The sequence below is a fragment of the Neoarius graeffei genome, chromosome 10, assembly GCF_027579695.1.
Source record: "Neoarius graeffei isolate fNeoGra1 chromosome 10, fNeoGra1.pri, whole genome shotgun sequence".
Classification (NCBI taxonomy): domain Eukaryota; kingdom Metazoa; phylum Chordata; class Actinopteri; order Siluriformes; family Ariidae; genus Neoarius; species Neoarius graeffei.
The window spans coordinates 69,438,109-69,510,197 of record NC_083578.1 but is presented as its reverse complement, the minus strand read 5'-3'; the positions used below and the strand labels follow the sequence as shown (position 1 = coordinate 69,510,197).

General features: G+C 42.0%; 2 protein-coding genes across 3 annotated transcripts; both read left to right on the top strand.

Moving 5' to 3' along the window:
* The first annotated feature begins 36,100 nt into the window (after nucleotides 1–36,100).
* On the top strand, nucleotides 36,101–45,972 carry tmem115 (transmembrane protein 115). Of its 2 annotated transcripts, XR_009655538.1 has the most exons (4): nucleotides 36,101–36,439; nucleotides 37,154–38,133; nucleotides 43,399–43,732; nucleotides 45,871–45,972. XR_009655538.1 is itself a non-coding variant. In XM_060932188.1 (3 exons), exons 2-3 carry the CDS (start codon nucleotides 37,277–37,279, stop codon nucleotides 43,622–43,624), a joined length of 1,083 nt encoding a protein of 360 aa, XP_060788171.1. In that variant the 5' UTR covers nucleotides 36,101–36,439; nucleotides 37,154–37,276; the 3' UTR covers nucleotides 43,625–45,972. The 2 variants fall into 2 exon arrangements, 1 of the variants encoding a protein (XP_060788171.1); XM_060932188.1 differs by having other exon boundaries at nucleotides 43,399–45,972.
* An 8,120-nt stretch (nucleotides 45,973–54,092) lies between these two features.
* Nucleotides 54,093–62,306, top strand: rhoab (ras homolog gene family, member Ab). Its single transcript, XM_060932187.1, has 5 exons — nucleotides 54,093–54,199; nucleotides 58,607–58,764; nucleotides 60,329–60,449; nucleotides 61,111–61,241; nucleotides 61,537–62,306. The coding sequence occupies exons 2-5, from the start codon at nucleotides 58,609–58,611 to the stop codon at nucleotides 61,708–61,710; spliced, it is 582 nt and encodes a 193-aa protein (XP_060788170.1). The 5' UTR covers nucleotides 54,093–54,199; nucleotides 58,607–58,608; the 3' UTR covers nucleotides 61,711–62,306.
* The last annotated feature ends 9,783 nt before the right edge of the window (nucleotides 62,307–72,089 follow it).

Below are 72,089 nucleotides of genomic sequence, written 5' to 3'. Positions count from 1 at the left end.
ATTTCATAAACATGGTAAGCCTCATCTGAATTGTTTGTTTCTTTTTCTCCTCATAAATTTCATAAACCAGTCTTCAAACAGTGCCTGCGTCCTCCATGCTTTATGGTTAGACCGAAAGTAGACTTGCAAAGTGTGCTTGTTTACATTCCTGAACGCCCGCGGGCTTTGCGAGTGATAAAGTAAGAAAGGCTTCACTCGCCAGTAGTAACCAGACGGTCGTAAAGTCGATCGGTCGTAAGTTGCATAGGTTGTAAGTTGATGACTATCTGTATCGTCAAAGGGGCACAACTGTAACATGGAGTGGGTCAATTCTAACACTAATCAATAAATACTGTAAACTTACATGAGCATCAGGAAAAACTGTCGTGTATGCATTATTTTGTGTGATATACATTTTTCACCCAAGGGAACAAGGGCTGTTAATCAGAGTGGCAATGCTTTGCCTGAGAGTTAGCATCCAACTTGGTAGTTAGCAAAAAAGTCTGACAAATATTAACAGACTTTACTGTTCAAGTGAAAATATTTAAACACTTTCAGAAACAACATTGCTTTTTCAATTTGCTGCATACATTAAGTCAGTCAACACATCCGTACACATCCCAACACATCCGTCTATCATTATTCTCACAAAACAGTCACCCTCTATTCACTGTGCATTTACAATAGCAAGTATTAAAGCATCAGGAGACTACTCCTTTTCTTTGCATGTGCATGACAGTGGCAAGCAACAAGCAACGTTTGAGCTGAGATTTTCTGAGAAATTCTGTACAGCTTAGGTAAAGCACAATAAATCCAAACAAATGATTCCTCTGACTAATCCTCTGGTGCATGCTGTCTTCAGATGTTTCTTCAGTTCTCCATTCACAACTTTAGTTACCTCCGCCAACTTTGTTGGAGAGGGTTATGTTTTTGCCTCCATTTGTTTGTTTGTTTATTTGCCTATTCCCAACATAACTCAAAAAGTAATGAATGGATTTTGATGAAATTTTGAAGAAAGGGGAACCATAAGACAAGAAACAAATACAACCCCGATTCCAAAAAAGTTGGGACAAAGTGCAAATTGTAAATAAAAACGGAATGCAATAATTTACAAATCTCAAAAACTGATATTGTATTCACAATAGAACATAGACAACATATCAAATGTCGAAAGTGAGACATTTTGAAATTTCATGCCAAATATTGGCTCATTTGAAATTTCATGACACCAACGCATCTCAAAAAAGTTGGGACAGGGGCAATAAGAGGCTGGAAAAGTTAAAGGTACAAAAAAGGAACAGCTGGAGGACCAAATTGCAACTCATTAGGTCAATTGGCAATAGGTCATTAACATGACTGGGTATAAAAAGAGCATCTTGGAGTGGCAGCGGCTCTCAGAAGTAAAGATGGGAAGAGGATCACCAATCCCCCTAATTCTGCGCCGACAAATAGTGGAGCAATATCAGAAAGGAGTTCGACAGTGTAAAATTGCAGAGTTTGAACATATCATCTACAGTGCATAATATCATCAAAAGATTCAGAGAATCTGGAAGAATCTCTGTGCGTAAGGGTCAAGGCCGGAAAACCATACTGGGTGCCCGTGATCTTCGGGCCCTGAGACGGCACTGCATCACATACAGGCATGCTTCTGTATTGGAAATCACAAAATGGGCTCAGGAATATTTCCAGAGAACATTATCTGTGAACACAATTCACCGTGCCATCCGCCGTTGCCAGCTAAAACTCTATAGTTCAAAGAAGAAGCCGTATCTAAACATGATCCAGAAGTGCAGACGTCTTCTCTGGGCCAAGGCTCATTTAAAATGGACTGTGGCAAAGTGGAAAACTGTTCTGTGGTCAGACGAATCAAAATTTGAAGTTCTTTATGGAAATCAGGGATGCTGTGTCATTCGGACTAAAGAGGAGAAGGACGACCCAAGTTGTTATCAGTGCTCAGTTCAGAAGCCTGCATCTCTGATGGTATGGGGTTGCATTAATGCATGTGGCATGGGCAGCTTACACATCTGGAAAGACACCATCAATGCTGAAAGGTATATCCAGGTTCTAGAGCAACATATGCTCCCATCCAGACGATGTCTCTTTCAGGGAAGACGTTGCATTTTCCAATATGACAATGCCAAACCACATACTGCATCAATTACAGCATCATGGCTGCGTAGAAGAAGGGTCCGGGTACTGAACTGGCCAGCCTGCAGTCCAGATCTTTCACCCGTAGAAAACATTTGGCGCATCATAAAACGGAAGATACGACAAAAAAGACCTAAGACAGTTGAGCAACTAGAATCCTACATTAGACAAGAATGGGTTAACATTCCTATCCCTAAACTTGAGCAACTTGTCTCCTCAGTCCCCAGACATTTACAGACTGTTGTAAAGAGAAAAAGGGATGTCTCACAGTGGTAAACATAGCCTTGTCCCAACTTTTTTGAGATATGTTGTTGTCATGAAATTTAAAATCACCTAATTTTTCTCTTTAAATGATACATTTTCTCAGTTTAAACATTTGATATGTCATCTATGTTCTATTCTGAATAAAATATGGAATTTTGAAACTTCCACATCATTGCATTCTGTTTTTATTTACAATTTGTACTTTGTCCCAACTTTTTTGGAATCGGGGTTGTAATTAGATTTTGATGCAAATCTGGATATGTATGTTTTTTGTGGATATTCTAATATGTGGCTTGGCAGAGGTATGCCCTCTATCGAGTGCCCTTCTAGTTCCTACCTGCAGTTAGTTCCCATTTACTATTTGCTGCACAAAAACTGAAGAAAAACATGAAGGGCCCAGTCCCACAACACAGATAACTATAACTATACCTATAACTACAACTATGACTATACCTCTGCCTGAATTTAGTTCCAGTCTGGAGTAATCACACCACAACTATAATCCCGACTATACAGTTGTGCTCATAAGTTTACATGCCCTGGCAGAATCTATGATTCTTTGACCATTTTTCAGAGAATATGAATGATAACACAAAAACATATTTTCCACTCATGCTTAGTGGTTGGGTGAAACCATTTATTGTCAAACGACTGTGTTTTCTCTTTTTAAATCATAATGACAACAGAAACTACCCAAATGACCCTGATCAAAAGTTCACATACCCTGGTGATTTTGGCCTGATTACATGCACAGAAGTTGACACAAATGGGTTTGAATGGCTACTAAAGGTAACATCCTCACCTGTGATCTGTTTGCTTGTAATCAGTGTGTGCGCATAAAAGCTGAGTGAGTTTCTGGGATCCAGACAGACTCCTGCATCTTTCATCCAACCACTGACGTTTCTGGATTCTGAGTCATGGGGAAAGCAAAAAATTGTCAATGAATCTATGGGAAAAGGTATTTGAACTGTATAAAACAGGAAAGGGATACAAAAAGATATCCACGGAATTGATAATGCCAGTCAGCAGTGTTCAAATTGTGATTAACAAATGGAAAATCAGGGGCTCTGTTAAAACCAAACCACGGTCAGGTAGACCAACAAAAATTTATGCCAAACAGCATAGAGACAAGCCTCAAAACTTCTGGAACAAGGTAATTTGGAGTGATGAGACCAAAATTGAACTTTTTGGCCACAACCATAAATGTTACATTTGGAGAGGTGTCAACAAGGCCTATGATGAAAGGAACACCATTCCTACTGTAAAGCATGGAGGTGGATCGCTGATGTTTTGGGGATGTGTGAGCTACAAAGGCACAGGAAACTTGGTCACAGTTGAAGGAAAGATGAATGCAGCACATTATCAGCCAATACTGGAGGCAAATTTGCACTCATCAGCCCGGAAGCTGCGCATGGGATGTACTTGGACGTTCCAACATGACAACGATCCAAAACACAAGGCCAAGTCGACCTGTCATTGGCTACAGCAGAACAAAGTGAAGGTTCTGGAGTGTCCATCTCAGTCTCCTGACCTCAATATCATTGAGCCACTCTGGGGAGATCTCAAACGCGCAGTTCATGCAAGACAGCCCAGGAATTTACAGGAACTGGAGGCTTTTTGCCAAGAAGAATGGGCAGCTTTACCATCTGAGAAAATAAAGAGCCTCATCTACAACTACCACAAAAGACTTCAGGCTGTCATTGATGTTAGAGGGGGCAATATACGATATTAAGAACTGGGGTATGTAAACTTTTGATCAGGGTCATTTGGATGTTTTTTGTTGTCATTATGATTTAAAAATAGAAAACACAGTTGTTTATCAATAAATGGCTTCACCCAACCACTAACCATGAGTGGGAAAAAAGTTTTTGTGTTATCATTCATATTTTCTGAAAAAAGGCCAAGAAAGCAAAAATTCTGCCAGGGTATGTAAACTTATAAGCACAACCAGGGGTTAAATTGGGCCGGGGCTGTCCGGGGCTGAGCCCCGGCACATAAGCTCGGAGCGGATGGCATATGATCACGCACACATCAAAAGCAACAAACCCTTTTCACGATTTTCAGTTCTGAATAATTAAATATCGTTTTATTAATCGATAAACCCATTACTTTTATGAGATAGATCATAGTTTTCCTGATAACAAGACGACCTGTCAAAGCTATTTAGAACAGAACTTGCGATCAGAGATTCTGGTTTCTGGAACACTGCGTGGGTTGCCAATTCCGCTTTTTATAAGCGACTTTGGGGTTTCTTTTTTTGTGAGCTCGCTTTAAAAAAAAATCAGAAGTCGTGGTTTGCGGGGTTTTGGGCTTGTGTTTCAGCGTTGTGACTTGTTTATAATTTTCTCCGTACACCGTCTCCCCTTTTACCTGCATTAATCATTTGAATGCAGCAAAACTTTTGCTGCATTCAAATGATTGTGCTTCTATTTTGCTGCTATAATATGCTCATCTTATGTATGTTCTAGACAATACAAAAAGCACCACATGCCAAATAAATAATTGAATACATAATAATAACAATAGTAATAAATGCTTCCAATGTTATAGTGTTGTTTGTATTTGGTTGCATTCACTGCATGAATATATTTGATTGACAATTTGACTGACAGTGTTTTGGCATATTTAACATTTATCCTCCAAAATAAATCAACTGTTTTGGTTTAAGATTGTGCAAGCCTTCAAATTTTCTCACTGAACATTTCTCCTTCACATTTTTCACCTGTAGGCATGTGACAAGATTTAACATGATATTGCTCAACCTACCTCTGTAAAGTCAGCTAACAACTTATTAAAATGCACCAGAATTCAGCAAATAACATGTATGATAATAAAAAACTTCTGGGGGAGGACCCCCAGACCCCCCACTAATCATTTCCTTCCAACCAATGTACAACAACCTGTACAATCTGTTACATTGGCCAACCAATCTACATTCAAACTGCCATAATGTGTAGGGGGGCACTACAAGACACACATAGGCCTACAACACACAGATAAGGTGTATATCTCTGTGCAATATGATATGGTTATCAAATTAGAGGGTTATTTTCCAAAAAGTATATTGGGGCAGGGCGGCGGGGGCAGGGGCGGGTACGAGGCAGAGCCCCCCCACATAACCAATCCCAATTTAACCCCTGAGCACAACTGTAATATTGCCTGGTCCTGACACTCAGGTAAATAAACGCACGCAACTTAGGAACAGTCATGGAAGTTTTTTCCAAGGAGTAGCACATTATTTTGGGTCATACTGTACAGCTTGGACTTCAAAACAACCCATGTACACACTCCAGTGATTGATAAAATACGGATAGGTCACGGACTACGGAAATATAATAAAAAAAGATACAAAATACGGAGTGGTTGCCAATTTTAATATGGATGCATCACAGATGCTAATAATTTATGGATTGATCACGGATGTTTTAGTATATTAAAGATCGGTTACCAATTTCATACATGCTGCATCACGGATAAAAAATTAAGAAGTCTAAAACAATTAAATGTTTGGACTGCTGAAGTTCATAATTAAATCTTACCGGCATTTATATGTTTACTTTATTAATTACCTATTGATATTTCACAGAAAATCACATATCCATGAATAAAAGATCCATGCCTTGTATTATCCATCCATTATGTGTAACCGCTTATCCTGTGCAAGGTTGCGGGCAAGCTGGAGCCTATCCCAGCTGACTATGGGTGAGAGGCGGGGTACACCCTGGACAAGTCACCAGATCATCGCAGGGCTGACACATAAAGATAAACAACCATTCACACTCACAGTCAATTTAGAACCACCAGTTAACCTAACCTACATGTCTTTGGACTGTGGGGGAAACCAGAGCACCCAGAGGAAACCCACACTGACATGAAGAGAACATGCAAACTCCACACAAAAAGGTTCCTGTTGGCCACTGGGCTTGAACCCAGAACCTTCTTGCTGTGAGACAACAGTGTTAACCACTACGCCACCCGTGCTTTGTATTATATTTTTTATTTTCAGTGAATCCGTATTTCGTGACTTCATGATGCAACAAGGATGTACAAAGATGCCTGGGAAAAATAGCACGTGCTTAGACAATGTCACATGTAAACAATTACCTGATTGGTCAGATGTATTATCAGATCAGGTCCAGGCCTGGAAAAATTGCTCCAGAAGCAATCTCACAGATACCGGTAAACCCAGGCCTGGGCTATAGGTATTGTTATCGGTCTGGTGTGGCCACCAACCACATAAACTGCAGGGGACTGATTTATTTATAGTTGTAGTCATAGTTATAGTTTTCGGTATTGTGGGACCGGGCTTTTAAGGTTTCATCTTATCCAGTCATATACGCCTTTAAATGTATATAGAGACATTAAGAAGAAAAATAAAGCTTGTAAGGAAGTAGCAGAGATCGTTGGTGTTTCTGGTGAGCGTATTACAGTTAGCTTGCTTTGTTCATCTGCCAACAAAGCTGGTACAAAGCCTAGCATGTAACATATAGCCTAAATTGAACAACTAATTTTCACTTGTTAGCTTTCGAAGTTATATATGTGCCGAAATGTGCCGAAGACTTAACTTGACCTGCAAGGGTGAATGTAGGGTCAGGAATTTGGTAGCTATTATGGTGTTTATACAGCAATCACAAACATGGGATATATTTCTCCAAGACAGTCCTAGGATTTAAACTCACAAAGTTGGCCTGTCTCCACTTTACATGGGTTTGAATTCTTTGCAGTGCTCTTGCTAGCTTGGATGTGGAACAGAGCAGGTTGAAAGGAGTAAAGGTGACAAATGTACACATCTTGTGCAGGATTACTCAACCTTAAGAGACCTGATTATAGCTCTGCTTGCTTAAAGCTACCTCAGAGCAATACATTATATGGTTGTCTTATTCTAAGGGACTCCAGTTACATTGATCCAGTGACTTGGATCACTTCTGTCTACTCATACCTGTTTCACAGAAGCTGTCAGTAAGATATCCTACTCACAGGGAGATTTTCCCTCTCTCCTTTCTCTCATCTCACTCTTTCTCTCCCTTTCTGTGACACAGTCATCCATCTCCATCAATCAACACTCCAGGAGGAAGTGGAGAGAATCAGGATGCTACGCTACTGCTCTAGGTTATGGCCATTTGAAGAACAAATGAGCAAGATGATTGGATGATTGGACAGATGGGGGTTAGAGGGAAGGAGGGAATGAGATAATGAAGGAGAGAGGAAATTATAGAATGATGGAGGATTCAATTATATGACAGGCATTATCACAGCCGCTGTACATCTGCATAAACAGGACGGAGCAATCCACCAAAGCAAATACACAGTTTTTTGTCAAAAAAATTAGAGAAATAAGATTATAGGAAGTTACTTAAAGCTGAGATATGTTATTAAAAATGTATAATAATAATAACAATGACGGGGCAGCACGGTGGTGTAGTGGTTAGCGCTGTCGCCTCACAGCAAGAAAGTCTGGGTTCGAGCCCCGTGGTCAGCGAGGGCCTTTCTGTGTGGAGTTTGCATGTTCTCCCCGTGTCCGCGTGGGTTTCCTCTGGTTGCTCCGGTTTCCCCCACAGTCCAAAGACATGCAGGTTAGGTTAACTGGTGACTCTAAATTGACCGTAGGTGTGAATGTGAGTGTGAATGGTTGTCTGTGTCTATGTGTCAGCCCTGCGATGACCTGGCGACTTGTCCAGGGTGTACCCCGCCTTTTGCCCATAGTCAGCTGGGATAGGCTCCAGCTTGCCTGTGACCCTGTAGAACAGGATAAGGTGGCTAGAGATAATGAGATGAGATGAATAATAATGATAATAATTTGAGTCAAATAATCTTAGTGTGGGGCAGCACAGTGGTGTAGTGGTTAGCACTGTCGCCTCACAGCAAACAGGTTCTGGGTTTGAGCCCAGTGGCTGACGAGGGCCTTTCTGTGTGGAGTTTGCATGTTCTCCCCGTGTCCACGTGGGTTTCCTTTGGGTGCTCTGGTTTCCCCCACAGTCCAAAGACATGCAGGTTAGGCTAATTGGTGGCTCTAAATTGACCGTAGGTGTGAGTGTGAATGGTTGTTTGTCTCTATGTGTCAGCCCTGCGATGACCTGGTGACTTGTCCAGGGTGTACCCCACCTCTCACCCATAGTCAGCTGGGATAGGCTCCAGCTTGCCCATGACCCTGCACAGGATAAGCAGTTATGGATAATGGATGGATAATCATAGTGTATTGATGATTTAATTTAGCAAAAATGTGCAGCAGTCTGATAAACTCCTTCACATTATCAAATTTTGACATTTTTTACTATATATACAGTAGTTCTGAAAACTTCAGGCTGTCCTGAACTGACTGTTTCTCTGTTGCACATTTCTGACCAGAGGAAAGTTCGAGCATTTTTAGAGTTTTTTTTTTAAATCCCAAAAATAAACAAATCAAAAAGCATTCAATGATTGAATTCCACTGAAAGGTGCCCTGCCTACCTCTATATTTATAAACTTAACTATCCATCCATTTTCTGCCACTTATCTGGGTCCAGGTCACAGGGGTAGCAGCCTAAGCAGAGCAGCCCAGACTTCCTTCTCCCCGGTCACCTCCACCAGCTATTCTGGGGGAATATCAAGGCATTCCCAGGCCAGCTGAGGTGGTGTTTACATTAGACCGTATCCGTCTCATTTTCGTCGCGGATGCACTGTCCGTTCACATTAAAACGCCGGGAAATGACTCCACAGGTGGAACAACTTGAATCCGCCAGGGCCCACGTATTCAACCCAGTTCGTATCTGATCTGGTGCTGTGTAAACACTGAGATACGAGGAAATGCAGTGCTGAGCTCTAGCTGACGTTGTCATTGGACAACGTCACTGTGACATCCACCTTCCTGATTCGCTGGCGTTGTTCATGCCACGTTGGTCATGTGACGCGACTGCTGAAAAACGACGCGGACTTCACTTCCTGCTATTGTTTCCGCCTTGTATCACCTTTTTGTTTTTCATTAAAGAGTATAAAAGTATGAATATAATGCTTTGCTTTGTCATTCTTAATGTTGTTCATGGTAAGATGCAAATACTGCCCATTGTGTAGTTATGATTGTCTTTAGGCTTGCCATCCTTCCACTTGCAAGTGGTGAGTGACTTGCGCATGCCCGATATGCACTGGGATCACACACACAGCGGCTCAGTCCCGAATCACTGCTCGTGCGCTTCACTCGTGCGCTCTGTGAGCTGCGCAGGGCCGGAGTGCGTACCCTCCAGAGGGCACTCGCTGTTCAGGGCGGAGTGATTTGGAGCGCAGCCGCTGAGGAGGAAGCGCTGAGCCGCACTGACACATTTCAACTTACGTGCCGTCTAATTAGTCATGTGATTAGCGTATCCGTGTATTGGCGTTGCTGTGTGCACGCGAATCGTGTATTGGCGTTGCTGTGTGCACACGAATCGTTTTAAAAACGTTAATCTGATGATCCGCTGATACGGTCTAATGTAAACACCACCTGAGAGATGTAATCTCTCCAGTGTGTCCTGGGTCTGCCCCAGGGTCTCCTCCCGGTGGGGCATGCCTAGAGAACCTCCCCTGGGAGGCGTCCAGGGGGCATCCTAGCAAGGTGCCTGAACCACCTCAACTGACTCCTTTCGATGTGGAGGAGCAGCGGTTCTACTCCAAGTCTCTCCTGAATGATCAAGCTTCTCACCCTGTCTCTAAGGGAGAGCCCAGCCACCCTGCCGAGAAAACTCATTTCAACTGCTTGTTTCCACGATCTCATTTTTTGGCCACTACCCATAACTTGTGACCATAGGTGAGAGTAAACTTAACTATTTATGGAAAAACAACATTACTGCCAAATTTCTAGATTTACAAGTATAAGTTTACAATAAGAAATAAATTGTCATGTTATTCCCCTTTCGGCACAAGCATCAGAGCTTCTATGATTTTGTTTTGATTCTAGTTATGTCTTTGCCTATGGAATCAATTTTGTGCCAAAATGTTCATACAATACTTTTGAAATACCAAACAAAAACGACAAATCAAAATACAAAAAAAGAAAAAAAAGTCAATTTTTTTAGACTGGCAAACAAATTATTCATGTAATCGTGCAAAATATCAGTCTATTACTCTTCAGAAACCTTTTATTTTTGTTCCGCGTCTTTCTCAGTTTTGTTTGACGTAATTTATTTTGGTTGCGATTCCAGCTTTCTCGTTTGTGCTCCCTGACTTTTTGCTTGCAGTTTTGGCACAAACTTCACGTGTGGGTGGGCTTGATGAGTGACTGATCCATTGATGGTAAACAAGGATCGAGTGGACTTCAGTGGCGACTTTGATATTGAATTTAATTCAATATCATAGCCGCCACTGAAGTCCACTCGATCCTTGTTTACCGTCAGTGGATCGGTCACTCGTCAAACAGTCCGCCAAAATCCGAGTAGGAAATGGCCGCAACAGCCTCCGGGGAATGGTTGAGCGTAGCTGTCAGTCAAACACAAGTTAGCCAATGGGAATGCATTCCTGGACAGCCCACCCACACGTGAAGTTTGTGCCAAAACTGCAAGCAAAAAGTCAGGGAGCGCAAACGAGAAAGCTGGAATCGCAACCAAAATAAATTACGTCAAACAAAACTGAGAAAGACGCGGAACAAAAATAAAAGGTTTCTGAAGAGTAATAGACTGATATTTTGCACGATTACATGAATAATTTGTTTGCCAGTCTAAAAAAATTGACTTTTTTTTCTTTTTTTGTATTTTGATTTGTTGTTTTTGTTTGATATTTCAAAAGGCATCACGTGCAGTATACATTGCACTCAGGTGCTAGCACTGTCCTATTATTTCCGCAAGGAAAAATACTGCACACTTTTGGTGACCAATCTTTCAGCATGGTGGCGCCAAAACTCTGGAACACACTTCCAGTAAAACTGCACTATTTATCATCTTTGTTGATGTTTAAATCTTACCTGAAAATGTACCTTTTTAAATTAGTGTTTTAGTTTTTGGAAAATGTATCTTTTAAGAATAATTTTTATTACGGTTATTATCTTGTCCTTGTCCTTAACATTCTAATATATTTTTATTATTATTTTTATTTTAGAATTATATTTAACAGTTATTCCACGAGGCGGCACGGTGGTGTAGTGGTTAGCTCTGTCGCCTCACAGCAAGAAGGTCCTGGGTTCGAGCCCCGGGGCTGGCGAGGGCCTTTCGGCGTGGAGTTTGCATGTTCTCCCCGTGTCCGCGTGGGTTTCCTCCGGGTGCTCCGGTTTCCCCCACAGTCCAAAGACATGCAGGTTAGGTTAACTGGTGACTCTAAATTGACCATAGGTGTGAATGTGAGTGTGAATGGTTGTCTGTGTCTATGTGTCAGCCCTGTGATGACCTGGCGACTTGTCCAGGGTGTACCCCGCCTTTCGCCCGTAGTCAGCTGGGATAGGCTCCAGCTTGCCTGCGACCCTGTAGAAGGATAAAGCGGCTAGAGATAATGAGATGAGATGAGTTATTCCACGAAGGCGGCACGGTGGTGTAGTGGTTAGCACTGTCGCCTCACAGCAAGAAGGTCCGGGTTCGAGCCCCATGGCCGGCGAGGGCCTTTCTGTGCAGAGTTTGCATGTTCTCCCCGTGTCCGTGTGGGTTTCCTCCGGGTGCTCCGGTTTCCCCCACAGTCCAAAGACATGCAGGTTAGGTTAACTGGTGACTCTAAATTGACCGTAGGTGTGAATGTGAGTGTGAATGGTTGTCTGTGTCTATGTGTCAGCCCTGTGATGACCTGGTGACTTGTCCAGGGTGTACCTCGCCTTTCGCCCGTAGTCAGCTGGGATAGGCTCCAGCTTGCCTGTGACCCTGTAGAACAGGATAAAGCAGCTAGAGATAATGAGATGAGATGAGTTATTCCACGAAATCGAGTTGTACATGAGCTGATAGCCGACGAGGCGCATAGCGCCGAGCAGGCTAAAAGCCATGTATGACGAGATTGAGTGGAATAACTGTTTAATTTTATCCACATTCAGTGGATTTTGAGAAAAAGAGCCTTTTTATTTTTTGCAAATTTGATAAATAAAAACTTTATACAAAACGTCCAACGAAATAATTTCCGCTTAGAATGTAAACAAACCGGCGAAACGACAGGAGCAATTTGTGAAAAATGCTATAATAATAATTATTGAAAAATAAAAAAGGTATGTTCTTACCATGAAATACTTTCATTCCATATTTTGTTGCTTTTTTTATTATCTGAGGTTTTGTTTTCGTCCTCGGTTGGTTCAGCAGCATGCGCCACCATTTTGTCAAGTCAAGTTTATTTGTGTAGCGTTTTTAACAATAAACATTGTCGCAAAGCAGCTTTACAGAATTTGAATGACTTAAAATATGAGCTAATTTTATCCCTAATCTATCCCCAATGAGCAAGCCTGTGGCGACGGTGGCAAGGAAAAACTCCCTCAGACAACATGAGGAAGAAACCTTGAGAGGAACCAGACTCAAAAGGGAACCCATCCTCATTTGGGCAACAACAGACAACATGACTATAACATTAACAGTCCTAACATAAAGTCAGCTTCATTGATGCTATAAACCCCCCACCGATGGAAACCTGAGCGCAAAATCGTTCACGACAACCGCAGTCCCAAAGTCAGCAAGTCAACTGCAGCCCTAAAGTCAGCAAGTCAACTGCAGCCCTAAAGTCAGCAAGTCAACTGCAGTCCCCAGCCACAAAAGCACCACTGCAAGAGTCCAGAGCGTCCTCCAGGCGCGACCCCCAACTGTCCACATGGGGCCGCCCTCCGCAGGAGCAATGTGATGAGACTCCAACCAGACACGGCACCAGGATGGATCAGGCAGGTCCGAGGAGCAGAAGAGGTCAGCAGCTCAATCCCAGGACCAACATGTAACTGAGAGGGACAGATTTTGGGGGGAGAGAGAAAAAAACACAGGTTGTTAGGTATGCCCAATGTCACCTGAATAAGTAGGAACAGTATACATATTGCACTGAGTACAAGCAGAGACTCCGGCAACTAACTATGACAGCATAACTAAAAGGGGAGAGCCAGAAGGTAACACAGGCATGAGGGAGCCCCGGGACATAAAGCAGCCAGCCACTACACCGTCAAACTCGAGTGAGCAAGCGAGCGGGGACTGACAGCATCCATACATCCCAGTTTACCAAAACACTCTATGCCTGAGGACCCTCCAGATCTACTCCTTTACCTAATGGAATTAACAAAAGGCTTGACTAAACAGATATGTTTTCAGCCTCGACTTAAACACTGAGACTGTGTCTGATTCCCAAACACTACTTGGAAGGCTGTTCCATAACTGTGGGGCTTTGTAAGAAAAGGCTCTGCCCCCTGATGTAGCCTTCATTATATGAGGTACCAGCAGTTAGCCTGCACCTTTTGATCTAAGTAGGCGTGGTGGGTCATAGAGGACCAGAAGTTCACTCAGGTATTGTGGTGCGAGACCATTCAGTGCTTTAAAGGTCAATAGGAGTATTTTATAATCAATACGAAATTTGATTGGGAGCCAGTGCAGTGTGGATAAGACGGGGTGATGTGGTCATATATCTAGTTCTAGTAAGGACTCTTGCTGCTGCATTTTGAACTCACTGGAGCTTGTTTATGCACTTATTGGAACATCCAGACAGTAAGGCATTACAATCATCCAACCTGGAGGTAACAAAAGCATGAACTAGTTTTTCCGCGTCATGTAGTGACATTAACTTTCTTTTCTTAGCAATATTTCTCTACTACTTTGTTTTTCTCTACTCATGGTATATGAGCCGATATCCTAGGAGTAGAATAGCCAATCAGAGTGCACAATTGCTCCTATTCAGTGAATGTGCACAGAATATTCAGAATTATATTGTAAGTATATATTGTAAATGTGCTTCTGATCATTTTATGTCTAAAAGCACGTAAATTAATTAAAATTAAATTAAGTCTCAGACTTTTCTTCCAGTTTTTCCTTTGTTCTATGGTTTGTGTTCTGAGTTCTCTGGTACGCCTGTTTTCCTGGTTCTTGATTATGGATTATCCCTGTGTTGTGTTGTGTTGTGTTGTGTTGTGTCTGTCTGTTCTCTGACCCCTGTTTTGAAATGTGCCAACGATTTTTGGATTGCCCTAAATAAACTAAACACCAATCCCACATAATTGCTTCCGGCCTCTTTAGTTCTTAGTTACATAAGCTTTCACTTTGATTACCAGCATCATTCACAAGAGTCTCTGTTTCATCACCTGAGGTAAAAGCCATTTGCAGCATTTAAACATGATCCTCATCGTCATCTGTTCACTCGAGGGATTTCTGTTTACACTAACATTGCTGGGGAAATAACCACAGATTAATTCAATATTTTTCTGTTCTATTGATTACATTTTTTGTTATTAAAGGAGACATACTATACTCCTTTTCAATTATTTTATATTATTCCCTGACATGCATTTAAGTTTGAGAGTTTTTTTTAATTATTAAAAAAAAACACCTTTGTTCTTTTTTCTCATGTCATTTTAGCATGGAATAAAAACCCTGTAGGATAAAACAGGCTGATTTCATGGGTGGGCCTTTAAATTTTAGCATCACTCTGATTGGTTAACAGAATCTGTGAGTGTGGATGACAGAGTTGGATGTTAGCCAATCAGAACAAGGGGCATGAGAAAAAAGAACCAAGGCATTTTTTTCAAATAAAAAAAATAATAAACTTGGAAATTTTACAAAAGCATCTCAAGGATTAATATAAAATAATTTATAAAATAATTGATAAGTGTATGGCATGATCCCTTGAACAATCTCAACCAGTTTTATAATAATAATAATAATAATAATAATAATAACAGTCTCAGAACATGAGACAGTGCGCATGGGAAGTATAAATATTTAAGAGTCTGTCCATTCTTGGGTAAAAAAGCTCTGTTTTCTCTGTCTACTTTTCTAATTTAAGAGAATGCCATGTGGAATGACTTTTGTGTGTGTGTGTGTGTGTGTCACTTCCAAATTGCACCCTAGACCCTAGACAAGTGCACTATTTAATCCACTCGGCGTGCAGCAAACCACAAAGCAGTTCCTGTGCTTGGCTCACTTCAAAATAATGCTAGCAGGTCCAGTGCTTGCGAGAAAAACATGGCACAGCCTTCATGAGGGTAGTTCTCTCAAGCCGTGGATGGACATACTTAGATGGGGAGCCCATACTAATGCCGCTTTTCCACTACAAACGCGGCTGAGCCGTGCCGTGCTGAGTCGAGCTGAGTCGGGCTGAGCGGGGCTGTTGGAGTTGCATTTCGACTACAACCGCGCTGAACCGTGCTGGCTGGGAGTGGGTGGACACATTGGGTGGAGTTAGCGAAAGTGGGTGGACGTCACGTGATGTCGTTAAGCAGCGCAAACAGTGACATCAGTGACAGTGGCGGAACAAGTCAGAGCCGGGCCGGGGGCGGGGCAAATGACCGGGCCCTTTATTAAAGCTTATCATAACATCATTTTAGGCTACAAAATGTCCACAACTGCGGTGTTTACCAATTTCAACACTACCGGGTGCAACTATGTTATTTAGTACATCAAGTCCTTCAAACGAACATGTAACTCAGAAACAAAAAACATTAGGATACTGTACATGGCTCATAATAAAACATCAATAGCCTATACTGCGCACATTATTTGAAGGGCATACGAATGAGCGCTCAGAGGCTGCAACGGTGACAGGAAGAGTCAGAAATAAAAGGAGGGCGGTGCAAACCTCACTGAATGCACTGTGTTTACCAATTTCAACACTATGGGGTGCAACTATGTTATTTTGTACATTAAGTCCTTCAAACGAACATGTAACTCAGAAACAAAAAAACATTAGGCGACATACTGTACATGGCTCATAATAAAACATCAACAGCCTACTGCGCGCATTATTTGAAGGGCATACGACGAGCCTTGCGCTCCGCGAACTCGTGCACGATGCTCTGTATGTCACTGATTCAGTGATCTTTTAAGCGGTAGTCTCACGACCCGAATAGTAAACAATAAACATGGAGGACATGGAGTCGTTAGTGTTGCTGGTCTTGGTGCTGTGGCTTGTTGTCACCGACAACGCGGACAGATACTGGCAAGAGCGTATAGATGAGGTGAGGCGCATAAGGCTTCAGAAATTCTCGTAATTCGTAATTCTTCTTCTTCCGGGTTTGCGGTGTTTACAGCTCGCGGGGCGTGTGTGGGCATGTGAGGACACTCCTCCTCACCAATCAGTGCACAGGGGAGTGTCTGCTCACGCCCCCAGCCTCACTCGGCACGGTTTGGCTCGCTTCAGCCCCACTCCAAAACGGTGCGAGTTTTAGGGGCTAAGCAGGGCTGAAGCGAGCTGAGTCGTGCTGGTTTTTGGTAGTCGAAACGCGAGCCGTGTCGGGCTGAAGTGAGCTGAAGCGAGCTGAAGTGAGCTGAAAAAGGGTAGTGGAAAAGGGCCATAAGATGGGTGCCTTCTTTATGTAAGAAGGGGAACAAAATCTGAACAGCTTGTTGAATCATGTGTTTGCTGAAATAGGCAGGCCAAAAGGAACTGTCTGGGTTGTCTTTTTTCAGAGTTTGTGGGTTGGTAGACACTCCAGATCCCCAAATGTATGTGCACAAGAACTGAAAAAGTGAGGTTTTCACATGAGCATTTGTCATGAAATTACAAGATACATTTTAAATATGCATATCTATGACTGAAGTGTACAGTGGTGCTTGAAAGTTTGTGAACCCTTTAGAATTCTCTATATTTCTGCATAAATATGACCTAAAACATCATCAGATTTTCACACAAGTCCTAAAAGTAGATAAAGAGAACCCAGTTAAACAAATGAGACAAAAATATGATACTTGGTCATTTATTTATTGAGGAAAATGATCCAATATTACATATATGTGAGTGACAAAAGTATGTGAATCTTTGCTTTCAGTCTCTGGTGTGACCCCCTTGTGCAGCAATAACCGCAGCTAAACGTTTCCGGTAACTGTTGATCAGTCCTGCACACCGGCTTGGAGGAATTTTAGCTCATTCCTCCGTACAGAACAGCTTCAACTCTGGGATGTTGGTGGGTTTCCTCACATGAACTGCTCGCTTCAGGTCCTTTCACTGTTAAGACTGGGACTGTTTTGGCCTCTAGAGGCTGCTGTTATTTCCTTTTCTGGTCATGTTTGTTTTGGCCTCTAGAGGTCACCACTGTGTTCTGTGTTTTGTTTTTGTCTTATTGCCTGTTTCCTGCCCCGCCCTGTCCTTAATTAGTTTGTGTATTTATACCCCTGAGTTCAGTCCTCTTGTCACGGAGTCTTTGTGCTGTTATGTTTAGCTCCAGTTTCCTCTGTACCGTGTTCCTTGCCTTTGTCTTTTTGGTTTTGTACTTTGCTTTTCCTTTTGGACTTTTTGGACCTAGTATTTACTGTTTTTTTGGATCTTCTGAGCGTTGGTATTTTTGCCTTTTCTTTTCTGGTTTTTTGGCTTTTGTTTTGACTTTTGTACTTTGGATATTTCTTATTTTTCCCTTCATCTTCTGAGTGTTTTGGATTATTTCTTTTGGACTGTATATATTGTAAATAAACCTTTTGATACTTTTCTACTTCCGCCTCACACCTCTGCATTTGAGTCATCCCCCTGGTGGCCTAGAGGGGGTTTGCTGGATTATCACACCAGCGAACCAGGTTCGAATCCCAGCAAAACCCTAACAGAAAGACTCCGTCATGACCGACTCAGCAGAGGCTGCTTCAACTGTCTACCCGGCCAACCTTCAGGGAATTATGGCAGCTTTGACACGCTTCGGAGCGACCATGGATGCTCATGGATGAACGCTCACCAGCCAACGTGAGGCCCTTGCTCGCCACGAGGAACTGCTTCAGCAAATTGGGAAAACCCTGGCACAGCTGACACCTCTGCCTGCATCTCCTCATCCTGCTCCCGCTCCAGTGCCTCCTGGTGATAACCTTGTTAGCTGGTAAGGCACAAGCTTGGGCAACGGCCATCTGGCAAAGACAGGGACCCGAGTGTTCTGACTTCAAGCTATTTACGGAGGAGATGCTTCGGGTCTTCGATCAGGCAGACATCAGTAAAGATGCAGCCAGGAAGCTCATGTTTGTCCGATAGGAGGGAAGCGTTGCAGACTACGCCATCTTGTTCCGGACCCTCGCAGCAGTAAGTGGATGGAACGAGACTGCCTTCCACCATGGTCTGTCTGACTCCATCTGTCTGGCTTCTATTGGATGCCCAAGTGACCTCGAAACTCTGATCTCACATTCTACTCGCCTTGACAACAGGATGAGAGAACGCCGCCAAGTCCTGAGCCTCCCCGGCCTCCCTGCCTCTACCTGGAGTCCATCTACCTCCTCCAGTGACTGTCCAGAGCCCATGCAAGTTGGCGGTACTCGTCTCTCCGTAGCCGAGAGGGAGTGCAGAAGGAGGGACAAGTGCTGCATCTACTGTAGCAAGCCTGGTCACTTCCGAGCATCATGTCCCGAGCTCTTGGGAAAAGGACCACCCCGTCCAGCCGAGGGAGGGTTTTGACGGGGCCTACCCTCTCTCCCGGACTCCCTGGCCAAGGAATCTACATCCCGGTCTCCATCTCCTGGGGTGAGTCCGTCCACTCTTGTCAAGCCTTGTTAGACTCAGGGGCGGCTGGAAACTTTATGGATATCCACTTCGTCCAAAGCATCAATGTCCCGACTGCGCCTCTTGAAGTCCCACTGTCTGTGTCTGCCCTCGATGGCCAAGCGTTAGGTGATGGAAGAGTCACCCAAGTTACTTCTCCAGTCTTCCTCCAGTCTCAAGGTCACAAGGAAGAAATATCCCTGCACCTGATTCCTTCACCTGAGTTCCCAGTTATTCTAGGTCTTCCTTGGCTTACCCGCCACAACCCTTGTATAGACTGAGTCACTAGCCAGGTTGTGGAGTGGGGTCCTGCTTGCTATGCCTCTTGTCTGCTCTCTAGCTCTCCTGTGTCTCCTGCCGAGCCTCCCGATCTCACCGAGTTATCTCAAGTTCCCACAGAGTACTGGGATCTCAAGAAAGTTTTCAGTAAGAGCAGGGCCGCCGTTCTCCCTCCGCACCATGCCTACGACTGTGCCATCGACTTGCTCCCTGGGACTACCCCTCCTCGTGGCAGACTGTTTTCCCTCTCTCAGCCAGAACGCAAGGCTATGGAGGAGTACATCAAGGAGGCCTTGGCCTCTGGGTTCATTCGACCCTCCACCTCACCCGCTGGTGCCAGCTTCTTCTTTGTCGGCAAGAAGGATGGGGGGCTCCGGCCATGTATTGATTATAGGGGCCTGAACAAGATCACCGTGCGCAACCGCTATCCCCTTCCGCTGATGTCCACAGCATTCGACCTGCTCCAAGGCGCCACCATCTTCACCAAGTTGGACTTACGGAACACATACCATCTCGTTCGTATCCGACAGGGAGACGAGTGGAAGACCGCCTTTAACACCCCGTCAGGGCACTACAAGTACCAGGTCATGCCCTTCGGACTCACCAATGCACCAGCTGTTTTTCAGGCCCTTATCAACAGAGGTGGAAAAGCTGGATTGACAAAGTAAAAGTCCTGCTTAGGTTTTCCTTCTGCCTGTGCTCTCAACACAGGTGATTTCACCAATTAGCTCATCAACCTGGCTTAGGGGATGTGGTAATTAGGATCAGCTGGTTCATTGAATTGGCTGGAGCAAAAATGTGGCAGGGTTTTTACTTTCTGCACCCGGGTTTTTCCACCTCTGCTTATCAATGATGTCTTGAGGGATATGATTAATCAATACGTTTTCATCTACCTCGACGACATCCTGATATTCTCCAAGACCTTACAGGAGCACCGCCACCATGTCCGCCAAGTCCTCCAGAGACGTTTACAGAACAATCTGTTTGCTAAAGCCCAGAAATGCGAGTTTCATGTCCCCGAGGTCTCCTTCCTGGGATTTATCATACGAACGGGGCAACTCCAAATGGACCCAGCCAAGACCCTGGCCGTGCAGGACTGGCCTACTCCCAAGTCTGTTAAGGAGGTTCAGCGGTTCTTAGGATTCGCTAACTTCTACCGCAAGTTCATCAGGAACTTCAGCTCCATAGCAGCACCTATGTCGGACCTCACCAAAAGGACTGGTGGTTCCTATGTCTGGTCCCCTCAGGCGGAAAAGGCATTTAATGACCTCAAACACCGCTTTTGCATGGCACCTATTCTGGTTCTCCCAGACACCTCCCAACCATTCATCGTGGAGGTGGACGCCTCGGACAGTGGTGTCGGCGCGGTGCTCTCTCAACGCTCGGAAGGGAAGCTGCACCCCTGCACTTACTTCTCCCACCGCTTGAGCCCTGCGGAGTCCCACTATGATGTGGGGGATCGGGAACTGCTAGCGGTTAAACGAGCCCTTGAGGAGTGGAGGCACTGGCTGGAGGGAGCGCAACATCCATTCCTGGTGTGGATGGACCATAAGAACCTGGAGTACCTCCAGCAAGCCAAGAGGCTGAACCCACGACAGGCTAGGTGGGCTTTGTTTTTCAGCCGTTTCAATTTCACCCTACCATACCGCCCGGGCTCTAAGAACACCAAACCGGACGCGCTCTCCAGGCTGTTCTCACCCAACAACAGGGAGAGTGAAGTTGGGCCTATCATCCCTGTATCCTGGATTGTGGCTCCTGTCCGCTGGGGTATTGAGGAGACCATTCGACAAGCTCAACGCCGGGACCCTGATCCTGGGACGGGGCCACCGGGCCTCCTGTACGTCCCTCGTCAAGCCCGGGCCAAGGTCTCCAGTGGGGTCACTCTTCCCCTCTCACCGCCCACCCAGGAGCTCAGAGGACCCTGGACTTCCTGAAAAGACGCTTCTGGTGGCCTAACATGGAGAAGGAAGTAAGGTCATTCGTCCTGTCCTGTGAGGTCTGCACCAGAACCAAGAACCCGCGACAGCGTCCCCAGGGTCTCCTGCATCCTCTGCCTATTCCCCGGCGTCCCTGGTCCCACGTGGCGGTCGACTTCATCATGGGTCTCCCTGAGTCTCAAGGTAACACTGTCATTTTGGTCATTGTGGACAGATTCTCCAAGGCCTGCCACTTTATACCACTGTGCAAACTCCCTTCTGCCCTTGACACTGCTAAATTGCTATTTAATCACGTCTTCCGAGTCTTTGGTCTTCCACAGGACATCGTCTCTGACCGGGGGCCCCAGTTCTCCTCCCGAGTGTGGCACGGCTTCTGCAAGCTCATCGGGGCCACTGCCAGCCTCTCCTCTGGGTTCCACCCCCAGTCCAATGGCCAGACGGAGAGGCTCAACCAAGACCTGGAAACCACCCTGCGAGACCTGGCTATGGATAACCCGACTTTGTGGAGCACCTGGCTGCCATGGGCTGAGTACGCTGACAACACCCTGCAGTCATCGGCCACCAAGCTGTCGCCGTTCCAGTGCCAATTCAGGTTCCAGCCACCTCTGTTCCCGGACCAGGAGGAGGACGCTGGGGTGCCCTCGGTCAACCAATACGTGAGACGGTGTCGCAAGACCTGGAGCAAGGTCAGGAGGACACTCATCCAGACCTCCAGTACCAACCAGACTCAGGCCAACCGCCATAGGAGACCTGCCCACACTTTCCGCCCTGGGCAGCGGGTTTGGCTGTCCACCAAGGACCTTCCGCTGCGGGTGGAGAACTGCAAGCTTGCTCCTCGCTACATTGGCCCCTTCAAGGTTGTACGCAGAGTTAACCCTGTCTCCTACTGGCTCCAGTTACCACGTACGCTAAGGATTAACCCCACATTCCATGTTTCCCTGTCGCGGCCCGTACTGACGTCCACGTATGCCCCTGCCCCTAGGAACCCCCCGCCCCCCGCATCTTCCAGGGTCAGACTGTTTTCACCGTGCGCCGCCTGCTGGACTCCCGCCGGGTTCGCGGGGGTCTTCAATATCTTGTGGACTGGGAGGGCTATGGCCCTGAGGAGCGCTGCTGGGTCCCAGCTCGGGACATACTAGACAAAGAACTTTGTCGGGACTTCCATTCGGCCCATCCTGATCGTCCTGGGAACGTCAGGAGACATTCGTAGAGGGGGGGGGTCCTGTTAGGACTGGGACTGTTTTGGCCTCTAGAGGCCGCGGTTATTTCCTTTTCTGGTCATGTTTGTTTTGGCCTCTAGAGGTCACCACTGTGTTCTGTGTTTTGTTTTTGTCTTATTGCCTGTTTCCTGCCCCGCCCTGTCCTTAATTAGTTTGTGTATTTATACCCCTGAGTTCAGTCCTCTTGTCACGGAGTCTTTGTGCTGTTATGTTTAGCTCCAGTTTCCTCTGTACCGTGTTCCTTGCCTTTGTCTTTTTGGTTTTGTACTTTGCTTTTCCTTTTGGACTTTTTGGACCTAGTATTTACTGTTTTTTTGGATCTTCTGAGCGTTGGTATTTTTGCCTTTTCTTTTCTGGTTTTTTGGCTTTTGTTTTGACTTTTGTACTTTGGATATTTCTTATTTTTCCCTTCATCTTCTGAGCATTTTGGATTATTTCTTTTGGACTGTATATATTGTAAATAAACCTTTTGATACTTTTCTACTTCCGCCTCACGCCTCTGCATTTGAGTCATCCCCCTGGTGGCCTAGTGGGGGTTTGCTGGATTATCACACCAGTGAACCAGGTTTGAATCCCTGCAAAACCCTAACATTCACAACATTTCCATTGGATTAAGGCCAAGACTTTGATTTGGCCATTCCAAAATATTAACTTTATTTTTCTTTAACCATTCTTTGGTAGAATGGCTTGTGTGCTCAGGGTCATTGTCTTACTGCATGACCCACCTTCTCTTGAGATTCAGTTCATGGACAGATGTCCTGACATTTTCCTTCAGAATTCACTGGTATAATTCAGAATTCATTGTTCCATCAATGATGGCAAGCCGTCCTGGCCCAGATGCAGCAAAACAGGCCCAAACCATGATACTACCGGTACCACCACCATGTTTCACAGATGGGATAAGGTTCTTACGCTGGCATGCAGTGTTTTCCTTTCTCCAAACATAATGCTTCTCATTTAAACCAAAAAGTTCTATTTTGGTCTCATCTGTCCACAAAACATTTTTCCAATAGCCTTCTGGCTTGTCCACATGATCTTTAGCAAACTGCAGATGAGCAGCAATGTTCTTTTTGGAGAGTAGTGGCTTTCTCCTTGCAACCCTGCTATGCACATCATTGTTGTTCAGTGTTTTCCTGATGGTGGACTCATGAACATTAACATTAGCCAATGTGAGAGAGGCCTTCAGTTGCTTAGAAGTTACCCTGGGGTCCTTTGTGACCTTGCCGACTATTACACGCCTTGCTTTTGGAGTGATCATTGTTGGTCGACCACTCCTGGGGAGGGTAACAATGGTCTTGAATTTCCTCCATTTGTACACAATCTGTCTGACTGTGGATTGGTGGAGTCCAAACTCTTTTACAGATGGTTTTGTAACCTTTTCCAGCCTGATGAGCATCAACAATGCTTTTTCTGAGGTCCTCAGAAATCTCCTTTGTTCGTGCCATGATACACTTCCATAAACATGTGTTGTGAAAATCAGACTTTGATAGATCCCTGTTCTTTAAATAAAACAGGGTGCCTACTCACACCTGATTGTCATCCCATTGATTGAAAACACCTGACTCTGATTTCACCTTCAAATTAGCTGCTAATCCTAGAGGTTCACATACTTTTGCCACTGACAGATATGTAATATTGTATCATTTTCCTCAATAAATAAATGACCAAGTATAATATTTTTGTCTCATTTGTTTAACTGGGTTCTCTTTATCTACTTTTAGGACTTGTGTGAAAATCTGATGATGTTTTAGGTCATATTTATGCAGAAATATAGAAAATTCTAAAGGGTTCACAAACTTTCAAGTACCACTGTAAGTGTAAAAGAGTCCAGAAGTCGTTTGAAATTGATTATAATCCACTAGAGGGATGCGGCAGGCTTGTTAGTAGTCTCCATAGTCTCCTTGAATAAGCAGTAGCATCGCACTTTACTTTAAGTGTTCCTTTTTATGTATTTCTTGAAATTTGAAGTAATCTTAAAGTGTAGGCATCACTGAGTTGTAAATGTATATTACATTACCTTAGAGGTTTGCTAGCTGGAATGTCAAAACTTTAATGTCTTATATCTCAGAACAGCTCCTCGCCAAGGTAAAATTTAGAATACCAAGGTCAGATTAAATATGGACCGAGAGAAGTGATAAAATATTTTCCTTCTGTTTACAGACACTGTGCAGACACATAGACCAGAGTTTTCCCTCAGAACAGAAACCTTATTGAGAGCTGCGAGGAGAATTTAACCAAGTGTTCTGACTCAAAAATAATCCAGCCACTGAGGTGCACAAGCCAGTGCATTCTTAGTGCCAGTCCCAAGCCCGGATAAACAGGGAGGGTTGCGTCAGGAAGGGCATCCCGCATAAAACCCATGACAAATCAACTCTGCAGATGATGAAGAAGAGGACTTTAGTCCTGGATCGGTCAACACCCAGGTTGACAATAACCATCACTGGAACTGTTTTTCCCAGCAGAATACCAGTGAAAACTATGCTACTGGTGGGAAAAGAAGGAGAAAGAGAGGTGGAAGGTGAATCTGGAAGAAACATGAGAGTAGAAAAGGCAGGAGAGTGGAATTGAAAGTTGGAACTTTAAATGTTGGCATTATGACTGGTAAAGGAACAGAAGTGGCTGATATGATGGAAAGGAGAAAGACTGACATCCTGTGTGTACAAGAAGCAAAGTGGAAGGGAAGTAAGGCCAGGAACATCTGAGGTGGTTTCAAGCTTTTCTATCATGGTGTGGATGGGAGGAGAAATGGTGCTGGGGTAATCCTGAATGAAGAGTATGTTAAGAGTGTGTTGGGTGAAGTGCGAAGGGGTGATGATGAACATTCTCAGCAAATATGCCCCTCAAGTGGGGTGTGAAATGGAGGAGAAAGAAGAATTCTGGAGTTAGTTTGATGAAGTGGTTGAAAGGATATGAAAACAGGAAAGAGTGGTGATTGGAGCAGACCTAAATGGGCATGTTGGAGAAGGGAACGGAGGTGATGAGGAGGTGATACTGTAGGTAGGTACAGAATGAAGCAGAGAAATGTGGAAGGGAAGATGGTGGTGGATTTCACAAAGAGGATGGAAACGGCTGTGGTGAATACATATTTTAAAAAGAAAGAAGCTCATAGAGTAACACATAAGAGTGGAGGAAAGTGTTCTCAGGTGGACTATATTTTATGTTAGAGATGCAATCTGAAGGAGACTGAGACTGCAAAGTGATAGCAGGGGAGAGTGCAACTAAGCAGCATCAGATGGTGGTTGGGAAGATGATCTTAGAGGTAAAAAAAAAAAAAAAGAGGAAGAAAGAGAAAGCTAAACCAAAAATCAGATGGTGGAAGTTGAAGGAGGAAGATTGTAAGTCAGAATTTAGGGATATGAGGAGACAGACATTGGGTGAAAACTAAGGTATTAGATGGTTGGATAACTATGGCAGAAGTGGTGAGGGAGACAGCTAGGAAGGTGCTGGAAGGGACATCAGGACAAAGAAAGGAAGACAAGGAGATGTGGTGGTGGAATGAGGAAGTCTAGGAGAGTAAGATAAAGAAGTTGGCAAAGCAAAACTGGGATAAAAAGAGAGATCATGAGAGCAGACAAGAATACAAGGAGATGCGAGGGAAAGCAAAGACAGCAGTGGCAAAGGTGAAGGAAAAGGCAAATGATGAAGTATATGAAAGGTTAGACACTAAGAATGGAGAAAAGGACCTGCAAAGGATTGTACCAGGGCTCGGCCCTCAGTCCTTTCTTGTTTGCAATGGTAATGGACAGGTTGACAGACTACATCAGGCAAAAGGCCCCATGGACAATGATGTTTGTAGATGATATTGTGAGAACAGGGAGCAAGTGGAAGAAAACTTAGAGACATGGAGGTATACAGTAGCGAGAAAGGGAATGAAAGTCAGTCGGAGCAAGATGGAGGACATGTGTGTGAATGAGGGTGAGGACAGTGGAATGGTACAGCTATAAGGAATAGAGGTTGTCAAAGCAGATGAGTTCAAATATCTGGCATCAACTGTACAGAGTAATGGTGAGTACAGAAGAGAAGTGAAGAAAAGAGTGCAAGCAGGTTAGAATGGACGGAGGAGAGTGTCAGGAGTGATTTGTGACAGAAGGTTGCCAGCAAGAATGAAAGGGAGGGAAAGTGTACAAGACAGAAGTAAGAGCAGCTATATTGTATGGTTTGGAGACATCAGCACTGACAAAAAGGCAGCAGGCTGAACTGGAGGTAGCGGAGTTAAAAATGCTAAAATTCTCATTTGGAGGGACAAAGTTGAACAAATAGAATATTAGAGGGACAGCACATGTACAGTAGGACGGCTTGGAGACAAAGTTAGAGAGGCGAGATTGAGATGGTTTGGACATGTATAGAGAAGAGATCCAGGGTACATTGGGAAAAGAATGCTGGAGATGGAGTTGCCAGGTAGAAGGAAAAGAGGAAGACCAAAGATAAGATTTATGGGTGTGGTGAAGGAGGATATGAGAATGGTTGGTGCTACAGAAAAAGATATGGAGAACATGAGGAGCTGGAGGGACATTATCCACCATGGCAACCCCTAATGGGAACAGCTGAAGAAGAAGAAGAAGAAGAATTCTGACTCAAATTCATGACCTCTGTATGTGCGTGGGGGGGGAGAGATTGTTAACAACCACCTTGCTTAACCATTATTTCTAGTCTGTATTACTGTATTATTAATAACACTGGGATCTTGTGATTAAAAACCTGCTATTAAGTTTTGATTAATAAAGGGTTGAACACTAATGAACGGTAATTGCAGAGTTACTCAATCAGCTTTATTGTGCCTGTGTTATCAGTGAAGTAGGGGAATTTGTTCTTTGTGTGTGTGTGTGTGTGTGTGTGTGTGTGTGTGTGTGTGTGTGTGTGTGTGTGTGTGTGTGTGTAATCTTATTTCGTAAATGTTTTTCATGTATTTTTTCATAGCCACTCTATCAATAAAATGATTGAATTAGGGTTAGGTTGAAGTGAAGGGTAACAAATGGGCTAATTTTAGCAAACCTGAAAAGAATATGAGAAATGCTTGTGCATCTGCAAATGTGACAAGGGAAAAAAAGAAATACCATGTGTGGTATGAATGCAAACAAATATTAATACATTATTTGGAATATAATATAAATTGGGGGCGGCACGGTGTTGTAGTGGTTAGCGCTGTCGCCTCACAGCAAGAAGGTCCGGGTTCAAGCCCCGTGGCCGGCGAGGGCCTTTCTGTGTGGAGTTTGCATGTTCTCCCCGTGTCTGCGTGGGCTTCCTCCGGGTGCTCCGGTTTCCCCCACAGTCCAAAGACATGTAGGTTAGGTTAACTGGTGACTCTAAATTGACCGTAGGTGTGAATGTGAGTGTGAATGGTTGTCTGTGTCTATGTGTCGGCCCTGTGATGACCTGGCGACTTGTCCAGGGTGTACCCCGCCTTTCGCCCATAGTCAGCTGGGATAGGCTCCAGCTTGCCTGCGACCCTGTAGAACAGGATAAAGCGGCTAGAGATAATGAAATGAATGAGATGAGATAATATAAATTGATACAAATACAGATATGAATAGGGGACACGCTAATTTTTGTTGTTGTTATAGAAAGCTGACCAGGTAGGTCCACAGGGCATCTGGGTGAGACCAGAGCAGTACATTGGGACTTAGATCTTGAGGGATGCAACCAAAATGTCATTCAAAGTGGACGTTTTCACTTTCAAGTGAACGTGAGCAAGCAGTCAGATACACTCTCAGAAAATAAAGTATATTATTGTATCTTTAGGTGTACAATGGCTTGTCACTGGGGCAGTACCCTCTAAGGCAGTGTTTCTCAACCACTGGGCTACAGCCCATTAGTGGGCCGTGAAATGCCATCTAGTGGGCCACAAATTTTTTTCCCCCAAGTTGAAGCTAATTTTTACTTGTAGTCGGGTACCATTGCTGGGTTGTATCCAACACCACACCGCCTCATTAAGCTACGGTCACACTACTGCTTGCGATGCTTTGCGATGGGTTATCAATGAAAATGAGGCATTTTGGCAGTGACGCATGGCGATATACATGTGAGCTAAAAGTTGTGGTCACACAGCACACAAACACTTGACTGTCACGCCTTTGCGCACTTGATTCTGGAGCAGCTCGAGTGGCCACACACATTCATGGAGTGCATGGTGCATGTTCTTGGGACCCAGTCATTATGGGAAACATCTGATACTGATTTGAGCACCATCAGCAGATACAGATGGTTTTCACAGAGGCATTGCGAAGTATTATCATTATCACTGTAATGTTTGTTTCTAGCCATGTTTATAACGCTGTTTAAATACTCCGCTTTATGATTCTGCTTTTGTTTGTGTTTTGTTTTTGTAAATATCACACCTGCTAATAAACACTCTTCCTGCACTTAGAGCTGTCTACCGCTGTCTATTTTGTCATGTCCTGATCCCCAGCCAGATATAAAAAGTTGTACGCCTCCATGCTTTCCCAGGTTTTCATCTTTGTGTGCTTGTAGAACGATATCTGCAGCACCAGGTAGTTTGAGATGTCGGGGAACTCAACGGATGGATAATTTTCCAACTAGTAGGAAAAATCCTTCTTTGTTAATGTGTAAGGGTCTATCCCACTGAGTGGTTTCTATATCCAGTTCTTTTGAGTGTACTTCTTGGTTTTAATAACTTGCTTGTTTGCTGTACACAAACATGCCAATAAGTTCTCGTGTTAATGGACCAGACTCCACTTTTGGATCATTAATCCCTTTTGATTGAGAATGCCCTGCAATACAATACCTACAATTAAAAACAGTTTGTTTTTCTTGCGCTTCTTTAATTCTTGGGCTCCCATCTGAAACAGGAAGTGATGTTGCATCCCATTAATACACTTGACAATAGATGATTAGATTCTAATCGAATAGATGAGCCAAAATAATTGGGGATCTTTTTTAATGGGCTCCAACTCATTACAAGTATGAATAGGTGGGCCTTGAAGCAGAAAAGGTTGAGAACTCCTGCTCTATGGTATTTATTTGTACCCTTTATATCATGCTTTGGAACATATATGTACCATTTTGGCCCTAAAAAGGTACCTTGAGGTCCAATAATAAGCCATAAAGAGTACATTTGTGTAGATTGTACCATGGGGTACAGAAATGGACTTCTATTGTACCCCATTTCTAACAGTGTATGAAGGTCACAGGATAAACACAGATCAGGTTCATTAACAGGAAAGTACATCATTCATTCATCCTTAGTAACTAGCTGGTCAGGGTCTTGACAGTTTCGAAGGGGGACAAAAGCTTTTTTTTTTTTTATTTGTCAGAATATACAGTGCCTCCAGAACGTATTCACCCCTTATTATTGTTATTATTATTATTATTATTATTATCCATCCATCTATTATCTATAGCCACTTATCCTGTTCTACAGGGTCGCAGGCAAGCTGGAGCCTATCCCAGCTGACTATGGACGAGAGGCGGGGTACACCCTGGACAAGTCGCCAGGTCATCACAGGGCTGACACATAGAGACAAACAACCACTCACACTCACATTCATACCTACGATCAATTTAGAGCCACCAATTCGCCTAACCTGCATGTCTTTGGACTATGGGGAAACTGGAGCACCCAGAGGAAACCCAGGTGGACACGGGGAGAACATGCAAACTCCACACAGAAAGGCCCTCACCGGCCACGGGGCTCGAACCCAGAACCTTCTTGCTGTGAGTTGACAGTGCTAACCACTACACCACCGTGCCGCCATTATTATTATTATTATTATTATCTCATTCTCATATCATTATCTCTAACCGCTTTATCCTGTTCTACAGGGTCGCAGGCAAGCTGGAGCCTATCCCAGCTGACTACGGGCGAAAGGCGGGGTACACCCTGGACAAGTCACCAGGTCATCACAGGGCTGACACATAGACACAGACAACCATTCACACTCACATTCACACCTACAGTCCATTTAGAGTCACCAGTTAACCTAACCTGCATGTCTTTGGACTGTGGGGGAAACCAGAGCACCCGGAGGAAACCCACGCAGACACGGGAAGAACATGCAAACTCCACACAGAAAGGCCCTCGCCGGCCACTGGGCTCGAACCCAGGACCTTCTTGCTGTGAGGCGACAGTGCTAACCACTACACCACCATGCCACCATTATTATTATTATTATTATTATTATTATTATTATTCCCTTTTTGCTGTGCTGCAATATCAAATTTAAGTATATTAGAATGGGATTTCTTCTTTTTTGGCATGACTGTCTAGAAAGCTGAAATTAAATAATGTAATTAGATGTCCTCAGAATTATTTAAAAATAAAAAATCTAAACACTGCTTAATTGATAATTGTTGACCCCATTGTCATTTTGCAGCAATTACAGTTTTGTGTTATCTCAGCTGTTTCTCTATGAGCTTTGCACATTTTCAGTTTGGTATTTTCTCCCATTCTTTAATGCAACTTTCCTCCAGCTCTCACAAATTAAATGGAGAATGTTGGTGGACAGCAATTTTCAGCTCATGCCACAGATTTTCCATTGGATTTCAGTCTTGGCTTTGACTCAGCCATTTCAGGCAGCAAACTTTTTTTTTTTTTCCAAGCCATTCATTTGTATTTTTGCCTTGTGCTACATGTTCACCCTAGACACAAATTTCTGGCTGACTGGAGTTTGTATTTGGAGTTTGGCTCCATGTTGGCTCCAACTGGCTCAAAATCTTTTTCCAAAAGCTGTCAAATTTTGTGACATGCCTTCAAGCAATTTCAGGCATGCCTTTATATTAGTCTTTCTCAGAAGTGGTCTCCTTCTGGCCACTCTCCCATAGAGACTAGGTTTTTTAAGAGCTGATGATATTGTAATTCCTTCATTGTTGTCGCTGGACACTTATCTGACAATTGCTCTGATTGCTCATGTGCTCAATTTGGAAGGACGGCCTGATCTTGTGCCATATTTTTTTTCGACTTTGTTATAATGGATTTCATAATGCTCTTCGGAAAGTTCAAATCATTGCTGATCTTTCTATAACCTTTTCCAGCTTTTTTTTTCCTTCACAGGCAGGTCCTTGGTTCTCATGACAGCAGGACTGCCATTTTAGCTGTGAGACATCCTAAAGTCTATTACACTGTAGTTTATTGTGCAACCATACAATTGGACACGTAGATTTGAAATGAACACCTTCAACATATCTAGTGTGTGTGGACAAAGAAAATTAAACTATACTACTCCTAATTTAGGCTGTCAACAGAAAGGGAGTGAATACTTGTTAATTACTACGGAAGCGCATTGCATTCACCTAATAAAAAAAAACAGCAAGTTATCTCATAATTATGAGATAAAATAAAAAAACAGCAAGTTATCTCATAATTATGATATAATTATCTCATAATTACGAGATAATTATCTCGTAATTACGAGATAACTTGTCATGCTGTGACCACATGACCCATGCTGCAGTGATGAGAGGCTTGCTTGGGGGCTGTGACTGTGTGACTGGATCAGTAGGCTGCCGGGCTGCGAAACAGGTGAGCGGGATAAATTTCAACTTTAACTGAGTTTTTATAAACGAATACGTTTGTCATGCTGTGACCACATGACCCATGCTGCAGCAGCTTTTAGATTTTTTTTAAATATTTCTGAGGAAACCTAAATCATTTATTTAATTTTACTTCAGAGTCACTTCAAGAGGAGCAGAACAAATCTCATTCTAAACTTGATGTTGCAGTACAACAAAAAATTCTGCAGGCACTGTACATTACATTACACTGTAAAAAATGTCCGTAGAATTAACAGTGAATTTATGTAAAATCATGACATAAAAAAACTGTAAATACAAAAACAATGAAGCAGTGTGTAATTTACATCAATATACTGTAAAACTCCTAACCAAATGCCACTGTTAATTTAACAGTAAGAATATGTTGAATTGATCATATTTTTTTGTATAATTTACAAATTGTTGTAGTTTAAACACAGACAAACTGTAAGACTAAAACAGAATGTGATGGTTAAAATTACATCATTGCCCTGTTAAAAAAACAAAAACATGCCCACCATTGTGGCTCAGTCAACTAAGGCGTCATACAATGAATCTGGGGACTCGGGTTCAATTCCGACCTGAGGTCATTTCCCGATCCCTCCCCGTCTCTCTTTCCAGCTCATTTCCTGTCTCTGCACTGTCCTATCCAATAAAGGTGAAAAAAGCCCAAAAAAATTCTAAAAATGTATATATATCTGTCTAGTAGATCATTGCTTGTAACCATCATTTTGAATCATTGTTTATTGTACAATGAATATCCGTAAAATTAACAGTTATGTACTGATTATTGTACACTGAATACCTGTAAAATTGAACATTTTCAAACTGTTGTTTTTACAAGTGTTGATATACCTTACCGTAAAGCCATATACACTGTCACTGTATTTTTTACGGTGAAAAAATGGCAACCACAGCTGCCAGTTTTTCACTGTAAATTTGACAAGATTTTTTTTACAGTGTACATTACATTACATTACAGTGAAATTATTTTCTTCACTTATCCTAGGAAGTTGGTGTCAAAGCATCGGGTAAGCCATTATATGGAACCCCTAGAGCAGATGGGGTTAAGGGCCTTGCTTAAGAATGAAATAGTGGCAGACTGGCACTACATTTTAAATAGGCAGCACAGCGAAGCCCTTGATGCTACACGTGCCACATCTTCCTGTGGGCAAAATACAATAATCAGGCTTTATTAAGCTGTGGTGTTGACTTAATTATCTTGTTCCCTCATGTTATGAAATCATGACCATGACTTAATGATCTCATTGCCATGCCTTACAAGTTGTGGCCACACATTAGGATCCAATTCCCATGTGGTTAATGCTCTATTTATATTTAAAATGGAAATGGGACGTCACAAGCAGGGAGGTGCACTATTGCACTTAGTGTTTGGCTAAAAATGTGCATTTGTTTTTTCACTTTGAATAAAAACAGTGATTATTCAGAGAGTGCTGGGGCCAATGCAGCTGGGCAATGCAAGAAAATATGATAGATAGATAGATAGATAGATAGATAGATAGATAGATAGATAGATAGATAGATAGATAGATAGATAGATAGATAGATAGACCTACAGTAACAGTCAAGAGTGTGGACTATTTGCGAGGTTTTTCTGTATTGTGACTATTTTGTACATTGTAGAAAAATACTGAAGGCATCAAAACTATGACATAACATCTGGAACATATATGGAATTATGTGGGGGGGAAATGTTAAAAAAATATATATATATACAGTGGTGCTTGAAAGTTTGTGAACCCTTTAAAATTTTCTATATTTCTGCATAAATATGATCTAAAACATCATTAGATTTTCACAAGTCCTAAAAGTAGATAAAGAGAACCCAGTTAAACAAATGAGACAAAAATATTATACTTGGTCATTTATTAATTGAGGAAAATGATCCAATATTACAGATCTGTGAGTGGCGAAAGTATGTGAACCTTTGCTTTCAGTATCTGGTGTGACCCCCTTGTGCAGCAATAACTGCAACTAAACGTTTCTGGTAACTGTTGATCAGTCCTGCACACCGGCTTGGAGGAATTTTAGCCCATTCCTCCGTACAGAACAGCTTTAACTCTGGGATGTTGGTGGGTTTCCTCACATGAACTGCTCGCTTCAGGTCCTTCCACAACATTTTGATTGGATTAAGGTCAGGACTTTGACTTGGCCATTTCAAAACATTAACTTTATTCTTCTTTAACTATTCTTTGGTAGAATGACTTGTGTGCTGAGGGCTGTTGTCTTGCTGCATGACCCACCTTCTCTTGCTGCATGACCCACCTTCTCTTGAGATTCAGTTCATGGACAGATGTCCTGACATTTTCTTTTAGAATTCGCTGGTATAATTCAGAATTCATTGTTCCATCAATGATGGCAAGCCGTCCTGGCCCAGATGCAGCAAAACAGGCCCAAACCATGGTACCACCACCACCATGTTTCAGAGATGGGATATGGTTCTTATGCTGGAATGCAGTGTTTTCCTTTCTCCAAACATAACTCTTCTCATTTAAACCAAAAAGTTCTATTTTGGTCTCATCCGTCCACAAAACATTTTTCCAATAGCCCTTCTGGCTTGTCCACATGATCTTTAGCAAACTGCAGACAAGCAGCAATGTTGTTTTTGGAGAGCAGTGGCTTTCTCCTTGCAACCCTGCCATGCACACCATTGTTGTTCAGTGTTCTCCTGATGGTGGACTCATGAACATTAACATTAACCAACGTGAGAGAGGCCTTCAGTTGCTTAGAAGTTACCCTGGGGTCCTTTGTGATCTCGCCGACTATTACACGCCTTGCTGTTGGAGTGATCTTTGTTGGATGACGACTCCTGGGGAGGGTAACAATGGTCTTGAAGTTCCTCCATTTGTACACAATCTGTCTGACTGTGGATTGGTGGAGTCCAAACTCTTTAGAGATGGTTTTGTAACCTTTTCCAGCCTGATGAGCATCAACAACGCTTTTTCTGAGGTCCTCAGAAATCTCCTTTGTTCGTGCCATGATACACTTCCACAAACATGTGTTGTGAAGATCAGACTTTGATAGATCCCTGTTCTTTAAATAAAACAGGGTGCCCATTCACACCTGATTGTCATCCCATTGATTGAAAACACCTGACTCTAATTTCACCTTCAAATTAACTGCTAATCCTAGAGGTTCATATACTTTTGCCACTCACAGATATGTAATATTGGATCATTTTCCTCAATAAATAAATGACCAAGTATAATATTTTTGTCTCATTTGTTTAACTGGGTTCTCTTTATCTACTTTTAGGACTTGTGTGAAAATCTGATGATGTCTTAGGTCATATTTATGCAGAAATATAGAAAAATCTAAAGGGTTCACAAACTTTCAAGCACCACTGTATATAGGCAGCATGGTGGTGTAGTGGTTAGCACTGTCGCCTCACAGCAAGAAGGTCCAGGTTCAAGCCCTGTGGCCGGCGAGGGTCTTTCTGTGTGGAGTTTGCATGTTCTCCCCGTGTCCGCGTGGGTTTCCTCCGGGTGCTCCGGTTTCCCCCACAGTCCAAAGACATGCAGGTTAGGTTAACTGGTGACTCTAAATTGAGCGTAGGTGTGAATGTGAGTGTGAATGGTTGTCTGTGTCTATGTGTCAGCCCTGTGATGACCTGGCGACTTGTCCAGGGTGTACCCCGCCTTTCGCCCGTAGTCAGCTAGGCTCCAGCTTGCCTGCGACCCTGTAGAACAGGAGAAAGCGGCTAGAGATAATGAGATGAATGAGATGAGATGAGGTAAATAATCATCTGGATGTCGATAATTGTGGAACGGTGTCGATAATTGTGGAACGGAGTCACGTGATCTGATACGCTAAGTAATCGGGAATCAACTCGTTTTTTTTTCCAGTGGAAGTTTGAGTAATTATTCATGCACAATTTACATCTTGAAAGTCTTTTCTGCTTTTGCAATGGCCAAAAGATCGTTAAGGTGTCGATAATTGCAGCTGCTGCTCTCGTAAATAATAAAAAATTATTTAAAAATTACAGTAAATAGTCCTATTCGACAACTGAAATAATCTATGTCAAGACCCGCTCAACTAAGTAAAAAGAAACGACATGGAGTGTCTTTTAATTAATAAAAGTAAAGAAAAATCATTGAATTCCAAAGTGTGTCCAAGCTTTTGACTGATACTTTACGTGCTCAGTTGCATGAAACTTGCGTTCGTTACTGTTACTACGTTTCCCAGCAGCCTTTGCGCTGAGCTGCCGTAAAGCGACGCTCTTATGGTCCGACGGTGACGTTTGCAAATCTGGCGTTTGTGTTTATCGCAGTGTTGGATTTAGCTGGGAGTGCCTTTCAGTGAAGCAAGCGTATTCTCGGTATATTTCAATGTGTAATCTGTAGAAACGGATATAATATCGTTGGTACGGTGGACTGGTACTTTGGACTGCCGCTTTGAGTTTCACGGACATTCGAATTTACCAGAATTCTTTCTTGAGGCCTAGTGGAAGAAGTGAATCCTCGGGCTTGCCTGCGCACTCGGGCCGGGATGACAGGGCATGCTGCCCGCGAGAGCTGTTGATGTCTTACGCTAATCTTGCCCATAAGGGGGCAAGCACCTGAACTCGGAGAGGTTACTTCAAATCTAATTGTCATCTGATAAAAGAATGAAGTAACATGTTTTCAATTATACTGAGGGGCAAAGTCCTTGTTAGCTAGTTGGCTAATCAAACTAGCAGGCTCAGAAATAAGTGACTTGACTCATGGCCAGAAATGACGGTTATGTATGTATGTTGGTGTGTTTTGTAATTGTTCTGTTTCTCTCTTATAAAGCTTTCATTAAGACATGCTAATCCTCAGACTGATCAAACCAGAAGGACTGAAGACCTCAATAGCTTCACTGTGTCAGCTATTAGTTTTTGATAGAAACGTCATTGGTATTTTTATATTGTTTTCTGTCTTTCTATTGAAGTTAATAACTAACATCTATCTTGTCATGTTCAGGAAAAGCCCTCTGTCTTGAAGAATCTCCCCTTGTGGATTATTCACTGTCAGAAAGTGCTGACACTGGAGACGATGTCTCTAAATGTTAAATAATCGTCTCCTTACAGAAAACTTCACCATATCAACCATTAGACTTTTTTTCTTTGTTAAATTACTGTTTATTAGTAGCTGATGTAGTACACCTGACATACAAGCCTTTCCGAGTGTCAAAATATGTGTAAAAATTGTAATCAGACACACACTAGAAATTAAACAGATAATATCTAGGTTGAAAAGAAAGCCAGTGTGTTGTTGTTGTTGTTTTAAAATGGAGATTTAATTCTGCTTTGTCTCCTCAATACAGGAGGATACATATGTGGTTTTCATGGTGTTTATGGATGTCCGGGTTTGAAGTCCCTGTTCTCTCCTCCCGGCCCTGTTGATATACAAGTCGAATCTGCCAAAGCACGAGTCGAACCTGCCAAACATGAACCGATATTTGCCGGTGGCACGGCAGCACTTCCTGACTGCTCTAGCCAGCACAAGTGTGGTGGTGAAATGTATATGTGTCACTGTGTTTGTGCTTTACCTCATCTCGTGGTTGGCGGACACACGTGTGGCTCTTGGAATCACACCTGGATACCTCTTTCCTCCCAACTTCTGGATCTGGACTCTGTTGACGCATGGTGTGGTGGAGCAGCATGTGTGGGACGTAGCATTAAACGTGGCTACGGTGATGACTGCAGGCAGACTGCTGGAGCCTCTATGGGGTGCTCTGGAGTTACTTGTCTTCTTTGTGGTGGTGAACATTGCTGCTGGTTTGCTTTCAGGCCTCTCTTACGTTCTCGCCTATGCTATCACGTTTGACCTAAGCTACCTGTTTGGAGTACACATCAGCGGCACACCCACGTTTCTTGGTGCTGTCCTGGTGGCTCTAAAGCAAACGTCAGGTGACACGACTGTGCTTCGAGTGCCTCAGATTCGTCTGAAGGCAGCTCCAGCACTGGTCCTGCTAGCTTTAGCTATCTTGCGGCTAGCTGGGCTGCTGGAAAGCTCTGCACCATTGGTGGGCTGCAGCTATGGTGCATTAGCAGGGTGGGTATACTTGCGCTTCTACCAGAGGCACAGCCGTGGGCGTGGTGACATGTCAGACCACTTTGCCTTTGCCTCCTTCTTCCCAGAGGCGCTTCAGCCAGCAGTGGGACTCCTCGCCAGCCTGGTGCATGCTGCCCTTGTCAAGATGAAGGTGTGTCGCAAGATGGTGAAGCGCTATGATGTTGGCGCACCGTCATCCATCACGATCAGCCTTCCTGGCACAGACCCACAGGATGCCGAGAGGAGAAGGTAAGAGGTTGAAATGATGTCACACGATGTTGAACAGTGCCATATTCTGCCAATAGGAGTAAATCACAAATTTTTGAAAGTAGGGACAATAAGAATCCGTAACACTGTGAAATGCACCACCATAGAACCGGATTTTGTTTTGGTTTTTTTGACAGTTTCATGACCTTCGAAACATGTTCATAATTGGCTCTGTTGGTATCTTGCAGTAGGGCTTGTTTGTTGTTGGGTGGTTGCACACACCCTGTTACAATGTGTACACACACAAACAAGTATTGCGCATTGGTTCTTTTATTGCAACATTCCTCAAAAGCTGCAGCAGCACAAACAGAGTTTCTCAGGGCACAAGTGCAGCCAGAACAAATTCAAAAGCGCTGTTCATAGAGCAGTCCAGTCACATTCACTGTGAGCACTATCAGTACTCTAAGAATATTAGGAAAGCAGCTAGAAGTCCAACTGGTTCCTGTTTGTCTGTCCTTGCAGGAGAACAAGGTGTGTTTGAAAATGACTTCTCATTAAATCCGGAAACTTAAGTGTTGGATATTGTCGTTATGACTCCTCTTTTTAAATGTCAGCCATAAAAAAAAAAACTCTTAATGTTGTTCTTGATATTATTACTAATATATAACATGGCAATCATGGCATGTTTTTGCACACTATGCACATGAATTATTTTACGGTAGTATTGCTAGGATCAACCATTATCTGTAGTCGCTTATCCTGTTCTACAGGGTTACAGGCAAGCTGGAGCCTATCCCAGCTGACTATGGGTGAGAGGTGGGGTACACCCTGGACAAGTCACCAGGTTATCGCAGGGCTGGTACACAGAGACAAACAACCATTCACATTCACACCTACGGTCAATTTAGAGCCACCAGTTAACCTAACCTGCATGTCTTTGGACTGTGGAGGAAACCGGAGCACCCGGAGGAAACCCACGCAGACACGGGGAGAACATGCAAACTCCACACAGAAAGGCCCTCGCCGGCCGCTGGGCTCGAACCCGGACCTTCTTGCTGTGAGGTGACCGTGCTAACCACCCACAGTGCCCATTGCTAGGATCATAAAGGATATAATTAAGTTTAAATCTATTCAGCTTGTAATTGTATTTTAAGGGTAGTAAATTATAGTGAGACTGGTCCCAAGTCCTGAACTGACTTCCTTTCATCTGACCTGCTTTTCAGCGTCTTATGACGTCGGCAGATAAGTTATTCCACAACCTCTACGCAAAGTTCAGTAAAGAATAACCTCATTCTTTTTATTTGATACATATAATACCCAGTTTGAACCTTCACTTCCACTACACCAGCCATAACAGGCTCTGAACGTTCATTAACTAGCTGCTTTCTTTTGCTCTCTCTTGAAGTTGATAAGACGAAAAGTACAGCTTGTCTTGTCTTGTTTTTGTGAAAGTACTAAGGACAAATGCTGACCCTGGAGACTCCAAAAAATGTTTATTAAACACTTCCTAATCAAGAACTTCACCACATCAGTGATTTTCAACATTTTATGTTTTAAATACAGTTAAGGTCAAAATTATTAGCCCCCTTTGTGAAATCAGACGCAACCCTTTGTTTATCCATGAAAATGACAATTTCTACAACCCCAATTCCAAAAAAGTTGGGACAAAGTACAAATTGTAAATAAAAACGGAATGCAATAATTTACAAATCTCAAAAACTGATATTGTATTCACAATAGAACATAGACAACATATCAAATGTCGAAAGTGAGACATTTTGAAATTTCATGCCAAATATTGGCTCATTTGAAATTTCATGACAGCAACACATCTCAAAAAAGTTGGGACAGGGGCAATAAGAGGCTGGAAAAGTTAAAGGTACAAAAAAGGAACAGCTGGAGGACCAATTGCAACTCATTAGGTCAATTGGCAATAGGTCATTAACATGACTGGGTATAAAAAGAGCATCTTAGAGTGGCAGCGGCTCTCAGAAGTAAAGATGGGAAGAGGATCACCAATCCCCCTAATTCTGCGCAGACAAATAGTGGAGCAATATCAGAAAGGAGTTCGACAGTGTAAAATTGCAAAGAGTTTGAACATATCATCATCTACAGTGCATAATATCATCAAAAGATTCAGAGAATCTGGAAGAATCTCTGTGCGTAAGGGTCAAGGCCGGAAAACCATACTGGGTGCCCGTGATCTTCGGGCCCTTAGACGGCACTGCATCACATACAGGCATGCTTCTGTATTGGAAATCACAAAATGGGCTCAGGAATATTTCCAGAGAACATTATCTGTGAACACAATTCACCGTGCCATCCGCCGTTGCCAGCTAAAACTCTATAGTTCAAAGAAGAAGCCGTATCTAAACATGATCCAGAAGCGCAGACGTCTTCTCTGGGCCAAGGCTCATTTAAAATGGACTGTGGAAAACTGTTCTGTGGTCAGACGAATCAAAATTTGAAGTTCTTTATGGAAATCAGGGACGCCGTGTCATTCAGACTAAAGAGGAGAAGGACGACCCAAGTTGTTATCAGCGCTCAGTTCAGAAGCCTGCATCTCTGATGGTATGGGGTTGCATTAGTGCGTGTGGCATGGGCAGCTTACACATCTGGAAAGACACCATCAATGCTGAAAGGTATATCCAGGTTCTAGAGCAACATATGCTCCCATCCAGACGGCGTCTCTTTCAGGGAAACCACATACTGCATCAATTACAGCATCATGGCTGCGTAGAAGAAGGGTCCGGGTACTGAACTGGCCAGCCTGCAGTCCAGATCTTTCATCCATAGAAAACATTTGGCGCATCATAAAACGGAAGATACGACAAAAAAGACCTAAGACAGTTGAGCAACTAGAATCCTACATTAGACAAGAATGGGTTAACATTCCTATCCCTAAACTTGAGCAACTTGTCTCCTCAGTCCCCAGACGTTTACAGACTGTTGTAAAGAGAAAAGGGGATGTCTCACAGTGGTAAACATGGCCTTGTCCCAACTTTTTTGAGATGTGTTGTTGTCATGAAATTTAAAATCACCTAATTTTTCTCTTTAAATGATACATTTTCTCAGTTTAAACATTTGATATGTCATCTATGTTCTATTCTGAATAAAATATGGAATTTTGAAACTTCCACATCATTGCATTCCGTTTTTATTTACAATTTGTACTTTGTCCCAACATTTTGGAATCAGGGTTGTAAAAATGTGCATAGTTTATATGCTTCCAAAAGAGAAAAGACAGAATGGCCACTAAGTTTGATGATATTTTATTCATGCTCTGACTTGTAACAAGAAAACAGAAAAATGACATGGTTAAAATTATTAGCCCCCCAACAATCAATTGTCAATAGTGTACCCTTTCTGTGCCACAACTGACATCAACCTCTTTGGATAGTCCTTTACAAGGTTGGCACATGTCTCTGTAGGTATTTTGGCCCATTCCTCCTTGGCAAAGAGCTCCAGCTGGTCCAGATTGCATGGTTTTCAGGCATGGACTTTTGTTTTGAGCATGTGCCATAGATTCTCAATGGGATTAAGGTCTGGGCTCTGTGCAGGCCACTCCAGGACCTTGATTTTGGTGTCTTTTAGGAAGTTTTGGACCACTTTCGATGTGTGCTTTGGGTCATTATCATGCTGAAAGACCCAGCGGCGACCTAAGCCTAGACTAAGAGCAGATGTCTTGATGTTATCCCTCAAAATATCAATATAATCTTCCTTTTTCATGATCCCATGCACCCGAACAAGGTTCCCTGTGCCTGAGGCAGCAAAACAGCCTCATAACATGATGCTCCCACCACCATGTTTCACTGTGGGAACTGTATTTTTGGGGTTGTAGGCCTCACCCTTTTTTCACCAAATAAAGGCAACATCCATGTGCCCAAACATCTCCAATTTAGTCTCATCAGACCAAAGGACAGACTTCCAAAACTCATCTTTTAACTTTCAAATGTGCATAGGCAAAGTTCATTCTGGCTTTGAGATGCCGCTTTTGAAGTAATGGGTTTTTTCTTGGGCAGTGACCTCGGAGCCCTCCACGATGAAGAGACCTCAACCCCAGAAGAGGCAAGGTCAGCAATAATCATTTTGGTGGATGTGCAGGGATGCCAAGATCCCTGATTTTTTTTTTTTTTTTTTTCTCTCTCTTGGGATTGAGATAATTTGCATTTTCGTCCATGCCCAGGTTTGTTACGCACAAAATGGCACTCCTTATACTTTGCAATGATGCATCGCACAACTGTTCTAGAGACCGTGAAGCGTTTAGAAATGACAGTATAGCCTTCCCCCTTGGTATGGGCCTCCAAATATTTTCTTTCTGAGGTCCAGAGTGATTTCTTTTGTCTTCGGCATGGCTTTAAACGTAGACCCCTCTCAGAAATGTGTTCGGCTGCCTCTAGGCCTGTTCCTTCGAGTCCCTTAAGTAACAGTCAATGCTGATTGGATGTTCAGGTGTTGTCTGGGAGCTAATTGACTGCACAGGTGTGGCTTGAAAGCTGACAGGCTGGTTGTGTGCGTTTTTAAAAGCAAGAAAATTGCATGGGGGCTAATAATTTTGACCACCCAATTTTTCACTATATTTGAGATTAAGGATGGTTAAATATTAATCTTGCATTCCAAAATGCACCAGATACTACAGAAGAACGCTTGGAATGGTTGATGTTTTAAAATTACATCAGTGTTACAAATTTTGGGGAGAATTTTATAGTAATGTTCCAAAATTTCATGGGGGCTAATAATTTTGACCTTAACTGTGTGTATATATAATGGTACTTTTTAATTACCGCAAATTGTTACTCAGGATCTTATTATTGTTGTTGTTTTTAGGATGCTATTTCTTCCCTCAGTTTTCAACTAGTCATCACCAAATTTCACATGAAGAATACCTCTAGACTGAATTATGTTGCCATGATTTTTGGTACTGATCCGGAATGGTCCATGAAAAACGGGCTTTATCTCAGTCACTTAACTCTGTCAAATTATTATTATTATTATTATTATTATTATTTTTAATTCAGGGCCACAGGGCTCAACTTTTCCTTGACCTTCAACTGACAAAGGTCAGCTAGCGCAAATTACTGTAACTTTAGTCAAAGTCTCAATCTAGTTTGTAAGTTGGTTTATAACAAGCCTGAGATTATGTAGAGATTTTGTCTGGCATACAAGTTGTTACGACGGAAAAGACGCCGTTAGGAAAGCATACTACTGTAAACCTGTGGAATTGTTATAGAAAATAAACACGCTGCCAAATTTGTCAAAGATCTTATTGATTCTAAGCTATTTCCTGTTTGTGATTTTGATCTGCAGGCAGTTGGCACTGAAAGCTCTGAATGAACGTCTAAAGCGAGTGGAGGACCAGTCTGCCTGGCCCAGCATGGAGGACGAGGAAGACAATGACGACGACGAAGTTCGGACAGATGCGCCCCTGCTCCCGACTCGTGACCCCTCACCGCCAGCTCCCAACACTACCCAGAATTCCACAGGGCAAGAGTCGAGCATCATAAGCTTTGAAGACGCCCCCACTCACTCCTAACAAACACACGTACATGAGGACAGGAACTGTCCAGTTCAGCCCTCTGAATCTGAGACACAATCGCAACACCTGCTGAAGGGGCGGTGAAGATTTACCCTCGAGAGCAAGGTGACTCGCCATAGGTAGTTTATAAATCTTGATCAGTTCAAACGAGCCTGCAAGATCACCGATATGTTCGGCTTAGATGTTGTACAGATGAACTTTTCCAAAAGAGTGTATCTGTGGCAATTGGTTTGTTTTTTTTTGCCTTGTACAAATGATTTTCATTTGTGTATGTGCGTGCGCGCATTTGTACTTGTGCGTAAAGATTGTGGAAGGAGTTTGTTCTGAATAAATGGTTCAGCTACTGCTGAGACATGTTACTTATACTTTTAAATTAGCTCCAGGCTCTCCAGTTGACTTATGGGTAACTCCTCGACTTTGTAAATGTTTCCCCCACTGCAACAGGTAACAAAGCAGTCTTTTTTTTTTTTTTTTTTTGGAAATTAGGTTTAAATGCTATTTGTGCCTGTTTCTAACTGACTGAGACTTTCAGAAATTATTTCAGACATTAGCTGATTTGCCAAAGGTGGACAGGTTGGAGATTTAACATATTTGTCAGAAGAAAAAACAAAATTGCAAGAAGAAAAAAAAATGTAGTGCTATGTGTTTTATTAATATTGGTGGATTCCTTACATTGAGTTATTAACCACAGAGGCATCTTTTCTTGTGCTTATTTGCTCACAGACAAGTTCAAACTCACCATAATTCACGGTGAGGTCTTGTAAGCGTAAATAACTGCAAGAGGTAAGAAGCTGCCTGAAAATGTGTGCAAGAATGCGGAACATTCAGAACATTGAATGTTAGCCATGGTGATGGGTTCTCCTCCCTCCCCCCCACCCACCCCCTTCTTTTTTCTTTTTTTGCGCAGTGTTGTGGTTCCTCACAATCCTAATGTGTGGATTATTATTTATCATCATGATTAAGTTTGCATTTGGGTGGCACGGTGGTGGAGTGGTTAGTGCTGTCGCCTCACAGCAAGAAGGTCCGGGTTCGAGCCCCGTGGCCAGCGAGGGCCTTTCTGTGCGGAGTTTGCATGTTCTTCCCGTGTCCGCGTGGGTTTCCTCCGGGTGCTCCGGTTTCCCCCACAGTCCAAAGACATGCAGGTTAGGTTAACTGGTGACTCTAAATTGAGCGTAGGTGTGAATGTGAGTCTGAATGGTTGTCTGTGTCTATGTGTCGGCCCTGTGATGACCTGGCGACTTGTCCAGGGTGTACCCCGCCTTTCGCCCGTAGTCAGCTGGGATAGGCTCCAGCTTGTCTGGGACACTGTAGAACAGGATAAAGTGGCTAGAGATAATGAGATGAGCTGAAGTTTGCATTTTATTGACATTTATGAGGGGCTGTATTTCCAAACCAGACTATTTGAAAGCCACCAGCAATCCAAAGGCCTTAAATATAGGTGCAATGATTGTGACTCGAACAAGTAAACAATTATTAAAGCATGTTTAATATGGTGTAACATAAGAAATGAGGAGGACTGTTTGCTTCTTTTTGTCCCCTTTCTCTGGTGTTGTGTCTTGAGGCTCTTTGCTTTATCATCCAGAGCCTGAACCATGCCAGCTGTGGTCCATGCACGTTTGTACAAAATGCACTTCTAGGTTATGACTCCATGATTATCATCTGTTTTCTGTGTGTGTGTGTGTTCGGGGGGAATCCGGATTGGTCAAACTAGTGACAGCAATACAGCCACATACTCCAGTTCTACTGTACACACCACTTTTTCCTTCTCCGTCATTGTCTATTGAGCTTCATAAACTGAAGAATCACTAAGTAATCAGTTTATCACTTGTATGCTATCTTAAAAAAAAGAAATCTACACAGTGTAAAGCTGATTCTGAATCAGTAATACACACTATAATGCTTTGATGTGTATTGCCTTCATGCCCTCTGTTGATCTGCAGGATTTTTTTTTCCCAGTATTATTATTATTATTATTATTATTATTATTATTTTATGCAGATCAAGAAATCAACTTACTTGCTCTAGGATTGTGTCTGCGTGGGGGAAAAACATTTTGTATCTTTTGAATAAAAGTGAATGTGTTTAGAGAGAACAGAAAAGAGATTTTTGTTCTCTACAGATTTGACTGATGTGCAGAGACGGGGGGAAAGGTTTGGGAACGGTTTTTAGTCACTGGTTGTGTTTGCTCACTGATCATTTTTGTATGTTCGTGTTGTTTATTTTCTGCCATTCATCTTTTCCAGCTCTCCGTCTCGACTCTTCTTCACCTTATGGCTTAAAAGCCATGGCTCCTGCGCTTCACTTCAAATTCTCTCTCGCTCTCCAATAAAAGGTTATACGGAGAACAGCTCGGACTTGTCTTATGTTTATGTGCAATTTGTGTTTTTCATTTTATACTCTTTCTTAATTGTACTAATAAGAATTAATTAACTAATAAAACTTGTTTTATTCAAGATACCAATTAATAGGTAACTAATCTTCAAGGGGATTGCTTTTCTTAATGCATGCTCTGGGCCCGAACTTTAAATGTTTATAACTACTAACAAAGCTGTGTGTGTGCGTACATGTGAACGTCTTTAACAGCACATATAAAAAAAATAATGAGATGGTGGTAAATTTCATTTTTACTGGTACTGGGATTATTTTTCTTCCACTGCACTTAGACATCAAACGCCCATTGGGGTTAGGAAATCAGTTTGTGTTTATGAATCACAGAATCCTTTCTCCCCAGATAAAACCCTGTCATTAATCAGTCCCTACAGCAGGAGTCTACAAACTGAAAAGGTTGCTGAGAGGACGTTTATAAGGGTGTATGTGAAGATACAAAGACATAGACGGTTGCTCACTCTGGCCCTGGGATACACCATCATGTGTGGGGTTTTTTTATGTTTTTCCTGTTCACATCCACGTCACCTCAGGAAGAGTTGTTAATTAGTTGAATCAGGGTGAGCTCCAGGACCAGGGCTGGGAACCTATGCCCTTAAGCAGTATTTCTCCAAGTCATGTCCAGGGGTCTGTAAAACATTGCCAGAGGCTCCATGATTTTCAAAACATTGTTACAGTAATGGAAACTACAAACTAGTGTGATTTCCAATAATAATATATCATTAGATATTTATTTGGACAAAACACTGAGAAATTTTACTTAGGTGTTTTACAGTAGCTAAAATCTTAAACATTAAAAATGAAAATAAAGAGTTGCTGCTTTTAATTGTATTCAAGTATGAAAAACTAAAATGTAAAAATTTTAACTGATGAAATTGCCAATGCCATTTTTTTTTCATGAGAAAAGTAACTTTTATTACTTGTATAAAACTGGACTTTGTTCTAGCAGTGGTTCTCAACCGGGGGGGCGCGCCCCCCTGGTGGGGCGCGGAGGTACTCCAGGGGGGTCGCGAGTAGGCTTCATGTATGGAGGAAAAAAAAAATCTGGGGCTAACAGGCTATAGTAGCTAAGCAGATGCAACATATTTACCCATGTCAAAATGCAGGACATTGGACTATTACATACAAATCAATACTATTATAAAATCTATCATCAATCTATCATAAAATCTTGTGTGTGTGGCCGCATCAGTCGGGGGAACTGTGATATGTTCCCAAGCCTTGCAGACTTTATCAGTAATGCAGGCACTTCCCACGATTTCTCATCTGTCTTTCAAGCAGCGTCAGAGCACCTGTCGGTAATGAGAAAACAGTTTGCGGCATACTTCACAGAGGATTATCGCTCTTTTGCGTGGGTTCGAGATCCATTTGTGTGTACTGCTGACGAACTTCCAGTTGACATGCAGGAACAGCTTATTGAGCTGAAGAGTGACAGTAGACTTAAGGCAGTCTTCACCTCATGCCCTCTTTCGACATTCTGGGCAGCATTGATGCAGGAGTACCCGCAACTGTGTGACGTAGCCTTGAAACTGCTCATCCCATTCGCATCGACCTACTTGTGTGAGGCAGGATTTTCAAAAATGACTGCGCTCAAAACGAAATATCGCAATCGTGCGCAAATTGAGGATGACTTGAGACTGTGCTTGTCAAACATTTCGCCAAGAATCGAGGATCTTTGTAAGGCAAAGCAGGCTCAGGTCTCGCATTAACGCAAACGCAGATCACAAAGGCACAGTAAAAAGTAAAACCTAAATTCACGCCTGGTCCCAATTCCCAATGATATCAATAGCCAGCTAATGATAAGCCTAATAAAATACCTAATAAAAACACTCATAATAATACTAATGATGCCTATTAATAATAATAGCATAATAATAATAATAATAATAATAATAATAATAATATCAACAACCAACAACAGCAATAATAATAATAATAATAATAATAAATAATAATAATAATAATAATAATAGGCCTAATAATAATAATAATGCCTGAAAGAACATAAGTCTTGTACTACTGCCAACAGCTTAGTAATGATAATAGGCAATAATAATAATAATTATAATAATGCCCGAAAGCAGATTAGAAATGTGGTGCTACTGCCAATTATAACAATAGCCTAATAATGATAATAGGCCTATGTATTTCTATGGAATGGATAATGCTACTACTGCTGCTACTGCTACTACTACTAATAATAATAATAATAATAAAAATAATAATAATAATAATAATCTAGCCCAGGGCTATCTATCTATCTATCTATCTATCTATCTATCTGTCAATATAAGGTGCTGTAGGTCGGGTGGCGTCACTGCGGGTGAGTGTGTTGGGGGGGGGATGGGGGCGGGGCGAGAAGAGGGGCCCCCAACTGCAATGAACCAGCTTTGGTGGGGCCCAGGTTGCAAAAGGTTGAGAACCCCTGTTCTATAGGAAGAACACATTTTTCCTGAAAACATTCATTCGTTCGTTCGTTCATTCAACTTACATCAACATGCTGTTTCAAATTAGAGTTCATGCCTTTTAGGAGCCAAAAGGGAACGCCTCAATTCTATGCTTATCAGTGGCGGCTGGTAGTCTTTTAAACGGGAGGCTGGTCGGTTACGATATTTCCAGATTTTAAAAGAAAAAACACATCAATTTTGCCCATACTCTTGCCTCTGATCTGGCTGATTGTTGGCAGGGTCACAAACTGTGAAATAACAGGTTCTTTTGGCCCATTAGCCTACTGTCCAATATACATGATGGTGGTGTTGGGGGGGGGATATTTTAACATTTTATATTTTAAAATTGTGGCATGTTGTTTAAAAATTGATCATGATTGAAAGCAGCTCTTTGTCAGGAACCTCAGCAGTAACAGCAGAGTGTTCTGGAATAGGCACAAGCACTGACCTTGGGGAGCCAAACATAGAGCTGGGTGCCACACATTTCATTCAATGACACTTTCCCTATATTTAACTTATTTTGACTGAGAAATGTTTTATTGACAATTTTGATAACCCTTCACTTTTATTCCAGGTCTGTAGTGTGAAATGTTCTCGGCTGTGTTTTTGTTTAAAAATGTTTTCCAAGTTATAGCTGTGTTTAATTCATATCCAGAGAAATATATATTCCAATATAATATACTCAGCATAAACATTTTAAATAGATTCTATATTTTTGGTCCATCCATGACATATTACTAAAGTAGCCTATTTACTGTTGTTGATGTGGGTCACTTGCTGTTAGCCAATTCACTTTCTCGTACCAGGAGAGCTGAAAGGAACGAGTATTATTCCCTACCTTTTTCACCAAGTCAATTTGAGGCGTTGGTCTACCCTGCTCTTTAATTTTAATTTTTTCCTCGAAAGGAAGACTGGCAAATGGCTTCGCCAAAATTAAATCAGCAGCGCTTGGCATCCGTGCGCAGCTTTCTTGCTAGCTGACTAGCCCCCCCAAGTTCAAGTTCAGTCACTCAAATAAATGAAATTTCTGGAACTAAGATAGCAAACTTGACAACACTATATTTACACTTTATTTACAATGAAAATATATACAAACTAAAAAAGCTGGTGGAAACCGTATGTAATCAATGAAATCGAAATGTAAGCTGATCTCTTACAATACACCACAGCACTTGCGAATCCGCATGGGACTGAACTGAGATTCACCGCTGCCTGTCTATTTGAAACGAGCTGTCAATCAAAGAAAATATCCGGCCGCTTTCACCAATCACCAGTCTCCTCGCGGAAAGCTTTGCCATGTCCCTCCCACTGTGAGGCTGGGAGTCCGTGGGCGGGCACTTTCACAGTATTTGTCCAATAACCGTCTTGCATTTTGATATTGAAACGCGCAGAGCTCCCAAATGCCATTGAAGTCCACTGAGGCTGGGAGTCCGTGGGGCAGGCGTTTTCGCAGTATTTGTCCAATAACCGTCTTGCATTTTGATATTGAAACGCGCAGAGCTCCCAAATGCCATTGAAGTCCACTGAGGCTGGGCTGCATCGCGCTGTCACGAGGGGGAAAAACTCACGCACACATTAGGCGAACTGGGGAAAGTTATAACGGAATGATTTCGCACTGTAGTTGGGTTGAGCACATATATTTCTATGATTCTGGATCTGAAATAGCAATGTTATAAGGTCGGCTATAACATAAGCCTAGCGCAATTCATCCTACATGATGTTCGTCATTTTTAGAGGAGGCTGAGCCTCCCTCGTTGTCATAGAGCAATCGCCCGTGATGCTTATTCAAATCTATACTTACTCCATCATATTGAAACCTTTTACAGATGAAGGGTCGGAGTTGCTCATCTTCAAAGTTCAGCTACATTTTCTAGCACAAGAAGGTCAGGGCCGGTGAAGAATTATCTCGAAATATATACAGCGGGGTCCAAAATTCTGAGACCACATTGAAAATCTGGGATCTTTTCCCATATAAAATTTGAAATAAACGGGTTTTGGCGGCACGGTGGTGTAGTGGTTAGCGCTGTCACCTCACAGCAAGAAGGTCCAGGTTCGAGCCCTGTGGCCAGCGAGGGCCTTTCTGTGTGGAGTTTGCATGTTCTCCCCATGTCCGTGTAGGTTTCCTCCGGGTGCTCCAGTTTCCCCCACAGTCCAAAGACATGCAGGTTAGGTTAACTGGTGACTCTAAATTGACCGTAGGTGTGAATGTGAGTGTGAATGGTTGTTTGTCTATGTGTCAGCCCTGTGATGACCTGGCGACTTGTCTAGGGTGTACCCCGCCTTTCGCCCGTAGTCAGCTGGGATAGGCTCCAGCTTGCCTGCAACCCTAGAACAGGATAAAGCAGCTAGAGATCATGAGATGAGATGAGATAAACAGGTTTTTAGAATTTTGAAATATTTAAAACAAAGAAAGTAAATGTTAACTATCATATACATTTAATATTCACAATTATGCACTATTTAAATGTAAGCGAACTTGAGATATTGACCAGTTAACTGCTTTGTACAAAGCTCAGATTTTCCTCATGTCTAATCTCTGCTATTGAGGCAGGTGTTGAGATGGCACCCCAATGGATTTGATCTAAAATGGATATGATTTTGCAAAAACTTGTGGAGTCCATGCAGCTCGAGTGCACGCTGTTACTAAAACAAAAAGTGGACGTACCAAATGCAGAAACTCTGAAGTTCATGTAAATATTTCAAAGATTCTACTTTTCACTCAAGTTGTTGTCAGTAATATAATTTCTAATGAAAATTCTTGGATTAAATTAGAAAATAATTCAAAATAGAAGCATTTTCACTTCTGCTCTCAGAATTTTTGACCCACTGTATTTTTTTTTTTTAAGAATTGATTAACTTGATTAGATCTATCCATCCATTATCTATACCACTTCTCCATCAGGGTCATGGCGGAAGCTGGAGCCAATCCCAGCTGACATTGTGCGAGAGGTGGGGTTCACCCTGGGCAGGTCACCAATCTGTCGCAGTGCTAACACAAAGGCAAACAATCATTCACACCCACAATCACACCAATGGGTGACTTTTTGTCGCAAGCTTATTGCGATTTTTGGACGCAAGTTTCCCCTCTTGGGTAGCTGCATGTGCACGTTATCTGTGACCGGTGGGCGATTTGGGGAGGGGGATGCAAGTCACATGGAAATCACGTGACTATTTCGTGGGCGGGGATTAGCTTAGCCTTTGGAGGTGATCGCTTCGCTATCGCAAAGACACGCACATGCAGCGATATCTCTGCAACAAGTCAGTGACTGGAGATTTTTTGTCACAGAATATCAAGCATGTTTGATACCTGTGATCTGCCGCAAGCAACAAAAAAATCGCTGCCACAAATGTCCACACACGAAGCAATTTTTCGCTTGGGTCAAAAAGTTGCACGACCAAGCGATGGAAAATAGCTCATAATCGGCTTTAGAGTAACCAGTTGACCTAATCCATGTCTTTGGACTGTGGGAGGAAACCTACACAGGCAAAGCATGCAAACTCCACACAGAAAGACTCCAGCTGGTCATGAGGTTCAAATCCAGAACCTTCTTGCTGTGAGGTGACAGTGATAACCACTACACCACCGTGCTGACCAACTTGACTAGATGTTAAACTGAAATGACTGGATGCTAAACTGAGCCAATTTTGTCGATGTATAGTATACATACATACATACATACAGACCTATATCCATCCATTATCCGTAACCGCTTATCCTGTGCAGGGTTGCAGGCAAGCTGGAGCCTATCCCAGCTGACTATGGGCGAGAGGCGGGGTACACCCTGGACAAGTCGCCAGGTCATCGCAGGGCTGACACATAGAGACAAACAACCATTCACACTCACATTCACACCTACGGTCAATTTAGAGTCACCAGTTAACCTAACCTGCATGTCTTTGGACTGTGGGGGAAACTGGAGCACCCGGAGGAAACCCACGCGGACACGGGGAGAACATGCAAACTCCACACAGAAAGGCCCCTGTTGGCCACTGGGCTTGAACCCAGAACCTTCTTGCTGTGACGTGGCAGTGCTAATCACAGATATTGAGTCTTAATTTTGAGAAAATGTTCTCATGATTATGAAATACTAAGTCTTTATTATGACATAGTATCTCATAAAAAATCATAATTATGAGATAGGTTCTCATTATTATGACATACAGTACGATGTGACTTTTTCCCCCATGTGGTGGAAACGGGCTTCCCTAAAACTTTTTTTGTTGTTGTTAATTGAAAACACTTTGGTAGTGTAGTGGTTAGTGCTGTAGCCTCACAGTAAGAAGGTCTGGGTTCAAGCCCAGCGGCCGGCGAGGGCCTTTCTGTGCGGAGTTTGCATGTTCTCCCTGTGTCCGCGTGGGTTTCCTCCGGGTGCTCCGGTTTCCCCCACAGTCTGAAGACATGCAGGTTAGGTTAACTGGTGACTCTAAATTGACCGTAGGTGTGAATGTGAGTGTGAATGGTTGTCTGTGTCTATGTGTCAGCCCTGTGATGACCTGGCGACTTGTCCAGGGTGTACCCCGCCTTTCACCCGTAGTCAGCTGGGATAGGCTCCAACTTGCCTGCGACCCTGTAGGACAGGATAAAGCGGCTAGAGATAATGAGATGAGATGAGATGAGATGAGATGAGATGAGATGAGATGAAAACACTTTGTTGAAAAAGTACAAATGTGGGCGGCACGGTGGTGTAGTGGTTAGCGCTGTCGCCTCACAGCAAGAAGGTCCTGGGTTCGAGCCCCGGGGCTGGCGAGGGCCTTTCTGTGCGGAGTTTGCATGTTCTCCCCGTGTCCGCGTGGGTTTCCTCCGGGTGCTCCGGTTTCCCCCACAGTCCAAAGACATGCAGGTTAGGTTAACTGGTGACTCTAAATTGACCGTAGGTGTGAATGTGAGTGTGAATGGTTGTCTGTGTCTATGTGTCAGCCCTGTGATGACCTGGCGACTTGTCCAGGGTGTACCCCGCCTTTCGCCCATAGTCAGCTGGGATAGGCTCCAGCTTGCCTGCGACCCTGTAGAAGGATAAAGCGGCTAGAGATAATGAGATGAGATGAGAAGTACAAATGTTCAAAACCAATCTGGCAACATCAAGTTGCGTTTCCATAAAGCTCTGCCCTTCTGTTTTCATTCATTTGTCATGATGGCGGTCTGAGAGTGTAGTGTTTCACCTTGACCACTAGATGGCACCACTAACATGGCTGATGGTTGGAGGAGCTGTAACCATGGAAGCCGTTTCTTCGGATCGTTAATTGTGGGATGGGGGTTTAGTTTCTTCAGCTTTTCAAATATAGATTCAACTGCTTGAAAGTTTATCTAATAATATTTAATAATACTGTTGATCGATTTACATACTCTGTAGAAAAGAACACACACATATACATAATATAAAATAACATCTCCTCAGTGATGGTCCTGTGAGGGTAATTTAATGGACGAGACAGATTATGCGTTACAAGATCGATTACAATCAACATTTAAAGATTTTTTTTAATTAGTCTTTAAGGTGTGTAAAGTTCTGATGTTCTCGGCGGTATATGAAAGGGTTAAATGAGGTCATAATTTCGCGTGCACGCGCAGGCGTGGCCCACGCACGTGCACGCGTCCCTTTACCCCTTCTTATGAGTGCCCGCCCTTTGCGCGTGCTCGTGATTAATTCATTGTATGTTGTAGAAGAAGAAGAGGTCGGCGGATAACTTCTGGGAGAAAAAAAAAAAACACACAAACGACGGACTGAAACTTAACCTTTAAGTAAGAATTTGTATTTCTGACTAATATTTGTCCTTGATGAAGGTTTTTATTTTGTGTATGCTTAAAACTTTTTTTTTTATATTCGAGACCGCTTTGAGAGAGCCAGACCGCAGGAACGTTAGCCTGGCTTAGCTGGTATGCTAACGATAATTTACCGGCTAAAAAATAGAATAAAATAGCTAGCTGGTTAGTCAGGCTTTTGTATTGCATTATTTGCCTTGTAAGTTATCTTTGGTGTGTTTTTATATCTAGTCAGAGTGTGTTTAGAAAGTAGAAATTCATTGTTGTCTGTAGCAAAGGTTTTTTCGCGAGCTTGCTAATTCCGGTTAGTTCATTGTGAAAGTAGGATGCAGCTATTGTTATCTCTGTCCCTTTCAAAGGCTGTTTTTTTTTCTAAACACGTATATAGCCTATATGCAAATGTGGTTTCAATTTCCCAAAAGATAACTTGAGGAAACAAAACAAGCCAACCACGAGTAATTATAATAACAACGTTAATTTAACCAGACTGATAAAATGTACAAGTCTTGGATTGATTAATTAATTAATTAATTCCGGAAGTTACTCGGTGTTTATCACTTACATTATTTCTACTTTACAAACGTATATCTCGATAAGAAGTAATGTGACTGACTGGATAGTTTGTTGAATATCTATCTAGCCAGCTACATGTAATATGACGTGATAACTTCCTGAAGCTTTTTTTTTTACCATATATATATATATATATATATATATATATATATATATATAACATAACTATGTATTTCATTCTTATTAGGTTTTTGTTGTATTAGTGAGATTTTGTAAGTATCCTTGACTTGAAACTTGGCTTGATCCGTGACTTTTGTACATAAAATTCATCCCAGTTTAAAGTGGATCACTACAAATGTGTGGAATAAATAGAGCCGTCCTGTTCGTTTTGGGTTTGTATAACACTGTGTTGGATCACTAAAGACGTAGTTGAGCGTGAAAAACACGAGTGATGCGTGTCAAAGTGTAAAAATCATCCTCCTTAACCAACAGTACAAAGTTTCCACCCGTTATTGACTAATGAAGCCTGGTTAAATGTGTGTAATCGGTTAGCAGTAACACGTAGGACAGCGTGTACAGCCAGCCAGCCATCTGTTGCGCCTTGACGCCATCTTAAAGCCGGAGGGGTTTTTAATAAGACCCACCCAGTGTATTTTCAACGATTTTATTTTTCCAATTTCTCAGTGTCCAACAGAGACAACATGGACTCTGTTCATTCTCCAAACTATTAAGTAAGCTTACAGAGCCAGTAGTGTTAAAGTAATGTGCACTGGGCTGAGTGTGAATGTTTCTGGTGCTGGATTTCATTTCAAATGTCCTGTGATGCATCAGTGAACAAACCCTGCTCAGTTTCTCTCAGCTGACATTACACACACCTCAGAAGGTGACATTTATTCCTAATAGTATACTAAAGCTGGAAATGTAGCCTGTAAACAGTTAGGAAGTTGTCCAAGTGTACTACTTTGTAGTGGGTGAATAGAAGAACCACAGATTCCCTCGAAAAATACACTGGCACAAGTATGTTTTTCTTTAATGTACAGTGAAAGTGCAAATGAATTTGATTTGAGTGCTTTTGTGTGTGTGAGAGAGAGAAATTATTTTTTTAAATGCGTATTGTTTTTTACTAGGCTTCTGATCGTATAAGCAAAAAAGCCATCTGACTACATGTTGGTGTAACAGATCAGTACTTTTAATAAGACCCACCCAGTGTATTTTCAACGATTTTATTTTTCCAATTTCTCAGTGTCCAACAGAGACAACATGGACTCTGTTCATTCTCCAAACTATTAAGTAAGCTTACAGAGCCAGTAGTGTTAAAGTAATGTGCACTGGGCTGATAAGGGAAGTTTGGCACCAGTAACAATTTTCTTTTAAAGTAAAGTCTGATTTCCAATAACCGATGTTATCAGCTATACCGAAGACACATATCTTCATTCAAATAGCTATGTATTTAAAATATTGTGATTTTAGAACAAAAATAGTCATGCAGCCCTAAATGTACATTAGGATATTTTGAACTACATACACAACAGAATTACATTAACTAGGCAAACTATATGCATAAAGATATATTAATCTGGAAACATGTGCATTTATGTGTTCAAGGTGCCTACTTAATTAGGGGAAAATGTTATCTAAATCGCATGAATATAGCATATGTAACGTTAAAATAACATAGTTTTATTTATTTGATTTTAAAAGATTGGAAAAATAATTTCTATTTAAACTAAAAAAAAAATTAATTTGTACATAGGTCATTTGTGTATAACTGAAACTGACCTTTAAAAAAAAAAGCTGAATGTCAGTTGCTACTCTACTTATGTCAGCTGATTGTTGTGATTTGTGGCGTTGCAGTGTGCCATCTGATGGACAAGCTACGTAACAGCAGTGCTCATAATGTGGTTAAAGGCTCCATCTCTCATTGCTGTTACTTTTTTAATTGTCATTTATCGGCCTTAAAAGCTGGCGCCAACTTCTGAGCAGTGAGCTCATATCGGCGGATAATATTGGAACACCGGACCTTAATTAGTACAGTAGAGATCTAGCTATTTGGCTAATCAAGCAGGGTTGGGGGGTTTTGTTTGTTTTTAAAGATGAGCTAAAATTATGCACTTTGAGTATTGTGGTTATTAGGAATCGAGAGTTTGTGATACTCGGTCAGACTGCCTCTAAAAATGAAATGAGCTAACAAACTTGGGAAAGCCCACAACACTCCTAAGCGTTCAAGACAATGATCTGGGTTGTTTATCAAACATGGAGACGGGTAGTAAACAGCAAGGAGTGATGTGTGAAGGTGTACGTTTTATTGTTGAGTACAAATAAAAATGGTGGAGTGCTTCAGTTCTGACGATGCTGCGATTTTTGAGGAGAGAGGTTACACAATCTCCTCATCCAACAGGAGAATTTTACTGAAAGCAAGATTTAAGGCTGTGAGCTAAACACTCAATGGACCCGAGTGTTCTCTCGATTGGCCAGTCTAATTTTAAATATGTAGTTAATGGTTAAGGTACAATTTCATTTGCGTCTGTAAACTCCTTGTAAATGGCTGCTGTGTTGATTTGAGAGAAGCGTCTCCAGCCAACCATATGGTAAATACACCATCACTTCATTGTAAGTTGTCCATCTGTCCAAAAAAAAAAAAACCCTCCATCTCAGCACCTCAGTTAATTAGTTTCACTATTTAGTAGCTTCTTTCTTTAAAAGGAACAACACTTTCACCCAGCTGTGGGAAATGAACTTAAACTAATGTTTGCTGTAGCCAGCACTTTGTGTGAAGAGGATGTGAGACGTGGCGTTTGAGATCCTGCTGATTTCCTCTTCTCTTTTTAATTTACATATCTCTAGCAACCAATCACAGTAGAATAGAGTGGCTTCAGATTTGAAGCCACTTTTTTAAACTGCTGTTCTCTACACCAATGTCACTGTTGTATAAAGAGTTCTAGTCGAGGAAGGACGATGTGGTTCCATTATCTCTATTATAAATCTCGCTCAAGTTTTCTGTGACTCAGAATTTTTATCCACGTTTCCATTTAGATTCCACATGGTTGATAGTTGAAGTAGCATGAAACCCTTTACTGAAATAGCTTTGAAGGTTTTATGCTGTCGTTAGATGCTAAAGTTGTACATTTTTAATATTAGTCAACTTGTATTCCAATGAGTGGGGAGAAAAATGCAACATTAAAGCGAGACAGCCTTTCGGTTTCATAAAATCTGAAATTTATTTTTGTCTGAAATTTGGTCATTGTGATATGTTTTTCTGTAATGTCTCTCAGAATATCAGGTCATTCAATATCAGGGGGCGAACCTAATAAAATTGGAAGTCTGTGATTTGAATTCAGTAGCTTTCAGACCACTAAACAAAAATAATTGGGTGTCAGGGAAAATTATTTTTATGACCTGTACTTAAAATTTGAAAGGTCAGTGAAAAGTAAGTTCATTGGGTGTTTAGTGTTTGAAGAGATTAATTATGCTGATACAATAGTGTACATGTTCTTACTTTTTATTTTTATTTTTTTTATCATGTTAAAGGTTAGCATTTTAGATGCATGACCAGTCAGTTAAACCCATACCTATAATAATTTAGGTACAGATCCTTTTGATAATGGTTGATCTCTACTGTGGGCTTTAAGGTAATTTTATATGCAAAATTTAACGTGTGAATTTGTAAAAACATGGTGTGTAGTATTTGTTTACCATGGTAAAGGTCAGCCTGTGAGATTTCACAGATCACATGCTGGATGACGCAAACTTCACGGTGAGAGCCTAGATGTGTGTGTTGTATGTGACCATAGCAACTACCAGCAGTAAGTTGATGCTGTAGTATGTGTGTAGTATATGCATGACTAACCTGTAACATATTTGTGTGTGTTGTAGGTATGGCAGCGATTCGTAAGAAGCTGGTGATTGTTGGTGATGGAGCATGCGGTAAAACCTGTTTGCTGATCGTCTTCAGTAAAGACCAGTTCCCTGAAGTCTACGTCCCCACCGTGTTTGAGAACTATGTAGCAGACATTGAAGTGGATAGTAAACAAGTAATGCATGAACACACACTTGCACATTAGCTTTCTTTAACCTGACTGCTAGCCACAAAATGTAATCAAAATGAACACGCACTGAACTGGTGAACGCGAGCAACAGTTCTGTTCAATATTGTGCCTTTCCAGATGTTCACGGCAGGGCAGTGTCTGTTGTTGCACTCCACATACATTCACTGGCGGATGTAATCAGTGTTTATTGCTTTTTCAATTAATTACTAACTTATGTCACAAATGGGAGTACTAAGGAAAGAAGCACTGGTTTAATAAATGTTTCGTGATGCATTAATGTGTGGAGTGGATTGAAGTGGTTGTGGTATTGGAGGTCTGTTGTGACCCACAAACCTAGTTTCATTAACGAACACCACAAATGTCTTCTGGAGCACTTGGCTATGAGATTATTTTTGGTCATGCTTTCCTGTTTTAATGTCCCTCTTCAGAACAATGTTCTTATTGTTCTTGCAGCAGTTAACTTGTATTATGGATGAGCGATATAAGACAAATTTCATAACACAATGCTCAGATGTTTGATATACACAATGCATGTCATGATCTAATCTGATTGGACAAAAGTGTACACCGGAATTGCATGCCCTGATGGAAACACAGAATTGTATAGATGTCTTTGGATGCTGTAGCGTTCCAGTTGCCCTTTACTGGAACCAAGAGGTTCCCCAAACCTGTCCCAGCATGACGGTCTCTCTGTGTACAAAGTGAGCTCCATAAAAACATGGTGTAGCCTGCATAGAACCCTGACCTCAACCCCACTGAACACCTCTGGGATGAACTGGAACACCGACTGTGTGCCAGGCCTCCTTGCTCTACATCAGTGCCTGATCTCATTGATCTCGCTTGTGGCTGAATGAGCACAAATCCCACAGCCACACTCGCAAATCTTTTGGAAAGCCTTCCCAGAAGAGTGGCGGAAATAACAGAAGAGAGGATTAAATCTGAAATGTGACGTTCCAAAGCACATTGGTGTGATGATCAGGTGTCCACAAACTTCTGGCCATGTAGTGTAGCAGTCTGAAAAACAGCAGTGTTCCCTTTTTTTTTTTTTTTTAAGTTATTTTTCTTACCGAATAGCTGCAATGATTTTTTTTTTTTTTAAGCCAACATCTAATCTGCAGTTTGAAAGCTTGTGACTTATTAGACAAAATAGGTACTGTATCAAATGTATTTCCACATTGTGCAGCCTTTGCTTGTATCAGCTTGGATTTCCACGAGATGTGAAACATTAGTGCACTCTCAAAGGATCAGAGTTTTCATGTTGCAACCAAATCATCTGTCAGTTGTGAAACATTGTGAAACCATTTAACAGTGTGTTTTTTAAAACTGCATGACTAGGATGTAATATACACTACAGAAAGCAATGTCGCATGCAGACTCTGGTACAGTATAGTTAGCTGCTGTGGTTATGGTTATGATAATCGGTGTCAAGTATAAAGAATGGTGCAGTTAATGCTCATTACACAACTCTATTTTTGTTCTACAACTTGGTTATGTTTTAATTGTGATCTGAGAACTTTACCAGTAGATTTACTGAAAATGTTTGTTTCAGGTGGAGCTTGCTCTTTGGGATACTGCAGGGCAAGAGGACTATGACAGGCTCCGCCCACTTTCCTACCCAGACACTGATGTCATTCTCATGTGCTTTTCTATTGACAGTCCAGACAGTTTAGGTGATTATGGCTTCTATTTGTCCCTTTAGTGATGTAGAATAATTTTAATTGCTTAACTCGTTCTTTCCTGTTATCCATTTATTGTAATTCTGTGACAAAATGGCAGATCTTAAAAGGCATCAAGATCTGAACAGAGATATTCAGAGGGAATTAACAGAACAACCACTGGGTCTGGAAATCCCTTTCTGGATACAGATAGTAAACTATGCATCCAGTTACATCAGAAAGGGGTTTCTCGACCCAGTATTTATTCTGTTAATTCCCTCTGAATATCTTTTCAGATCTTGATGGCTTTTAATGTCTGCCATTTTGCCGCAACATGACGACAAATGGATACAACTAGCATTGAGTGATTTCATTCTTTATGGATATTCTCAAAAAAAGGAATGAAAGTCATTTAAAGAGCCAGGCCTATTGAGAAATTTGTTACAGCATTACTGAAAATTTTCCTTATTAATCTTGGATAGAAAGAAATATTGTTAAGCTTGTTTTATTAACAAATGAGCCAATGGTAAGGTCAGTGACTTGTTTTGCAAATTTGGTTGCTTAAGGGGTTCAGTGTGTCAGATTTGTCTTTTGTTTATAGACATTGTGAACTAACCACATTTCAGTATGAAGGGTTATTTAGTCAGTGTCTCACCTTTGACCTCTGTTTGTACAGAAAACATTCCAGAAAAGTGGACACCTGAGGTCAAACACTTCTGCCCAAATGTACCTATCATCCTTGTGGGCAACAAAAAGGATTTACGTAATGATGAGCACACGCGCAGAGAGCTGGCCAAGATGAAACAGGTAATCTCACTCTTGTTGGTTGGTTTCACTCACTGCTAGTAACACAAACTCGTGTAGATGTGGTGGTGCGAATCATTAGTACTGTGTAACTCTTTACCCGAAACAGACATCAGGATAGTCTTTTTGGCGTTACAAAAAAGAAATTGACTCTCTTTTGGGGACTTGAAATATTTGTCCAGTAAAGTCATAGCAATGTGGGATCACCCATAAATAACCTTGTGTAAACATGAGTGTTTAATCTGATGTTACTGACCTACTCCCTAATGTGTGTTCAAAACTCTCTCTTCTCAAACAGGAGCCGGTCAAAGCTGAGGAAGGCCGGGACATGGCTAATCGGATCGGAGCTTTCGGCTACATGGAATGCTCTGCGAAGACGAAGGATGGTGTGCGGGAGGTGTTTGAGATGGCCACCAAGGCAGCGCTGCAGGCACGCAGGGGCAAAAAGGATAATAAATGCTGCCTTCTCTGAAGATGCAGCACTGGACTCAGACCCCAAGCAGGGGTGCAAAATGTGTGTAGATGCACACACTCATTCCTCAAACTCGCCAAACATTTTGGAAGAAAGAGTAACTGTTCAGAAAATAGTTTTTTGTTAAATTTATTTTTGATTTTTCGAATAGTCATGGAAGTGTTTTATCAGTATTTAAGAAATTGCAAAGGACTTGGACTTTTGCCTGTTTTGTTTGTTTTTGATGTTTTTACCTGAGTTTTGTGATCTTATTAAAGCCACACCCACCTGCCAAATGCTGTCATGTGACTCAAAAGCCTGCCAGTTAAGTGCTCACAATTGCTGGGAATCTTTACAAATTTTTTTTTTTTTTTTAAGTTCCCCATGGAACAAGGCTGAAAAGTGAACATGATTTGTATGTGTAGGAGTCATTTTTTTATGGTTTGTTTAGGAATTTAAACGCCAACTTTCTTTGGAAGCAAAAAAGACGGGGTGGGGGTTAGATATGTATACATGTACATATGTAACACGTGTCTGGATGCACACGGTCATGACTGGAAGTCCATTTGTAAACTAGACTTGGTAATCTTATGTAATAAAAGACTTTCTATAAGGAAGACACGGGTCTAATTTTGTTTTATTAATATTTGACCATTTGGTACTACATGCAGTATTCAGAGCAGAGTTGTGGTCATGGAAGTGATGCTGAAATGATGCATTCAGATCTAGAAACTGCTCTATCGGTATTTAGGCCTCATGTTTGCAGATGTAAGTGATATTTGGATAAAATGTAGAATGCCAATATGAATACAAAAATCTGGAATAGAAATGTATAAATATGACCCTATTAATAGTATTGCCCACAAAAGGTTTTTTTTTCTGTCCAAAGTACATCAATCTTCATCAGAGAATTGACTTTTTTTTTTTTTTTTTTTAATGAGTTGTGATGTGCAATGTCAGATGTATGCTGCTATTTTATTAAAATAATGGCATTTTATGCTGCTGTTATTTTATTAAATGGCAAGATGAGATGGAGCCCATGCACATTATATCATGACCTTTATGTGTCTTGTGGCTTCAGTTGTGCATCCAATTAACTGTTGGCACATAATAATAAAACAAATTAATTACATGTGCTGGATCAAGTGCTGTTTTATACGGTGGAAACCATATTGTGAGACCAAAAAACGACTCCTGTTAGATGTTTTTCAGTGCTTGCATTTTGTGTATACATTATAATTTTTTTCTATTTGCATTTGTTGTATTGCAGTTGATAAAGAAAAAAAGGACCATTTTCAAAATATTTTGTATCCATGTTTTAAAGTCTGTTTTCTAGATGCTATTGAAAACCCCAGGCATGGAGATTTTTACTCAGTCAGCTTATTATTTAGAGTAGATGCACAATAAGTGGCTGTTGCTCTGCACAAGATGTCCGCCCCATCTACTCTAATGATCAGTGAGAAAGGACCATGGTGGACACATTTTATTTGGATGGTGTATCATTCTCAGAACATCAATAACACTTATGTGGTGTGTGTTGCCTTGGTATCAGACCCAGCAGTAATTTTGGAGGCTATAAGCACCTTAACGCCGCCTACTGGGTTCACAACGGAAAATATCAAGTTAACAGCTGTTCTGTGGTTAACATGGGGTTAGATAATCTACAGTCTTTGCTTAGGTATCAACACTGATTTGCTTAAGATGCTGGTACCAGTGACCCCACACAAATATCTGGTCAGTGGTGGTCATTAAGCAGAGCAAAAGTCAGTCCTTCTATACCTACAAAGGTGTAGCTGGTAACATGCCAGTATATTGGGGACAAACTGGCAAAATGTGGTTTGGATGTAGATCTTCAGGACAGGTTTGAACATCTCTTGCCTGGATCAGAGCCTTTTTTATTTTATCTTTTTTTTTTTTTCCATTTAGCAAACAAGATGCTCATAGCTCCAAGGTCCCTGGGTTGGACCGGTGCTTCTTTCAGGGTTTTGCATGTTCTCTCTCTGTGTTCCATTTCTTTTCACCTTCCAAAAAGATGCATGTACTGTAGCTAGCAGCTGATGTTTAATTTATTTATATAGTTTTTCTTTCTCTGCCTTAAAATGTGAAGTAAACAGTGTTGTTCCCAATATCAGTAGTGTACGAAGCAATGCAATTTTTTGTTCATCTTTATCAAGGACGCTAGTAATTCTCGATCAGAATGTATGGGTTGTTTTACAATCAGGGTACGCAAGCTAAAAATCACATTTAACACATCTTCAATATCAAAAGGCTTTATAAACTTGGTTGTTTAGCCCTGTGATAGCTCTATTTACCATGCAAAAAAAAAATGTGGTGATAATGTTATTTTTGGTGAATGTATGGCAATATACAGTGCCTTGCAAAAGTATTCATACCCCTTGAACTTTTTCACATTTTTCCACCTTACAACCACGAACTTAAGTTTTTTATTGAGATTTTATGTGATAGACCAACACAGAGTAGCACATAATTGTGAAGTGAAACGAAAATGATAAATGGTCTTCAAAATTTTAAACAAATAAAAATCTGAAAAATGTGATGTGCATTAGTATTCAGCCCCCCCGCGTCAATACTTTGTAGAGCCACCTTTTGCTGCAATTACAGCTGCAAGTCTTTTGTGGTATGTCTCTACCAGCTTTGCACATCTAGACACTGAAATTTTTGCCCATTCTTCTTTGCAAAATAACTCAAGCTCAGCCAGATTGGATGGAGAGCGTCTGTGAACAGCAATTTTCAAGTCTTGCCACAGATGCTCAATGGGATTTAGGTCTGGACTTTGACTGGGCCATTCTAACACATGAATATTCTTTGATCTAAACCATTCAATTGTAGCTCTGGCTGTATGCTTAGGGTCATTGTCTTGCTGGAAGGTGAATCTCCTTCCCAGTCTCAAGTCTTTTGCAGCCTCCAACAGGTTTTCTTCCAGGATTGCCCTGTATTTAGCTCCATCCATCTTCCCATCAACTCTGACCAGCTTCCCTGTCCCTGCTGAAGAAAAGCATCCCCATAGCATGATGCTGCCACCACCATGTTTCACAGTGGGGATGGTGTGTGCAGGGTGATGAGCAGTGTTAGTTTTCCGCCACACATAGCGCTTTGCATTTAGGCCAAAAAGTTCAACTTTGGTCTCATCTGACCAAAGCACCTTCTTCCACATGTTTGCTGTGTCCCCTACATGGCTTCTTATGCCTGTCTTTCAACAATGGCTTTCTTCTTGCCACTCTTCCAAAAAGGCCAGATTTGTGGAGTGTACGACTTGTAGTTGTCCTGTGCACAGATTCTCCCACCTGAGCTGTGGATTTCTGCAGCTCCTCCAGAGTGATCATGGGCCTCTTGGCTGCTTCTCTGACCAGTGCTCTCCTTGCTCGCTCTGTCAGTTTAGGTGGACGGCCATGTCTTGGTAGGTTTGCAGTTGTGCCATAATTTTTCCATTTTTGAATGATGGATTGAACAGTGCTTCTTGAGATGTTCAGAGCTTGGGATATTTTTTTTATAACCTGACCCTGCTTTAAACTTCTCGAGAACTTTATCCCTGACCTGTCTGGTGAGTTCTTTGGTCTTCATGATGCTGTTTGTTCTTCAGTGTTCTCTAACAAACCACTGAGGCCTTCACAGAACAAGTGTATTTATGCTGAGAGTAAATTACACACAGTAGGACTCTATTAACTAATTAGATGACTTCTGAAGGCAGTTGATTGCACTGGATTGTATTTAGAGGTATCAGAGTACAGGGGGCTGAATACTAATGCACACCACATTTTTCAGATTTTTATTTGTTTAAAATTTTGAAGACCATTTATCATTTTCCTTTCACTTCACAATTATGTGCTACTCTGTTGGTCTATCACATAAAATCTCAATAAAAAACTTTTAAGTTTGTGGTTCTAAGGTGGAAAAACGTGAAAAAGTTCAAGGGGTATGAATACTTTTGCAAGGCACTGTATGTCATATTTAGCAAAATTACTTGTGTCATTTAGAAAAAGTGCTTTTTTGACCACAGGTAGCTCCAAAAGGGATGCACTTAAATCATTCTTTATACCATAAAACAAATATTTGGTTCCATATCATTGGAAACATAGTTAAGTTTTAATGTTGAATGCCAGTAAGTTTTCAGACTATTTTGATCAAATTAGTATGTAATTGTGTCAAAAAAAATGTCCTCTCTGAGACAGCTAATTTTTCAATATAAAATAACATATCTAAAATGATTATTTTCATCCTAAATTGTGGTCAAGATATTGGGACATAAATATTGGAGACAACTAACACGAAGTTTACAGCCTTATATTTAAAAGCACTATGGAAGTAGTGGATTCTGAATTGTCAAAAAAAAAAGTCCTCTCCGAGAATCACTTCATTTGTTTCTCCCAGCCCTGCTTAAAGCTACACTTAATCTTCTTTATCTTATAGCAGATTACACAAAACTACCATACACATATGTCAAAAAATTACCTGAAATCTGTTCTTTAACTTGTTCTTCACTTAAAAACTGGTACAAGAACCAGTTTGAATCAATTTGAATTTTGGACCCCTGTGACACAAACTTTGTACCCTGATTGTAAAACAACCCTTATGTCAATAACTTCTGAAAAGTCAGGTTGAGGTCGTAACACCAGTGGAAGAGAGTGTCGGGAAGAGTGAGGATGTAGATTACTTTGTCCATCCTGAGCCTGCTATGCCACAGCTCTTATTGTATCTTTACTTTTTTGAGAGAAAATTTCACACTTGGGATAATTACTGTACATTTTTACTTCTGTAATCCTACATTTGTATTGTCTAGTTCCTACACAGCTTTGTTATGATTTTGGGGGATGGTACAGAAAGTCTTCTTCTTTAGTGTTCTGCCTGATGGGAGGTCTGAGTTTCTCAAGAAGAATTACAATAGTGTTTTCCCATTGCCTTCTTCTGGATTATTGATAGAGGTTTTCTCCTCTCAATCATTCACACACATTCACACCTATAGGCAATTTAGAGTAGCCAGTTAATGCACAGTAATAGCATGGCTGTGGACGAAACTGGAGCACCTGGAGGAAACCCACACAGACACGAGGAGAACATGCAAACCACACAGAAATGCCCCCGTCAGCCACTGGGCTCAAACCCAGAACCTTCTTGCTGTGAGGTGACAGTGCTAACCACTACACCACTGTGCTGCCCGTACAGAAGATTCAAAGATTCTTTATTGTCAATTCACTATATACTAGTGCATCTCAAAAAATTAGAATATTGTGAAAAAGTTCAATATTTTCCATCAGTTATTTAAGAAAGTGAAAATGTTATATATTATAGACTCATTACACAAACTAAAATGTTTCAAGCATTTTTCTATTTCAATTTTAATCAGTATGACATACAGTACAAAAACATTTTAAAAAATCTCAAAATATTAGAATATTTCATTTCGAGTTTGAGTAAAACAGTATGAACACAGTGTATCTCTCGGTCTAGTTCAGTACACACAACCACAATCATGGGGAAGACTGCTGACTTGACTGTTGTCCAGAAGATGATCACTGATGCCCTCCACAAGGAAGATAAGCCACAAAAGGTCATTGCTGAAAAGGGTGGCTGGAAAAGGTGCACAAGCAACAGGGATGGCCGCAGTCTTGAGAGGATTGTCAAGAAAAGTTGATTCAAGAACTTGGGAGAGCTTCACAAGGAGTGGACTGAGGCTGGTGTCAGTGTATCAAGACCCATCACGAACAGACATCTTCAAGAAAGGGGATACAACTTTCGCATTCCTAATATCAAGCTACTCCTGAGCCAGAGACAATGTCAGAAGTGTCTTATCTGGGCTAAGGAGAGAAAGAAATGGACTGTTGCTCAGTGGTCCAAAGTCCTCTTTTCAGATGAAAGTACATTTTGCATTTAATTTGGAAGTCACGGTTCTAGAGTCTGGAGGAAGAGTGGAGAGGCACAGAATCCAAGGTGTTTGAAGCCCAGTGTGAAGTTTCCACAGTCTGTGATGATTTGGGGTGCCATGTCATCTGCTGGTGTTGGTCCACTGTATTTTATCAAGTCCAAAGTCAACACAGCCATCTACCAGGAGATTTTAGAGCATTTCATGCTTCTATCTGCTGACGAGCTTTTTGGAGATGCTGATTTCCTTTTCCAGCAGGACTTAGCACCTACTCACAGTGCCAAAACTACTACCAAATGGTTTGCTGACCATGATATTACTGTGTTTGATTGGCCAGCCAACTTGCTTGACCTGAACCCCATAGAGAATCTATGGGGTATTGTCAAGAGGAAGATGAGAAACACCCGACCCAAAAATACAGATACGCTGAAGGCCACTATCAAAGCAACCTGGGCTTCGATAACACCTCAGCAGTGCCACAGACTGATCACCTCCATGCCACACCGCATTGATACAGTAATTCATGGTAAAGGAGCCCCAACCAAGTATTGAGTGTATAAATGAATATACTTTTCAGAAGTTGGACATTTCTGTATTTTAAATCCTTTTTTTGATTGATCTTAGGGAATATTCTAATAATTTGAGATACTGGATTTCTGATTTTCATGAGCTATAAGCCATAATCATCAAAATTAAAACAAAAAAGCTTTAAATATTTCACTTTACATGTAATGAATATAGAATATATGAAAGTTTGCCTTTTTGAATTAAATTATGAAACAAAAGGAACTTTTTCATGGTATTCTAATTTTTTGAGATGCACTAGTATATCCAGGACATATAGGAGAATTGAAATGCCGTTTCTCTCTCACCTTACTTGTAAAAAAACAGATAAAGATTACAAAAAAAAATTAAGAAAAACAATACATATAAATATGTATAAATATAGATAATATAAATAAAAAATACACTCTAAAAATAGCAGTAGTGCAAATACAGTGAATGGGCTAAAATTCCTCCAAGCCGGTGTGCAGGACTGATCAACAGTTACCGGAAATGTTTAGTTGCAGTTATTGCTGCACAAGGGGGTCACACCAGATACTGAAAGCAAAGGTTCACATACTTTTGCCACTCACAGATATGTAATATTGGATAATTTTCCTCAATAAATAAATGACCAAGTATAATATTTTTGTCTCATTTGTTTAACTGGGTTCTCTTTATCTACTTTTAGGACTTGTGTGCAAATCTGATGATGTTTTAGGCAGGGCTTTGAACCAGAATTTTTTTCCTATTGGTTCATTCCGAACAGAAACAGAATTTTAACGTTTCCGGTTTTGGGTTCCACCATTAAATAGACGTTCCCGAACCGGTTAGAACAAAAAAAATTTCGTTCCCGGAACGGTTAATTACGTTCCCTGTCAGCTGTTTAACAAATGGCTATAAAATTATGTCTCTGTCTCATCCAGCTTAAGCCAAATGTAGGCTAATTCTGTTACAACCTTCATTAAATTAGACAAGAAATAATTCAAAACAATTATTATTTCAAATGTTGGCGATTTGGATTCTCAGTATGTCTTCCCATCTACACAAACAGAAAAAGTGCCAAAAATGAAAGATAATTCGTTTAGTGTGTTAGGCTAGTCAGGCCCTATGCATTGAGAGGCTAACAGAGGTTAACGTCATTTAATGTTCGCGAGCCTTTCATTAACGTGGACAAATATATTGATATCGTGTTTGAAATTGACGTTGTTGAATAACGATAGACTGCAATATCACATCACACACATCACATTATCTCTAGCCGCTTTATCCTTCTACAGGGTCGCAGGCAAGCTGGAGCCTATCCCAGCTGACTACGGGCGAAAGGCGGGGTACACCCTGGACAAGTCGCCAGGTCATCACAGGGCTGACACATAGACACAGACAACCATTCACACTCACATTCACACCTACGGTCAATTTAGAGTCACCAGTTAACCTAACCTGCATGTCTTTGGACTGTGGGGGAAACTGGAGCACCCGGAGGAAACCCACGCGGACACGGGGAGAACATGCAAACTCCGCACAGAAAGGCCCTCGCCGGCCCCGGGGCTCGAACCCAGGACCTTCTTGCTGTGAGGCGACAGCGCTAACCACTACACCACCGTGCCGCCCCTAGACTGCAATATTTACCTCTTATTTAAGATGTGGAGACGTGATAGTAGTCCACCCTCCCGCTCTCTCCATTCAGTCAGCGAACATCACACAGGAAGTGAACCCCAGCGGGTCATAGAAACTTGCGCAGGAGAAGAATGACTTTTTTATTTGTAGGCTACGGAAACTTTGAGGAACAAAATAAAAACCGGTATTAACCGGTTACCATTATTTTTAATAAGCGTTTCTGTTCCGGAACATAAAAAATAATAAAGTTTCTGGTTTCGTTTCTGTTCCATGTGAAATAGAAAAAGTTCCCGGTTTTCGTTTTCGTTCCTTGAACCGGTTCAAAGCCCTGATTTTAGGTCATATTTATACAGAAATATAGAAAATTCTAAAGGGTTCACAAACTTTCAAGCACCACTGTGTGTATCAAGCAGTAACAGTCTTTATTCTTACAGCTAGTTGAGTTGAATGTGAATGATATGGGGGAAAGGCCTACAAAAGTACATGATGCTTTATTCAGTCAGAGAGAAAAGGTGGGGAAAAAACACTTCCGGAAGGAACTCGTCACGCTGCCGCCTCCGCGAGCTTCGTCAAAAAGCTGTTCGTGTTTACACACCGCGTCTTTTTTGAGAAAGACAGACAGACAGACAGACTTTCTTTCTTTCTTTCTTTCTTCTCTCTCTCTCTCTCTCTCTCTCTGAGGCGTTTGTCAGCCTCATCCCTCTCTGACGGCGGACTGCGGCGCGCCTCTGCGAAACTACCGGCCTTTTATACGCGGCTATTTTTAGTCACCAGCGAGAGGGACTATTTTTAACCAATGAGCTCATGGTTTTCCGTCGCGACCAATCAGAGAAGAGAACACGTGTTTATGAGAAAACGAGAGAGAAAGAAAGAGCGCGCGCGCGAGAGAGAGAGATAAGTGGACAGCTGGTAGAGAGAGAGAGCGTGAGAGTCGGCGCGCGCGCAGCTCATGAACTTCTCGCTGACGTCACGGATTTTCTTCACGTGACAACGGAAACTCGTCTTTGGCCTGTTTCTCAGACAGAAGACTGTTTGTGTTGTATATGTCGGGCTAATACATGTGAAACATCTCACTGTACAGTCTGTTCACCATCTGAAAAACACAAAAAGGACACCGAACAAGTCTTAAATACAGGCTGTGTAACGTTTCCAGACCAGTAAGTTCTCATGATCAAGTTATATCCGAAAGCGACACCTGGCGGTCGAGTTTAAAATTGCAGCCTTGTTCATTGCGCAGATAAGGGCTGTGTGTCGGTGGTGTAGTGGTTAGCGCTGTCGCCTCACAGCAAGAAGGTCCTGGGTTCGAGCCCCGGGGCCGGCGAGGGCCTTTCTGTGCGGAGTTTGCATGTTCTCCCCGTGTCTGCGTGGGTTTCCTCCGGGTGCTCCGGTTTCCCCCACAGTCCAAAGACATGCAGGTTAGGTTAACTGGTGACTCTAAATTGACCGTAGGTGTGAGTGTGAATGGTTGTCTGTGTCTATGTGTCAGCCCTGTGATGACCTGGCGACTTGTCCAGGGTGTACCCCGCCTTTCGCCCGTAGTCAGCTGGGATAGGCTCCAGCTTGCCTGCGACCCTGTAGAAGGATAAAGCGGCTAGAGATAATGAGATGAGATGAGGGCTGTCTGTCAGGTCGTGTGTCGTTGTCGAGTATAGTTCAGACATTCCAGGTAGCGACTGTCAGTTTCGTCTTCTTGCTGCTGCAGTGGTCACGGTGAACCAGCCAGGTTGTTCTTGGCGATCTTTTTTTACCTCAGCTTTTTTAGGGGCTTCCCTTTGTTGCCCGGATCTTCAGTTGAGCTGCGACCGTCAAAATGTGAGCCGCCAGTGTGTAGGAATCTTGCTAGCAGCTTCCGGCTTCTTAGGCCTACTGCCGTCGCATTCATCCCATCGCCACAGGGCTTCTCTGTCTGCTCGCATAATGCCTTGCACAGTAAGTAAGACAGGCGGTGTCGTGCCCCCACCGTTCTGCCTCTCTGGACCTCCAGGTTGAGCTCCAAGTGGTGCACAAATGTGCCACAGACCTGGTTGACATGAAGTTTGGCCCGCAGTGACAGCTGTTCTGCCTGGTGATGACATCCGTTGACCGTCTATGGTTCCTCCACATGCCATCTGGTGATGTGCCATTGACCTTGAGGTTCTTCTGCCACAGAGCACCAAGGACACCCTGCTGCCAGCATCCTTGGAAGCAGTTTAGAGACATACCCTGGTCTGCGTGCTAACAAGACTATTTAAACCATAGTTGGTACCCTGGCAGGTGCTGCCACTCTGGGTCAGAGTGGACTTGGGAGCAATGGTGACTAAGGAGTAGCTCCACATTCCCCACAGCCCCAGTCACTCCTGACTGTGGCCTCACCACCAGA

Bases quoted from the DNA above. Each gene is read 5' to 3' on its own strand.
- rhoab (XM_060932187.1), top strand. From the start codon at position 58,609: ATGGCAGCGATTCGTAAGAAGCTGGTGATTGTTGGTGATGGAGCATGC. The intron at 58,765-60,328 runs GTAATGCATGAA...TGTTTGTTTCAG, and splicing joins TTGAAGTGGATAGTAAACAA to GTGGAGCTTGCTCTTTGGGA. The intron at 60,450-61,110 runs GTGATTATGGCT...CTGTTTGTACAG, and splicing joins TGACAGTCCAGACAGTTTAG to AAAACATTCCAGAAAAGTGG.
- tmem115 (XM_060932188.1), top strand. From the start codon at position 37,277: ATGAACCGATATTTGCCGGTGGCACGGCAGCACTTCCTGACTGCTCTA. The intron at 38,134-43,398 runs GTAAGAGGTTGA...TTTGATCTGCAG, and splicing joins CAGGATGCCGAGAGGAGAAG to GCAGTTGGCACTGAAAGCTC.